We start from the raw sequence: 60,948 nt of genomic DNA, 5'->3' as shown, positions 1-60,948 counted from the left end.
CAACAATCAACGGTGTATGATGACACACAATCAGTTAAATCACAAGTCAAACCACTGTTTCGTCGGCTTTGGCGACAAGCATGGGGTGCTGGGGACTTATTTTAACCCAGCTCCCCATTGGCGCCAGGTACAAAGAGGTGAGGTGAGGTGAAATAGGGTTTAAGGTTGCGTCCAAGATTATTGCACTTATATAGCGACATGCATGCACGTGTTTTTATGTTTGTGGCTGCATGTACTAGTACGGACTGATGCCGATTTATAGTGCTAGCACACTGAGATACCATGCCGCAGTTTAACATGAATACCCCACTCAGACACAGTATACTGACTCCGAGCCGACCAGTCATTGTTTTAGCCCCTTAATGCCGAGCGCCAGACAGAGTAACAACAAGTACCATCTCTAAACATCTTTTGGTACAAAGCGGCCTGGGATCAAACCCCCGACCTTTCGCTCTCCAGGCAGACGTTCTACCACTAGACCACGGAGGCGGTCTCAGGTACAAAGAGTGAGACAAACTGTCTTATCTGAATAAGATGAGGATAACCTTCTTGCATTTCAAACATTTTATTCAATAAATTAAACAATATCTAAACCAAAAAAAACATAACATATCACAGACAATATGCATATGACAACAAAAGTAAACTGGACCTTACATTATATATACATATATATTGACTCTTTAGATTTGGAAAATCACATCAAAGAAGAACCTTTAGTGTGGCAGATACACATTATGTCAGTGTGATGTGTATGTAACAGACCGCAGTGACTCAATAACTACACCAACAATGACGACAAGCTCACTGTTGACCATCTTCCCAAGGCAAGGGAGATAACTGACTATAAAAGTTCAGTTTCCACCCTTGCCGAATTAGGCTGGAATTATGGAGTCTTAGCATAGTCCAATCTGGTTTGTAAACTGCAGAGCAGATTTCAGTCGATTGCAGGATTTGCAAAGTGTACCGTCAACTCGCCATCAACAGATATTTTCCAAATTTTGTATGTTTTTAATCAAGGTGCTGATGCTATTTGATGCACTTTGCGAGGTAAGACCCATTTCATTACAGTATAGATCTTGATTATCAGTCAAATTGTCGCCATTTTGCTTGATCCAAATGCAAGTGATATCTAAGGCAGAATCTTATTGGTCAAGAGGAGGGACGTAGAACATAACATAGGACATAATTCGTAATAGCCACTGGTGGCGCTACAGTTGAGCCTAGAAATTCCAGCCTAGTTCAGCAAGGGTGGAAACTGGACTTTTATATTCAGTTAACTCCCTTGCCTCGGGAACATGACTGTAGGCTTGCTTTTCTACTTACTGGTATAAGGCAACAATAAATAAATTATCATCCTCGTCCTTGTCACTACATATGCCCCACCTACAATGTGATTGTCCCTTAGTAGGTACAGACTAAAACACTCAAAATACATGTTCCCATTCTACTGGTCCATATTTGATGAAATACACCATAAACATAGTTCTTTCAGACATTCATGTCTGTTGTTTATCGCCACACTCAGCAATATTCCAGCTACATGACAGCAGTTTGTAACTAATCAGGATACGATGACATACATCAAACCAAGTCACTGAGTCTGACCAACCGATCCTGTTAGTCACCTCTTACGACAAGCATGGGATGCTGAAGATGACGTCTAACCCGGATCTTCATGGGTTTAGATAGAACTTAGTGTCAACTTCACACATGGGCTAACTACAACATCTGAACCTAGACTGGAAATGGGCTTCAATAATTAACTAGGCCTAAAATGATACAGATCAGGATGAACTAAAATTCAGAGGATCCTGGCATGCATGGGGTGCACAACTCTGTACTGTGTTTTGCGGCGCTGCAGACAAAATGAAGGACTGTGCCCCTCGTCACTAGTACCATTGAAAATAATTATCCTTGACAAGGTCAATAAGCAAAAACGAGGACCCAACCCTTGATGTGGTTTGATCAGACCGCCGAAGGGGTAGGGTTCGAGGGTCCTTGTTTTATTTCACTCTAAAGTTTATGTAGTCTTTAAACTTAGCTGCGAACCGTGAAATGTTCGTACCAGACGCCATCTTGTTTTCCAGCAGATGAGTCAATATTCATCACGTGACAGACAATATTCGAGGTCAGTAACATGATTTTGGGGTCTACATGTACTGTTTGGTCACGTGGTATGAATTAACCAATGGAATTGCAAGATTCTTAATAGAGGTATAACAAGGTCCAATAATTAATGCTGTGGGTCTTGGACGGAATTGTATATATTATGGTAAATTCAATGAAATATGAACATTTATTGGTGCTACACTGATGCCTCAACAGTGTCTTTGAGAAAATAACATTTGATATGCAAGAACGGCATAGTTCCACACACATAACATACTCAAAAAGCTGAATGAAAAAGCTGAGTGCAGTAATGAGTGAGTGAGTGAGTGAGTTGTGTTTAACAACGCTTTGAACAGTATATTTCAGTTGTATCATGGCATGTCAGCTGGATATTAGACTTACATTTAGTCCCACAAATAAATATATATCTGCAAATTAGAAAAAGTCCAAAATGGAGCCCAGAACAATGCTTAATTTCAGGCAGGGGCAATCTAGACTTACCCAAGCATTCTAGACTTGAGTTGGAATTCTGTTAATTTATTCTCTAGAGACTGGGAGACAGACTAGATGGATATAGAAAGAAAGCCTGAAGTGATGCAGGTCGTAGACGTTTACCATGATTTTGGTGCTGACAATAGGGCTTCAAAGAGTATTCAAGTCCTCAAGCACGGGCCGAGTTTCGTGGGACTTGAGTCCAGTTTGAAGGACTCGAATACTCGACCAAGGGTGATAACTCTGATTTGTTCGACTTTATCACGTTATTGAATATTAACATTGTGTTACTCATCTCATTCTAATTATCTCTTCAAATGTCAGGAAAATGTCATAGAAGTCAACTATAAATTTACAAGCCTACTTATATTTCAATGTTTTGTTTTCAATTACGCAAAAGGTAAATACTGATTTGTGAATTTGTGATAACATTGAAAATGTTACTTTTAACTTATTATCTATATTTTGTCATTTATTGGCAATTTCCTTCGACGCTGGTATCAAATGATCTTATTTATCATATAAGGCATACCTAAGGAGCCAGCCCATCAAAATCCAGCCAATCACCAATCGCAACATACATCACATGACGATCATGTGTGCAATATTTTTTTCACCCTGAACATGGCGTGTGTTACACTGAGATGTAAACGATTTCTTATCACAAGTTGAAAATTCTTATTACAATGAAGCTTCAGCAAATCAGCATACAAATTTCAAAGGTATTTTATTTGATACACGATCACAATGGTTTTCTTAGTGATCTACGACGTCATAAGCATGATTAGGACTCTTTCATTTTGTATACAATAGGATAATTGCCAATTTTATTGAACTGATGTATAATTGCTGCTTCTCGAGCACGAGCTAAGTCTTACCCCTCGGGTACTCAAGTCCATATTTTCGGACCCGTTGAAGCCCTAGCTGACAAGCCAAGCAACACAACCATGGTGAATCTGGTATTCAAACCTTGATGAAACGAATTGACATGGGATGCAGCCAGCAAATTGTGGCATCTCAAACAACCTTGTCACCCCAGACACCTGTATACAGAAATATACAAGGGCCTGGCAACAGTGAAATGTGAGTCGATCCACAATTTCCTAGCTCGTGTACGGAAGCTTGGTTAAACCAAGTTCACTACTCACAGGTCATCGCCCACATAGGGTTCATGTATTCACTATTCAACATCGTAACATGCCATTTAATTAACATCATAATACATGTAATTCAAAGGTTCTCAAACCACTTATCCATTTTTTCGAAGCTCTTCAATGTTTTTCATTTTTCAAGGTGAACAAAAAAATCAATTATCATTCCAAGACAGATTACATTATTCAATGTTTGTTCAAGAAGAACTTTGTGTTCAAGTCCTATTTATAACAAAGGTACAAGCGTTCAAGCTCATGTGTCATGATCTTTGGTTTAAACACACATCCAGGAAATGACCTCTAGAGGTCAGTTACGAGTGATACACTTTGATGATGCTGTTGATATCCTTGCGACAAATCGGGCACCCATCCTTGCGGTTGTGGAGCATCTTGGAGCACTCGTAGCACGTGACCATGTGATGGCAGGGCTGCAGCAGACAGTTCCGCAGCCGATCCATGCAGATGGCGCAGTCACGGTCCATGGCCTCACTTGACACCATCGCTAGAGAAGGAATAACCGGTTGTAGAAACGTTTGCTTGTTGTTTAACACCACACACATAGTAATTTGTTGAAAATAAAACCTAAGCAAATTTCAGTCATTATGATATGACCCTCGACCTTACGTTTGTTTGTTGTCTATTGCTGCACTTATCAGTATTCCAACTACATGACGGTGGCCTGTAAAAAATGAAGACTGGACAAGACAATGTAGTGATTGATATCATAGACAACAATCCATGCAATCAACGAATTCGGACCACCAAATCAATTAAGTTACCTCCAATGGCTAGAATAGGCTACTGGGGACCTCACTTAAATGGAATTCACACATGGGGTATAGAAATGACTAAGTTGGACTTCATACAATATTTGAGTGAGTGAGTGAGTATGGTTTTACGCCGCTTTTGGCAATATTCCAGCAATATCACGGCGGGGGACACCAGAAATGGGCTTCACACATTGTACCCATGTCGGGAATCGAACCCGGGTCTTCGGCGTGACGAGCGAACGCTTTAACCACTAGGCTACCCGACCGCCCCTACAATATTTGAGAGTATTACAGTTACACTACCTGACTTATAGTTGATTTGATCCAAATTCACAAATACATGTTAAATAATAATCTGGAAATTAATCCTAATCAAATTTAAGTCATAATCATATGACCCATGACCTGTAAGGGCGTGTCAAGCATGTGTGTATTGGTGCGAGGGTGTGTCAAATATGTTTATTGCTGCAAGGGTGTGTCAAACGTGAATATTGCTGCAAGGGTGTGTCTAGCATGTGGGTATTGCTGCAAGGGTGTGTCTAGCATGTGAGTATTGCTGCAAGGGTGTGTCTAGCATGTTGGTATTGCTGCAAGGATGTGTCTAGCATGTGAGTATTGCTGCAAGGGTGTGTCTAGCATGTGAGTATTTCTGCAAGGGTGTGTCTAGCATGTGGGTATTGCTGCAAGGGTGTGTCTAGCATGTGAGTGTTGCAGCAAGGGAGTGTCTAGCATGTGAGTATTGCTGCAAGGGTGTGTCTAGCATGTGGGTATTGCTTCAAGGGAGTGTCTAGCATGTGGGTATTGCTGCAAGGGTGTGTCTAGCATGTGAGTATTGCTGCAAGGGTGTGTCTAGCATGTGAGTATTGCTTCAAGGGAGTGTCTAGCATGTGAGTATTGCTGCAAGGGTGTGTCTAGCATGTGAGTATTGCTGTGAGGGTGTGTCTAGCATGTGGGTATTGCTTCAAGGGAGTGTCTAGCATGGGAGTATTGCTGCAAGGGTGTGTCTAGCATGTGAGTATTGCTGCAAGGGTGTGTCTAGCATGTGAGTATTGCTGCAAGGGTGTGTCTAGCATGTGGGTATTGCTGCAAGGGTGTGTCTAGCATGTGAGTGTTGCTGCAAGGGTGTGTCTAGCATGGGAGTATTGCTGCAAGGGAGTGTCTAGCATGTGAGTATTTCTGCAAGGGTGTGTCTAGCATGTGGGTATTGCTGCAAGGATGTGTCTAGCATGTGAGTGTTGCAGCAAGGGTGTGTCTAGCATGTGAGTATTGCTGCAAGGGTGTGTCTAGCATGTGAGTATTGCTGCAAGGATGTGTCTAGCATGTGGGTATTGCTGCAAGGGTGTGTCTAGCATGTGGGTATTGCTTCAAGGGAGTGTCTAGCATGTGAGTATTGCTGCAAGGATGTGTCTAGCATGTGGGTATTGCTGCAAGGGTGTGTCTAGCATGTGGGTATTGCTTCAAGGGAGTGTCTAGCATGTGAGTATTGCTGCAAGGGTGTGTCTAGCATGTGGGTATTGCTTCAAGGGAGTGTCTAGCATGTGAGTATTGCTGCAAGGGTGTGTCTAGCATGTGAGTATTGCTGCAAGGGTGTGTCTAGCATGTGAGTATTGCTGCAAGGGTGTGTCTAGCATGTGGGTATTGCGGCAAGGGAGTGTCTAGCATGTGAGTATTGCTGCAAGGGTGTGTCTAGCATGTGGGTATTGCTGCAAGGGAGTGTCTAGCATGTGAGTATTTCTGCAAGGGTGTGTCTAGCATGTGGGTATTGCTGCAAGGATGTGTCTAGCATGTGAGTGTTGCAGCAAGGGTGTGTCTAGCATGTGAGTATTGCTGCAAGGGTGTGTCTAGCATGTGGGTATTGCTGCAAGGGAGTGTCTAGCATGTGAGTATTGCTGCAAGGATGTGTCTAGCATATGAGTATTGCTGCAAGGGTGTGTCTAGCATGTTGGTATTTCTGCAAGGGTGTGTCTAGCATATTGGTATTTGTCTCTGTCACTCTGTCTCTGTCTCTCTGTCTCTCTCTTTGTCTCTCTCTCTGTCTGTCTCTCTGTCTCTCTCTGTGTCTCTCTCTCTGTCTGTCTCTCTCTGTCTCTCTCTCTCTGTCTCTGTGTCTCTCTCTCTGTCTCTCTCTGTGTCTCTCTGTCTGTCTCCCTCTCTCTCTGTCTCTGTCCCTCTCTCTCTGTCTCTCTCTCTCTGTCTCTCTCTCTCTGTGTCTGTCTCTCTCTGTCTCTCTCTCTCTGTGTCTCTGTCTCTCTCTGTCTCTCTCTCTGTTTGTCTCTGTCTCTCTGTCTCTCTCTCTCTCTCTGTGTCTGTCTCTGTCTCTCTCTCTGTCTGTCTCTCTGTCTCTGTCTCTCTTTCTGTCTCTGTCTCTCTGTCTGTCTCTGTCTCTCTCTCTCTGTCTCTGTCTCTCTGTCTCTCTCTCTCTCATGTGAATATTACCATCATCATCGTGAACACGTGGTGTGACGTTTCCGCGATGCGACAGGGCTGGGATTGTGTTCTCCTTCGTCTGCAGACGCTGAATCTGTTCTAGGCGGGCTGTGGAAAATACAATAATATGATCCACAGGGTATCCACAGGGTATCCACAGGGTATTCTATCAACATGGTTCTGTATCCAAGTTTCAGACATGCACATTAGGTCCTTCATTTCATTTTCCAAAACATGTATCATATCCTCATTCCGATTTTCAGTGCGTCTGTCTGAGATTTCTGAGTGAGTTTTGTTTTACACCAATGTTAGCAATATTCCTGCAACATCACGGCAGGGGGACACCAGAATTTGGCTTCACACACAGTACCCAGGCCTTCGGTGTGACGGGCGAACCCTGTAACCACTAGGCCATCCCACAGCCCCTTCCATTCCTGAACAATACCTCACGAATAATAGGAAACGACAGCAGAGACTATGGGCTATAAGCAGGCCAACAGAGAAGAGTGAGTGAGTGAGTATGGTTTTACGCCGTTTTTAGCAATATTCCAGCATTATCACGGCGGGGGACACCAGAAATGGGCTTCACACATTGTACCCATGTCGGGAATCGAACCCGGGTCTTCGGCGTGACGAGCGAACGCTTTAACCACTAGGCTACCCGACCGCCCCCCAACAGAGAAGAACTAATTATGGACCTGGTTTCATGTTGCCAATTTCAGATATTTTAAAAATAATTTTCAAAAGGTTGACATCACATGTTACTTTTGTTCTTAAACAAACACAAAAGAGTCATTCAAATACCTAAAGCAGAATACTTTAACAAACACTACTGCAGACAAAAAGTCTAGGAATTACATTTCCTAAGCATTTCACCAATGACATTTCAGTCCGATTGGCAGAGGTTTCAAAAGTGTTAGCTAACCCTGTTTTCGTTTGTCCCTCTCATCCTCAGTGAGTATGAGGGGGTATCCTCCGGACCGGAAAAACAATGTCTTGCCCATCTTCTCCAACATGATGCGCACTGGGGATGAGATGGGAATAGAAATGGTTACATTGTCTGATGAACATGTTCCATGCTGTCAGTCACACAGCATGTTTCAATACACTATCATCTCTTGTTAAATGATCATTGTAAAATGAGTGAATGCTGCAATCAGATTTGTTGAAAAACATTCTTAAATGGGATTGGAACCCAGAAATTTATCAGCTGACAAAAACAACTGTGAGTGAGTTCATATTTTTATCGTATTCAATTAATCTGTAATCGTTTTCAATAAAATATGCAGGATAGTTTTGAACCTAAAATATGTTTCCATCTCTCACTCATTCATGTAACAACAAAATACTTGTTGCTGATATCATTCTTGGCAACTGTTACAGAAATAAACAGGAAGTGCATTTGCACAGCAGGTCAATCTCCTCACAGCCATAGCCTCAATACAATATATTTGGGAGGGTTTTTGAACGGGGATGGTGCAGTTGACGAGAAAAAAACATGATTAAATTAACAAACAGGCCGAAAAAAAGGAAACATTCTCAAAACAGTATGACTGTAAAAAAAAGAAAGTGATGTGTGGAACATGCATGTTGGAGCGAGTTTGAATGGGAAAGAGATTAACATGGCGTGTTTACATAACCATATCATCATCGCACACCGTCGGTCTCACCCTGATGGCCAGAATAAATATTGTAATTACGTCTGGCCAGGGAAGCTCTTATTCTTCACTAAAGACAACTTGGAATATTTTTGAAAGCGATAATTTGTGCAATGTCAAATGAGATATATCACCAGTTCGAGGGGTGTACCGATGGAGGGATCAAATGGTTTGATTGAAACTTCAGATGCAATAATAGTCACTTCCTTAGAACAGCCATAGGCTGGAACTCTCACAATAGATGTGTCTTAAAGACAGATATTCTAATGGTACCTCTGGGAGGATATTTGAAACCTTTGAACTGTAGGAATATTAGGTGAATTTGTGGAGTGACATCTTCTACTAAAGCATAAAGAGCAATGTACCATCTCCAAAGAAATATTTCAAATATGAAAATATTATCCATATTTATGTCGTTGCTTGTTTGTTTGTTGTTTAACGCCGCAGTCAGCAATATTCCAGCTATATGACGATGGTCTGTAAATAATCGAGTCTGGACCAGACAATCCAGTGATTGACATCATGTGCATCAATCCATGCAACTGGGCCATGATGACATGCATCAAACCAAGTCAGTGAGCCCAAATCAGCAGGCCTGACCACCCCATCCTGTTAGTCACCTATTCTACCCCATACAAGTCGGTCATTCCTGACCAACTCATGTTATTCCGGGACATACTGAATGGCCATTTTTGTCAGGGGCATAGTTAAAAGAATTGTCAACTCGTTGCATAATGACTCAGATATATTTCCCCCATATGTCATATATATTTCAGGTGTTATCGGTGATACAGTATTTATACAGAATGATTGAACACATTTAACTGTTTCTAGGATATGTTTTTAGATGCAAGACGTATGTACAATAAAAATTATTCCTGAGGGGTTATTTGACTGAAGTCATACCCACATTCTGAATGGTTTGTCAAATTTTTGCACATAACATTCATAAATAGGGGGACGAGTCTTCTTGCACGTTTCGGAAAGCGGTGAGTAGTGACGAATGACATGTCAGTTTGTTGGTTAGTGCGCACAGCATGACATTATTGTGTTTTATATGACATCACAGCGGTACAATGCAGATCTAAATATCAATCAGTATCAATCTTTGCTCCATATCATGGCCATTTGCAGAAGCCCTCATTCTGTTCAGCAGCTCCTTTGGCAGCTAATCACAAACCTCAAGGCTGCTGCGATTGATGATGCCCTTTAAAATAATGTTATATTAAAGTTTGTTCTGTTTGTAGTATAACGCTGAATGAATATGAATGTGGTCTGTAAATATTCAAATCTAGACCCGACAAATCCAGCGATTGATATAATAAACATAGCCACATGCAATCAGGATACGATGACATGCATCAACCTAGTCAGCCTCACCACCCGATCCCGTTAGTCGACTCTTATGACAAGCATAGTTATCTTTTACGGCAAGCATGGGTTGCTACAGACCTATTCTACCCGGATCTTCACAGGTGGCTATATTCAAGTCAAATCATCTACATGATCATGATGCTAAAATTATATCTACGTACTGGAAATAATCAGTAACGGAAAATAAACGTGACTAATATTGACCTCATGCAGAGTTCTGGTGCCAGGCAGACCTTGTGTAGACACACAAGGGAGATAACTCTGTGAGGCATGGCCACACAACACAGGGCCATGCAAGTTTAGAGGTCTGACTATGCAGACAACTTATACACGACCTGGCATCAACTACATACAAGAGACTTTGCAACAGTGAGGAGTCTATAAAGCTGATAAAAAGTGGATGTTTGTTGACAAATGGTTACAAAGAAAAAGTTGGTTTGTTTGTTGTTTAAAACTCATGTCAGAGTGCGATCGCCACAAAGACATCTTAATCATGAAGGGTCTCTGGGCATTAAGAGAGAATGACCAGTAGCTCTTTCAGCTAGGGCGAGTCCTGAGTAGGACCTAGGTACCCACAGGAGTACCCAGAGCCAGACAATAACAATAAAACTTGGTTACACTATAAGTTGCTAATGTTCACATTTCTTTCTGACTATGAACACATTCCTTCTGACTTTTATATGTTTGAGTAAAGATAAAGCTTCAGTCAACTTCAGTTTTGGGGAGGGCTCCAGTGTAACAATTCCCAATCAGTCATTTTCCACCAAACTTTTTTGAGACCTAAAGAGGGTACTCGGTTAGGGTCGGGTACCTGGGTAGTAAATTTGGACTCATCCCAGCCCTTCACTGTGGGTGGTGAGGTAGTTGTGGTCTGGCGGTGGGAGCTGACTGGCAGCTACATGGTAACCCTTGATGCCCAACATCTGAGATTATATTTGCTGGCCAGTTCCCCAAGGAGAAGTGTTACAGACAAAAGGGCTGATCTGGAGCAACCACAGACTAACTAGCTCTAGCGTTAGACTGGATGATGTGGTTGGTTATCCCACATCCCTCTCTCCTCCAGATTTTCAAGCAGGCTCCAGAGACAGATGATCTATAGGTGGCCTTACTTCTTGTAAGACCTCCTGACTAGGCCGAGATACAGGATTTGTCAAGATATTATAGTCCTTAAAGTTTGGAGCCTGTCAGGCAATCCCTCAGACCAAGAAGCTTTCCTTGCCTGATTCTACCAGAAGTAGTGATACTACCAGTCATACTAGAAGTGCTGGCTGGATTAGGCATAGCCAAGGCAGATAGACCCTGTTTTGTCCTATGCTAAGGGGTATAGCAGAATTCTTGTTAATCACCACAAAGGACAGATCACTGTACATCCTGATATTACCACGAGCTTGAATTAAATGCAAAAAATGCGAGCGGTCTTTGCTTGCATTAATTAAACTTCATATTTATGTCTCCAAAATGACTTTCAACAATAAGACAGCCTCACTGCATACTTTGGATAGCAGAAACGCCAACTTGAATATAAACACAAACATGGTTGATAGAGCAGCAGTGGTAACAAGTATATAACAATGACTGTCATTCAAAGAATAGAAATTACACAATAGGCTTCAGGTGGGTTACCACTGCTGGGGTCAAGAGTTCTACCAACTCGTGTCAAACTCGGCATCATTGACCACTCCAGCAGTCCAAACAGAAGCCACCCATGCAACACTTCATGAAAGGCCTACACGATCCAACGCGCACCGATAGGCTTCACAACACTCCTCAGATCTACAGCCCTTGTCTTGTCATCTGCCTTCAAGTTCATCGACACTTTCTCCGAATACCAATCAGTGAACTGTTGTTGGTTCAATTATTTTACTGCCTTTGAACTTCCTTAATGCGCGTAAAACAGAATAAAGATATAAACAGTGTGTTGTTATTAGGAAAACACTGTTTATTGTTTTTACGGAAGTGCTCTACTCAGCGCTGATAAGCGCTGCTATTTTCTGTTTGATTGGATTAAGGTAAGGATATGTATCATTCCATAGGGGAGGGGGCCGCATTAATATTGAGTGAGATTTACAGTATTTTCTTTCAACTACCGTATTCGACGTAATAAGCGTCCAAGGCGCTCTCAAAATTAGAAATAGGAGGCTCTTATTGAATATAATTTTAAAAAGATGAAAGATCGTAAATTTCTACATTTATGTACCTGAAATGATACAAATGTTTTTTGTCTGTGCATATTATACACGACAGATATATTTTTCCAGAATTTAATTGCCCATAATTAAGGGTGCATATAACCCAATAGTGCGTATTTGAGTGAGTGAGTGAGTGAGTGAGTGAGTGAGTGAGTGAGTATGTTTTTTACGCCGCTTTTAGCAATATTCCAGCAATATCACAGCGGGGGATGCCAGAAATGGGCTTCACACATTGTACCAATGTCAGGAATCGAACCCGGGTCTTCGGTGTGACGAGCAAAGGTTTAAACCACTAGGCTACCCGACCGCGCGAATGTGTATTATACACGAATAAAACTTGTGTACATTGCGATTATTAGAGCGAGGCGCTTATTACGTCGAATACGGTATTTGCTGGTCTACAGTCTCCCGTGTCTAGATGGAGTAATGTGTGTTGGAGAAGGAACTACATCCACAGGGATCCCTCTTCCTACCCAAAACCATATGCAACTCTCATTATGCCGAGAGCTAAAACACCGAAACCAAAAATAAAAACTGATGAAACCCCTCAATATCAGCGATTGAGACATCCCTCATCATGCTCATTCGGTGATAAGTGAAGCCCTTGATGACATCTTGGAACACCTGTTGGTGTGGGGAGCCACACTCTCTGACAACACCCTTATTTCATGAGGATCGTAGCCTGTGGAGGCTGGAGGCTGTGGTGGCTGGAGGCCGGTATCAACACAGGCTTCAAAGATGGTACAATATTCTGTGACTGTATTCTTGCATATCATCAGTAAGACAGCCCCCCTTGAACAGGGGAAACTTCACTTCCTCGGCAAGGTAATGGCGGAGTGTTTGCATGAGACACAAAGAGAGATCTTCAATATCATCCGAACTTGGGATGGAAAGGAGCAATATGGACCTTATATGAGGGGTACACAAGTACGTAAACTAGACTACCAGTTGTCGGACTTTCATTTTTGTGGAAGCCTCGGTTGCTGAAAGGGTTAGATCGCTGACTTTGAGTGCTGCTGATTTGGTGCCTCACTCTGAGAGTTTGGGTTCGAATCCTGAATGGGACTCAACCCCAAAAGGTACTAGAATTTGCACTTTACGATGGAAGTGTTATCCCAAATACAATATTTGTTACATGTAACAACTTTCTCAATGGCATAGTGTATTTATATGGATCCTTTTGTCCACTTGGGTGGAAGCCGAGTTTTGGCATATCAGTCCCAAATGAGCAACATGTTGATCAAAGCATCCAGAGCATGGACCAAACTCACCCAGGCTGCAGTTGCTAAAGTCATGAAGAAGACGGTCTTCTGAGTAACATGTATACACATGCACCTCCAAAAGTTGACTCAGGTGGTGTACTTCTGTTTCAGTACAGTGCCAACCGCCTGGGAATGTTTCCTCGAAGAAGATGCAACCAGGAAAGTATCAACAGCAGACACATACTTGCTCGTAATTGATGCAAGTCTGCAAGTGCATCATAAATCACATGACTGTGACGGAGACAATTTCTTGTGACACAAATGTGTCCCATTTCCTGTCTGGTCAAAGTATGAGCTTTAATGCAGAAACCCCCTGTTTCTTTAAGGAACATGGAATAAAATCCAGATGCAAAGATTCCACATCAGAATAGATGACACTGATTTGTATGAGGAGGATGCCACGGCAGATCTGTCCACTGAGGAAGATGAAGGCTTGTTCTCCAGTGAGTGGGACGAGGTTAGTAATCGAACTTCGTGCTGACCAGTAAGGGGCAACCAAAAGTGTTGAAGTGTCTGTATATGTTGTACTTTGGGGAGTATCTGAGGTAGAAGGGCAGGAGGAGGAAATGTGTAGGCATGGAGATGTTCCCAAGTTATCGCCAAGGCATCATGATCCAAGGTGAGGGTTGATTGGTTGGTTTGTTGTTTAACGCCCACTCAGCAATATTCTTGCTATATGACGCCAGTCTGTAAATAATCAGACCATCAGACCATATATTCTCCACCACTCTACAGACTCATCAGACCCTAGATTGTCCACTCATCTCTACAGATCCATCAGACCATAGATTCTCCACCATCACTCTACAGACTCATCAGACCCTAGATTGTCCACCCATCTCTACAGATCCATCAAACCATAGATTCTCCACCATCACTCTACAGACTCATCAGACCCTAGATTGTCCACCCATCTCTACAGATCCATCAGACCATAGGTTGTCCACCATCACTCTACTGATCCATCAGACCATATATTCTCCACCACTCTACAGATCCATCAGACCACAGATTCTCCACCATCACTCTACAGATCCATCAGACCATATATTCTCCACCACTCTACAGATCCATCAGACCATAGATTGTCCACCCACCTTTACAGATCCATCAGACCATAGATTGTCCACCATCACTCAACAGATCCATCAGACCACAGATTCTCCACCATCACTCTACAGATCCATCAGACCATATATTCTCCATCACTCTACAGATCCATCAGACCACAGATTCTCCACCATCACTCTACAGATCCATCAGACCATAGATTGTCCACCCACCTCTACAGATCCATCAGACCACAGATTCTCCACCACCACTCTACAGATCCATCAGACCACAGATTCTCCACCATCACTCTACAGATCCATCAGACCATAGATTGTCCACCCATCTCTACAGATCCACCAGACCATAGATGACCCATGTTATCCACAGATCTGGGACCTACCTTTCTCTATAGTTCCTGGCGAGGTGTGTAGGCCGGCCGTGATCTCCACTTCAGGGATGTAGTACACAGGAAACAGGAAGCGCAGTCCAATAGTCCTCTACAACACAGCATTACAGTGAGTCATAGTCTGTGCCAAAACCCTTCACGTCTAGAAAGTCTCTAATAATACAATTGTATTTCACACTATATCTATGTGCTACAGTAACACAAGACAGTCCATATTTACTTTACTCAGATTCAGTCTAAAAGGGGCGGTGGGGTAGCCAAGTGGTTAAAGTGTTCACTTGTCACCCCGAAGACCCGGTTCGATTGTTCACCATTTCGGTGAAACCCACAAGCACGGCTATGGTGCTGGCAAACCTAGAAACATAATCGGGGCAAACAGGGATTCGAACACACAAGGGGCAGTCAGGTAGCCTTATGGTTAAGGCGTTCGCTCGTCACGCCGAAGACACGGGTTTGATTCCTGACCTGGGTACAATGCATGATGCACATTTCTGGTGTCCCCCACATTTTATTGCTAAAAGCGGCGTAAAACACTCTCTCATTCACTCACTTCAGCCAATAAATGTGTAGGAATATTGTTCCCACAAGAATCCTTTTTTATTTGAGCTCCATTGTAAGGCATTAGTTGCCTTAGTAACTGTTCAAGTGTTAATGCATGTAACATCAATCTTTACTTTGCTGCGTCATATGATACAGTGAAACAGAAGAAGCAGCTGAAAGTGTAGTCAATCAGCTACTTCCATAGAACAGTTACAAAACATGTCAGTTGAAACCAATTTGGTTTTCTATATTTCAATATCAATATATCACTTCGTAAACAAAACAAATGTCTTTTGTCATTAAAAACTTGATTAAGCCTTGCTAACCAGGTTAACATAGGATGAGAATTTTTAAATTGCAATTTCATATAGAAATACACAGTAGGCAGTGCATATATAATGTGTATATCATGCATATATCATGCGTATATCATGTGTATATCATGCATATATCGTGTATATATCATGTGTATATCATGCATATATCATGTGTATATCATGCATATATCATGTGTATATCATGTGTATATCATGTATATATCAAGTATACATCATGTATATAAAGCATTATATACTCGAGTACCTCCTGGTTGAGAGTTCTCTCCACGATGTCTGTTATGTTGAGGCAGAGCGTGTTGGTGGCGATGATGGCACCGGGCTTGCAAAGATGAGATATACCTGTAACCATGGTAACAGTTGTGTCATGACAATTAACTTCACAAAACACAGGTTTATCTGAACAGAACATTGGTTAACTTCAATGAACACTGATAGAAACAGATACATTAGCATATAGCATGGGATTATCCCTACAGTTGGTGAGTTGGTTGGTTTGTTGTGTAACGCTGCACTCAGCAATATTCCGGCTATATGACGGCGGTCTGTAAATAATCGAGTCTGTACCAGACAGTCCAGTGATTAATATCATGAGCATCAATCCACACAATTTGGATCGATGACATGCATCAACCAAGTCAGTGAGCCTGACCACCCGATCCTGTTAGTTGTGTTTTACGACAAGCATAGTCGCCTTTTACGGCAAGCATGGGTTCCTGAAGACCAATTCTACCCCGGATCTTCACAACAAAGTTTAACTCCATGGATCAGATTAAACTCACGTTCAAATAAATCCTGCTTAATGTTCAGGCTTTCTTTGACAACCTCGAAGATGACTTCTGCATCACTGACGGTCTCCTCCAGCTTACTCATGCACAGTATCTGGCCCTGAAACACATCAATGTCTTCAGATAACACATCTGTACTAGCCTGTGAAACACATCGATGTCTTCAGATAACACATCTGTACTAACCTGTGAAAAACATCAATGTCTTCAGATAACACATCTGTACTAGCCTGTGAAAAACATCAATGTCTTCAGATAACACATCTGTACTAGCCTGTGAAAAACATCAATGTCTTCAGATAACACATCTGTACTAGCCAGTGAAACACATCGATGTCTTCAGATAACACATCAGTACAAGTCTGTGAAACACATTGGTGTCTTCAGATAACACATCGGTACTAGTCTGTGAAACACATCGATGTCTTCAGATAACACATCGGTACTAGTCTGTGAAACACATCGATACTAGTCTGTGAAACACATCGATGTCTTCAGATAACACATCGGTACTAGTCTGTGAAACACATCGATGTCTTCAGATAATACATCGGTACTAGTCTGTGAAACACATCGATACTAGTCAGTGAAACACATCAATGTCTTCAGATAACACATCGGTACTAGTCTATGAAACACATCGATGTCTTCAGATAACACATCGGTAGTAGTCTGTGAAACACATCGATGTCTTCAGATAACACATCGGTAGTAGTCTGTGAAACACATCGATGTCTTCAGATAACACATCGGTACTAGTCTGTGAAACACATCGATGTCTTCAGATAACACATCGGTAGTAGTCTGTGAAACACATCGATGTCTTCAGATAACACATCGGTAGTAGTCTGTGAAACACATCGATGTCTTCAGATAAAACATCGGTACTAGTCTGTGAAACAAATCAATGTCTTCAGATAACACATCGGTACTAGTCTATGAAACACATCGATGTCTTCAGATAACACATCGGTACTAGTCTATGAAACACATCGATGTCTTCAGATAACACATCGGTAGTAGTCTGTGAAACACATCGATGTCTTCAGATAACACATCGGTAGTAGTCTGTGAAACACATCGATGTCTTCAGATAACACATCGGTACTAGTCTGTGAAACACATCGATGTCTTCAGATAACACATCGGTAGTAGTCTGTGAAACACATCGATGTCTTCAGATAACACATCGGTAGTAGTCTGTGAAACACATCGATGTCTTCAGATAACACATCGGTACTAGTCTGTGAAACACATCGATGTCTTCAGATAACACATCGGTACTAGTCTGTGAAACAAATCAATGTCTTCAGATAACACATCGGTACTAGTCTGTGAAACACATCGATGTCTTCAGATAACTCATCGGTAGTAGTCTGTGAAACACATCGATGTCTTCAGATAACACATCGGTAGTAGTCTGTGTTTTCCTTGTCATTACACCAAAGTGTGTCTGTGTGAGTTTGAGTGGTGTTTAATGCCCCACTCAGCAATATTCCAGCTATATGAAGGCAGTCTGTAAATAATCGAGACAAACCAGTGATTGATATCACAAGCAATGATCCACCCAATCAGGATACAATGACACTAGGGCTGAGATGGGTAACTCGGGTACTTGGGTCGGGTGGGTCCTGAGTAGGACCTGGGTACCCACAGGACTACCCGGACCCATGGTTAGTCATGTGATATATTGTTTAATGACAAAAACTCACTATAGTTCAGTGGTTACACTACAATTCGCTGATGTTCGCATTTCTTTCTGATGATGCACACATTCCTTTTGACTTGTAAATGTTTGAGTAAAGATAAACTTCAGTGAACGCATGATCTGATTGTTTGATACATGTATCTAAATAGTTTTAGCCAGGGCTGTGGTAAAACAATTTCCAATCAGACATTTTGTTCCCTACTCTTGAGACTTGCAGTGGGTACCGGGTAGTGTCGGGTTATAGGGGGTCGGGTACCCAGGTAGTAAATCTGGACTTGTCTCAGCCCTATATAACAAGACATCAACCAAGTCATCGAGCCTGACCCTCCCATCCATTATCTTGCCTCCTATGTCAAGCATGGGTTGCTAGCGACCAATTCTAACCCGGACCTACACGGGTCATCATGTCATAAAAGTTCCTGTGAAAGTCCACCCATTTCACTTAACGTCTTACTTCCTCAAAAAAACTGAATTTGGGGCCGTGGACAGCATTTATTCAGAGGTGAATGAAATCAGAAGTGAAAAATGTGTCTCAAACTTGTTCCTCATGATTTGTTTTGCTAGTTTGCTGTTTCAAACCACACTCAGCAATATTTCAGCTACACGACAGTGGCCTGTAAATGTTTCTCATGGAATGACGGGTGAGTTGGTATGGTTTTTCATTGCTCTTATCAATAATCCAGCAATATAACAGTGGGGAACAACAGAAATTGGCATCACACAGTATACCCATGTGGAGAATCGAACCCAGGCCTTGGTGCGAACACTTTCACTACAAGGCTACCTCAGTGTCCTTGAAATAATTAAGTAAACCTATCACCTACATGTACACTATTGCAACAAGGGGGCAGGGGTTGCCAAGTTGTCTAAGGCGCTGTGATTCGCTGTGCAGAGTTGCGTCTCTTGGGCACACCAGAAGCCTATGATTGTGGGTTTGAATCCCTGTTCGCCCCGATTATGTTTCTAGGTTTGTCAGCATTATATATGTGCTCGTGGGTTTCACCTAATTGGTAAACATCTGAGACCTGCATCCCTTCGGGCTTTCCTCCGACATAAAGCTGACAGGTCGTGATATAACTGGAATACTGTTAAAAGCGGCGTTAAACCCAACTCACTCACTCACTATTGCAACCATGCTCTAAAACATACACAGGACCTGTGACAGCGCTTCATTAGTTAACCCCTTGTTCTCGCACCTATACCTGGTAATGTGTATTAGTGAGTGAGTTTGGTTGAACCCCACTTTGAACAGTATTTCAGTAATACCCTGGCATGTTCACTTGATGTTGGAAGAGCGTCAGAAATTATGCATGTCAAAGAGCACTTTGATTTAACCCACAAGCACGGGTTTGGTGCTGAAAACCTAGAAAAATAATCATAGAAGTCTGGGATTTGAACCAGACCATCTTGTGAACCTACCCATTGATATCCCAGAAATGGACAAAACTGGCTATAGGGCAGTCATCAAGTACCTGCAACTGAAAGGGCTAACTCCAACACAGATACATGCTGACATGGTCTCCACTTTAGGGGATGATGACCCTTCCTTTTCCACTGTAAAGAAGTGGGCTGCGGAATTCAAGCATGGCAGAGAGAGCCTTGATGACGACCCGCGTCCAGAAAGGCCTTCAACAGCAACCATTCCGGAAAACATTACCCGGGTGCACGACATGGTGATGGCTGATCGACGATTGACCACTGGACATATCGCCAGTGTTGTGGGCATCTCTCATGAGAGGGTGGAGCACATTATCAACAACGAGTTGGGAATGACAAAAGTTTCTGCAAGATGGGTGCCAAAGCTCTTGACAGCGGAAACGTCTCAGATTCCTGACGTCACGTGACATTTTGAAGCAGATCCCGATGATATTTTGGCTCGATTTGTAACCATGGATGAGCCCTGGATTCATCACTTTCAACCCGAAACCAAAATTCAGTCTAAACAATGGAAGCATCCGGAATCACCTGCCCCCCAAAAAGCCAAGTTGGTTCCTTCTGCTGGAAAGGTGATGGCTTCAGTCTTTTGGGATTCCAAGGAGATTCTGCTGATTGACTATCTTGAAAAAGGCCAGACTATCAATGGAAGATATTATGCTGACCTACTGAGACAGCTGCGTGAAGCTATCAAAGCTAAGCAACGGGGAATGCTCACTAAAGGAGTCCTGTTCCACCAAGACAATGCTCCTGTTCACAAATTGGTGGTTGCCATGTCAGCGATCCATGATTGTGGCTTCAAACTCATTGACCATCTCCCTTATTCACCTGATTTGGCCCCGTCAGACTTCCACCTGTTTCCCAAAATGAAAAAAGGAACTAGCTGGTCGCCATTTTCCTAGTAATGATGACATCATTTTTTCGGGTGGCTGAAGAAAATTTCTTCTTGACCGGCATCCAGGCCTTGCAGCATCGCTGTCAAAAGTGTGTAAACCTGGAAAGGGACTATGTGGAGAAATAAATGAAAACCATCGACTTGGTACGGGTCTTTCACAGTCAGGCTTAGAACTTTTCAGCCAGCCCTCGTACCATTAATGGAACATTGCTGTACCTTACAAACTGAAGTAAATACATCAATGTTGCATTGTCTATTTGTCAAATACTAAAACACAAACCACATTAATATACAAACAAGTTTTCTTCATGCTCTGACAGATCAAATAGAATCATTTTAAAATGAAAACATTTGAAGCTTATGAGGTTAAAATATTTTAAGAAGTTAAAAACTTTTAAATATAAAGTTTTAAGCCAGTGGATTATTCATCATATTAAGGTTAAAACTCACAATAAAATTTTTATGTGGCATGAGTTTCTCTGAGTGTAGCATCTGCTTGTCTTCCTGCAGTCTCTCATATACATTGTTGAGTGCCCTCACATTATTGTCAGTGATCTTCACTCGGTGACCATGATATGCCAGCTCGCCTGAACACAGAAATATCAGCACAATTAGCGATAAAAATCAATTATTGATATTTTCTTTGCAAATTTAAACAAAATGCATGAAATGATTCAACTGATTCACTATAATGATTCACAAGATACTCTTTGCCATGATATGAGTGTCATATTGTGAGGTCATGCATCAATACAAAACAGTACCAGTATATTTAAGGTGACATGTAAAATTGTGTGAAAATTAACTGTAGAATAATCATGATAATATACAACTGACAAAAAATAAGGGAACTGATGAAATAATAGTGAAGGTGTAATGGAAATTAATGTCTGTAAAATTAATTTCCTGTGTATAGATCAATATCTTGTGTGTCCACCATGTTGGGTGATACAAGCATGACATCTAGATGGAAACTGTTGATTAACGTGTATGGTTGCTTTTGGTATCGCCCGCCATTCCGCCTGAAGAGCTACCCCCAGCTGGGCCACAATGGCAGGTGCTGGGTCTCTGACACACACTCTCTGCCAATATGGTCAGGCATTGTCATCTTGCACCTAATATTATTTGCTGATAATTCCAGCGAATGGAACAAGAAGATGCAAATTTTCATCAACATATCGCCGGCCAGTCAAATGTCCATTAACAATAACCAAAACAGTTTGCCTGTCATGTGATATACCACCCTGCATCATGAAACTACCTCCCCCATACTGATCATGGTCAAGAATCGTTGCCCTGGCATATGGCTCGCCGCTATGTCAACACCACCACCACTACCACTACCACCACCACCATTTTCTGCCATCTGTGAATCTGAGGCAAAACCTTGATCCTTGTTGGTGTAACGCCATTGGCAACACCGCTGTCATTGGTGTTGCCTAGTCCTGCCAACAACAGGAGCAGATTTGAATCTTTTGCATAGCGCAATTAATGTAATGGGACAATCTTGAATATACAGGCCACGCCAAGGTCTCATTGCAACCTTGCTTGTTGGACGGGGCTTGACCCAGTCAATTTGCAATATTGATGTCCCCCTCATCTACAGTACTCACAGACCCGTGAAGATCTGGGGCAGAATAGCTCTTCAGCAACCCATGCTTGCTGTAAAAGCGACTATGCTTGTCGTAAGAGGCGACTAACAGGATCGGGTGGTCATGCTCGCTGACTTGGTTGAAGCATGTCATCGATCTCAATAGTGTGGATCGATGCTCATGATATCAATCACTGGATTGTCTGGTCCAGACCCAATTGTTTACAGACCGGCGTCATATAGCTGGAATATTGCTGAGTGCGGCATGAAACAACAAACTAACCAACCGTACTCACAATTTGCCACTTTGTCTGTACATTGAGTTACCGTCTCGGAGGCATTTTAAAGTGTGTGCTTAATTGCATTACGGGCTCCCCTACAGGCACACACACTTTGACTTCTGTGTGCACATGCATCATGTGCTGTTCATGCATCATGTGCTGTTCATGCATCATGTGCGTTCAGATGCAACACCACGGTAAGGTAAGTGAGTGAGTGAGTGAGTTGGGTTTAACGCCGCTTTTAACATTATTCAAGTTATATCACGGCGTGTCAGCCTAATGTGGGAGGAAAGCCTGAAAAGATGCAGGTCTCATACATTTACCACTTCGGTGAAACCCACAAGCAAGGGTATGGTGCCGACAAACCTTGAAACATAATCGGGGCGAACCGGGATTCAAACCCACAATTATAGGTTTCTGGCGTGCCCAAAACTCTGCACAGCGAATCATAGCGCCTTAGACGACTGGGCCACCCATGCCCCCAGTATGGTAAGTGAACACATAAACAATAGTTACACTTAAATCATTAGTTCCCTTATTTTTGGTCGGTAGAATATTTTCTGTCTGTTCTGTATCTAGAGTCTTAAGTCTACCAATATTTTGTTCGAGTCTCCATTCATTCCCTCTTATGAAGGAAAGTGTCTCCTAGCATGTAAAGTGACAACTTTTCATTAATGTATCCTGTATCAAGTATCATATTGTGACCTTCCTATTGAAAAATGTATCAATCACGTCCTAATTTGCTCCTATGGTGTGGTGGTGGAATGGGGTTTAACGTCGCGTCCAGGATTATTGCACTTATATAGCGACGTGCATGTACATGTGTGTGTTTGTGTGGCTGCTTGTACTAGTCCGGACTGATGCCGATTTATAGTGCTAGCACACTGAGATACCATGACGCAGTTTAACATGAATACCCCACTCAGACACAATATACTGACTCCAAGCCGACCAGTCCTTGTTTTAGCCCCTTAATGACGAGCGCCAGACAGGGTAACAACAAGTACCATCTTTTAACGTCTTTGGTATGATGCTGCCGGGGATCGAACCCTGAACCTTCCGCTCTCTGGGCGGACACTCTACCACTAGACCACGGACCCAAGCAACTAAAACTTTCCAGCATTTAGCATGTTTAGTGCTGAAAACTAAATGCTTTTACAGCAGGGGTGGTTGCTGGTATTTGATTACTTCTGTTTTTCCCGTTAAATAAGTTTGCTATGCCATCTCCAGTATACAAATGACGCAGTGATATCTGACAATTCGCAAGGTGCGTGTTAGTCGTAAACAATCTACGAAGTATTCCTCTGATTTTGCATTACATAATCAATGGGTTCATCCTGTTTTAGATATTGTGATCACAGGATATTAAACTGTTTACTTTTTTTCTAAAAAAAAAAGCATAAAATTATGACCGGTGCCATGAACCCCTTTGCTAGAACCTTATATGATCATCCTGATACTTGTATACCAATACAGCTTTTTTCGCATCTATTAATGTATAATTCTGAGATAAGATGAAGAGAAATAATCACACAATAATGAACAAATACATGTAAAATATTGAATATAATTTTGTTTGTTTTGAAATATTCTTTTGAGTATTTGAGAATGTAAAACGGATGCCAAACAGGACTTGTCCAATTAAGATACACGGTAAACTATCTAATTGTTTATCTATTCAAGACATTATTTAAATGGTAAAAGTAGTCATTTTATGTTGTGTCGAAAAAGCGTCAAATTCCGTTTTACACATCAATATTTTTCCATACCATACACTAGTTGGAATGGTACTGGGCTAAATATTGTAAATTCAGTTGTATTAGCGGTCACATTAGCTAACATACCGCAGCCCACTAGAACCTGCACACCCCGAACCATTAACTCCATGTTCTCTCGTAAATTGTTTGATAGGCATTACATAGAAGTTGACGGATGACAAGATAGACACAATTTTATGGATAACAACTTCATCACTGTTGTCAAGCAAGACAGTCTTGCTTGACAACGGTATAAGGATCTATACCGAAACGTCGCTTTTCCCAGTATTAAAGAAGTTGTTATCCATAAAATTGTGTCTATCTTGTCATGTTCTCTCGTGTTTTTAATAATGAGCTGTTTCTGCAAATGTACCCTTTGAACTGTAGAACATTGGGGATTTGGTAAAGCAGTGAGTTGCATTAAAAAGAATAGATGTCCGGCAACCATGGCAACTAATAGAGAAGACATGGCATATCAAGATATTTACAACATTGATTGTGTCTTGTCACCAATCCTATCATAGACAGACCTACCTGCAATTCGTATGCCCATAGCTCCGCATCCAATAACTGCAACCTTCATTGTTGAATTTGTTGTTGATAATGACAGGTTAGGAGATTCCTTTAAAACCAGAATACGGATAGGCAATTTGTCTTACATTTTCGAGTTCAGTTTACTGGGATTTCTCTTCTCGTGGACAGGTGCGTGGAACCATATATCTGTATGGCACGTGCCCACTAGATGCTAACCAATATCGCTCACATTTTCACGACTGACACATGTGATGTAGAAAATATGCAGCACCAAAAATCAGATGTAAAGCGGATTACTTTCAGTTTCACTCCTGTTTTTTACAAGTGTTTTCACAAGTGTCCAACTATATCTAACATGTTAAAAGCTGTGAACATGTATCAATCAAAATGTATATAACACCGTCTCATATTGTTATCTACGGATTCGAAAACAAATCACGAAGAATATGTCCTCATTAATATCATAAAGACATTGGGACACTTGTCCGGATAAAACAAATCGTAATCAAAACCGGAAGTCAAAGCCAAACAAATGGGACTTAACTCTTGTTAACTTCCGGTTTTAAGGGGCGGTTTGGTGTGGGGGGTGAAACGAGGAGGGGCACCTGCCACATTTAGATTTAGGCAGTTATCCAAATCAAGAAATTGCGCAGTTTCATGTTTGACAAGATGTTAAAAAATTGACTAAACGAAGACCAGCTTGGCTGAAGAGAAGCATATTATTTGCAAGGATAACAGCAGATCTATCAAATTTACCAAGAAATATTAGAATTGACAATTCACAAACACCAAATAAATACTAAAATATCTATGATAAACAATATATTATTTGAATTAGATAAACAAGGTAAAATGCAGAAATTCCATTATATACACGTGGCTACAACGTAATTATTCAATATATAATAGCTAGATATATGGTATCGCTATTGCATGCATATATATATATATATATATATATATATATATATATATATATATATATGTGTGTGTGCGTCTTAGATGACAGGGATACCTATGTGCAAAATTCAACAACGTTGATTATTTGCAGCAGCTGGTCAAATCGAGTGTTACTTTTTATATATTAATGGTTTATGCAGCTACCGTGTATCGTAAGACTATATGATGATGTCATAACATAAGCAGAGGTAATCAATGTGGGGTGTTTAAGACACCAGATCATTTGTGTCCCACATACGGGAGCGCCAGTCATGAATTAACATATACAAGGCCAAATCAGCTGCTGTTTTGTCTGTACACGATCCCCTATATAGAACGGTTGTCGGTGTCATATCGTTTACAATTGCTATCAGATGTTGTGCCAAGGCGTGTTCACATGGGTTTTATACTCTGCGTATATATTCCATGTTGTGGAATGATATATGTACCATGAAGGATTGAAATGAATTACCCTTGCCTGTATAAGTAAGGCCTTTCCACGTGGTGCAGCGTGTGTGTGTGTTTGTGTGTGTGTGTGTGTGTGTGTGTGAAACCGCTATTCCCTTGAATGAGTAAGTGAATGAATGTCCTTGCTCGCCGCATGTCCACCTACATCACAACCAAGGAAACATTCGGGTCTAGGAAAGTGGATTATAACAGGAGCAACGTCCTCCCTCCTTTAAAAATCCCTGGATCCTTCATCGTATGTGGCACAACACGGCCGACGTTAATTGTGTTTGTTGTTTAACTCCGCACTCAGCAGTATTCTAGCGGTATGTAAATAATCGAGTCTGGACCAGACAATCCAGTGATTGACATAATGAGCATCGATCCACGCAATTGGGCTACCATGACATGTATCAACTAAGTCAGTGAGCCTGACCTACCAATCCCGTCTGTCGCCTCTCACGTCAAGTATGGGTTGCTGAAGACATATTCTCTACCCGGATCTTCACGGGTCGGCCGACGCTAATAGTCAACGTTGACGACAATGAGGGTTACATGGGGCTACAAGATGCCCAGTCCCTAATTTGAAATCGGAAATGAATTAAGTAATGAAACAACACATATAAATAATTAAAACAACACGCACCGTTGTGCAATAAATTATTGTTTCTTGACTACACATCAAAGTACAAAACAACATTACTTATATTGTTGTGGACAAACCATCAATTCCACAGAATATATCTTTATAAAAGGACATAATGTCCAAGTATTTATAGGTCCGTCATTATTTGCTCCATCGGTTATAATTTTGCATGGGCGAAGTAATACCGTTGTCACTTAAATGTTGTATAAATTATGTAAATGAGGTGTAAAACGAACACATTAACATTATTGGAGTAAATAGACGTTAAAATGTCAAGTACGTATAAAAAGTGTCTACTTGAAATATATACTAGTACTTAATCAAGCATATAATATCACCCCATTTCATGAACACATCCTGGACATGTAATACGACTAGGCCTTCAAGTAAAATAATGAAGTGTTGTGAATTTGCATAAGTCGTGTAATTGACAGTGCACGCGCGGCACCCTTTTCACGAGCGCCACGAGGAGCAGTTTGTCATTGGTTCATGCAGATTCGTCAATTCCACATGGTGCTGTTCGGCGTAGCTCCGTCATCAACCGAAACGGGTGACAAAAAGTTGGCGGTGATCCACAAGAAAAGTCGTTCTGTTCAGGAAGACATGAAGTGGGTTGAAGTCATGGTGGTCGACAACGCAGGTACGTCAAGCATGATTTATGCCGTTCATTAGAAATCACTAAAACACGTGTTCGAAAACCCACGTGTTGAGAAATCTGCATACTTTAGATGAGTATAGGATTAAACACGTTGCACCAATTCCTGAGTGGTCGGTGTTACGTCTATGTCAAAGGCGCTACTCAGAGTGCAGGACTGTTTAAATCGAATTCTTTAGGCAAATCAGAACATGTTAAAGTTGTATTCGCTACACAAATGTCCGATTACTTTCCAGACGGGCATATATCTCCGAATATTTCAGTGTTATATAGAACTCTTTCAGAGTACGAAAACGCTTGAAAAATTAGGCCAAATGAAATTAAGATTTTCATTGATTTCATCCAAACTGGCGGGAAGCATTTCATATTGTATGCCTTTAAAACGAACTCATCCATCGACGGATGTGACGGACATCGTTTAGTAGCGAAATGGGCGGGATGAAAATCTAATAACCAATATGGGGGCACAAGTGGCCCAGTCGTCTAAGGCACTGCGATTTTCTCTGCAGAGCTGCGTCCCTTGGGCCCGCCAGAAAGCTATGATTGTGGGTTCGAATCCCGGTTCGCCCCGATTGTTACTAGGTTTGTCAGCACAATGCCCGTACTCGTGGGTTTCACCGATGTGGTAAACGTCCGAGCCCTGCATCACTTCGGGCTTTCCTCCCACATTAAGCTGACACGACGTGATATAACTGGAACACTGTTAAAAGCGGCGTTAAACCCAACTCACTGATAATCAATATATTATAGCCTTAAAAACCGTCAAATCATACAAAAGTGTAGACATTGAATCATGAGAATATATAAATATCACGGAAAGATAATATTAATATTTGTAAAGTTCACACGTGGTGAAGATGCAATACTGAATGCAACATGCCCACCATGGAGGAACTTCGCAAATCAAAACCAGCCTAATACGCAGATAAGAAATAACTTTTAATATCGCCTGACCTACAATGTTTGGTTATTTTTCCTTATTACCCAGAAGCAAATGCCCAATCATAACTAGTTAATGCACCCCCTACCAGATCTTCTCGTTCACAAACTATAATGTTCCGGTATTAATTTTACAGCATGCATTAATGAGTCATGTATTTAACATAGTTATATTGTAATGGTTGTCGGGCTGTTTATGTGTAGATGTTAATGTGAACACACGTACGCGGAAAGCCATTAAGTTTTAATATACACTAACATTTAGTCCAAAAATGAAGTTCTGATTTAAATACATATGTATACAAAATAAAAATTTAAATCCAAATGGAGCCCAGAACAATGCTTAATTTCAGAGCTAATTCAGTCTAGACTTGCCAGATCAATCTAGACTTGAGTAGGATTCATTTGTTAAATTTATTCTCAAGAGTCCGGGAGACAGTAGCACGAAAACACCTTATTTAAAAGGTCGGGTGATTATTTGATTTGGGTTGGGCAGTCGTGTATTGTTGTATTGAATGCATATAATCATTTGAGGTGGGGTTCTAGTACTTAATGCACCCGGATACTTCAAAAACGCCAGCATGTATAAATGTATAGGTATAGTGCAGAAAAAACTGTTGAACGCCTCCTCTGATCCGCGTGTGTGTAGTTAGATACAGACTTTGCCTTATTTTTTGGGGGTAAAACGTTCGCCCGTGTAACATTAGCTCAACTATGCCACTAAGAGGAGGTTGTTGTAAGGTTGGGATAACGGGCGGGATTCTCTTCATACCGACCGGCTTAGCACAGGTAGTAACGAAAAGAGCGAGCAAATACATGTGCAAGATCAGAAAAATCGTGAAGTTTGTTTAACGCCGCACTCGGCAATATTTCAGCTTTATGACGAGTATTCACCAGATAACCCAGTGATTGACATTATGAGCCTCGATCGACGCAATTTGGGTACGATGACATGCATCAGCCAAGTCAGCGAGCCTGACCACACGATCTCGGTAGTCGCTTCTTACGACAAGCATATCCGCCTTTACTGGAAGGATGAGATTCTGAAGAACAGTCCTAACCTGGAATCAAGTATTAATGTTTTTCTCTACGAATTGAATGTTACGTTGCAAATGTAGCCAAGATATCATAGGACATGTATACATTTTGAACCGGAAAACTTTCTTTGGGAACAGATGAGTGTTTACCTATTGTTTCTATTCGATTTAGATATGACAGGAAAATTAGTCTACATTATCTGCCGAAACACATTCAATTGATCGTAAAAGACAAAATAGCGATGACATTTTAGAATGTCGTGTCCAACTGTGTCCAATCGCCCTCCAGGATCACAATGTGCATGAACAGGTCTTTTTGTTTGACGCCGCACAGTAGGACTCTAGATTCAGAGTATCCATTCAGTTGGAATATTTAAGACGAACCTAATTACCTGTTCTGTATACCCCTGAGGTCGTCTTCGGCCTTATTATTGCCTTTTTGAGCATGCTCACATTAGAAATGTTTTTCAAAAGTCATCCTCGGTTATCCAGGGTATAATATTCCATTAAGATAAATACCCCGTGAAGATTCCGGGAATGAATAGGTCTCCAGCAACCCATGCTTGCCGTAAAAGGTGACTATGCTTGTCGTAAAAGGCGACTAACGGGATCTGGTGCTCAGGCTCGGTGACTGGGTTGATACATGTGATCGATCCAAATTGCGTGGATCGATGCTCATGATATCAATCACTGGATTGTCTGGTCCAGACTCGATTATTTACAGACCGCCGTCATATAGCTGGGATATTGCTGAGTGCGGCGTTAAACAACAAACAAACAAACAAACATTAAGATAAATACCCAGGATCAGTTCACTATTATTGCATCGTTTTGGGCCCGAGCACGACGCTATGCAATATCCGTCGATTCAAATTACCATTGGAGATAGTGAAGTCACAGGAGAATGGCGCTATTGTGGTGAATGGGTCCAGGGCATTTAACTCGGATGGACATATACACTAGGTTATAGAGGATGCTTCAAAGTCAACAAGTTCATAGTTTGTTCAAAGCGTATTAACATTCACTCGAGGGTGAATTTCCTGCTTATGAAACGATACACCTTATGGTCAGAATGAGATATACACCTCCTCATGGTCAGAATGAGATATACGCCTCCTCATGGTCAGAATGAGATATACACCCCCTCATGGTCAGAATGAGATATATACCTCCTCTTGATCAGAATGAAATATACGACACCTCATAGTCAGAATGAGATATACGACACCTCATAGTCAGAATGAGATATACACCTCATGGCCAGAATGAGATACACCTCTCATGGTCACAATGACACACCTACCTTTTGATCAGAATGAGAATATTACTTCAATATTTCCTATTTTCTTACATGTATACAATTATTTTTAATTTAACTATAGCTATGCTAAAATGTTTGACAAACTGTATTTACGATACATTTTCATTACTTGTTCTCGCAGCTGTTTCCCGATGCCACGTGAAATGTTAAATCGTTCTGTGTAAATTACTATCTCTGCCTTGAATATTTATGCAAATATTGCCACGAACAATTCTACATCACCGACCTCATCCAAATGTCCTAATCTTTAATAACCCTATTACGTTTACATGAGTAGTCGGTCCATCGGTCAATAACTGTTCCTTGACTTGGGCCGTTCCGCCCGTTCCTCCCATTGACTGACAGCTATACGTTAAGTAACCTATAAGACGGACGTCAGTCTCCACGTCGGACATACGGATAGTGCTTTAATTAACGTTGGATCTGAGCCGATATACCCAATCCGGACCTGCGTGCAAAGGAAAACCTGCGTGTCTTCGTCTCCTGTATAGCGTTGGCGAAGCATAGAGGCCATGTATACGGCCATTATCAGCGCCGTTGTCCAGAATACAATTAGACAATTAATGTAAGCGTTTAGGCTGCACCATAGGGACAGTGAGAATAAGCAGTTTTCCTTGAAAGGCGTTGCCTCTTGTGAGCATTGTACGTCTGAAAGGTTATTGTACCAACAGGCGGTGACATAAGGCTTATGGTTACATATAGTTATTCATATATGATCAGCTTAAGAATAGAAACCATGTACGTTGTAATTATATATATATATGTTATAAGACTGAAAATTTGTCTTAATTCTAATGAGATTAATGTTAGTTCGTGGTATATACGTAGTCACTGTGACACATCACCCGTCGAAGCCACGAAGGTATAAAGCTATTCTACTAGCTGTATGGTCTAGTGGGTAACCATTCATGTGTGTATACCTGTATGTAGATATATGAATACGTGTGAGAACTTGTCATGTGAACACGACTGTATATGTGCGAGTTTCTGAAGGAATAGATGTCGTCATTGGTCTCTCGCTATTGGTCTCTCGCTCGTTCTTCTCTCTCTCTCGTTCTCTCTCGTTCTTCTCTCTCTCTCTCTCGTTCTTCTCTCTCTCTCGTTCTTCTCTCTCTCTCGTTCTTCTCTCTCTTCTCTCTCGTTCTTCTCTCTTCTCTCGTTTTCTCTTGTTCTCTCTCGTTCTTCTCTCGTTTTCTCTCTATCTATCTCTCGTTCTTCTCTCTCTCGTTCTTCTCTCTCTCTCGTTCTTCTCTCTCTTCTCTCTCGTTCTCTCTCCCTCGTTCTCTCTATCTCTCTCGTTCTCTCACACAGGATGAAGGATACATGATACATATACATTAAAACATGACTATGCACCTGACAATGTTGCGTACAATTGTTTCTGACACGCTACTGTTTTTGGCAAATAATCAACTCACCATCTGCAATGTACTTACATCGTTTCAAATGATACACACCAATTCTTCGATGTTTGTGTACAATTGTTATAACGATCTAGTAGTTTGACCAATAACCTCTTTATGTTGACTAGAAAAATGTTATATTAGTAACTACCCTATCTTTTTTATACAGTGATGAAAGGAACTGTTATGTCATAAACACTATATTAGCTCAAAACCAATGTTTTAGTGATCATTGCCTTTTTTATTCCCAGCTGAAATATATTTCATAGTCCCGACTTTTTTGCATTTCCGTAACAACTTTTGTAATAAACGAATCTAAGAATAGTCCCGAGTACCTGCTGTGTGCGTTATATAGCGGGAACGTGGCTGCAAATAGCGGAAAGGATGCGCAGTGGCTTATTTTGTCAGACGCAGAGCTCGATGCGGAACTACAGTCCGTTTCCAGGCCTTCGCATGTACCTATGTTATAGATACACAATACCATCAACGCATTGCACAAACTTTATTATTTACACCTCTGAAAATAGTTCAGTAGGTTATGTGAAAGTGTATTCAGGTTGTGTGGTGTTAATCTCTCTAGCGCCCGCGCTTTGACAGCATGACCAGTATAGCTTATTTCCGAAATATACCTACCGATGATTTTGTATGTGCATTCCTGCGTAGTCGAACGCCGGGGCAAAAAGAGGTGTTGGTGGTTTTCTGTTCCTGGGATAACCTAATAGGCATAGCCTTAAATCCCCAAACCTTGGAACGTACCTGTTGTTGACTGACCTCGGGTTATCTCGAGGGATATTCAGACACCCTCGTCACACACCTTCCCTACCCCGTCACACGCCTTCCCACCCCCGTCACACACCTTCCCACCCCCGTCACACGCCTTCCCTACCACGTCACACACCTTCCCTACCCCGTCACACGCCTTCCCACCCCCGTCACACACCTTCCCACCCCCGTCACACGCCTTCCCTACCACGTCACACACCTTCCCTACCCCGTCACAAGCCTTTCCTACCCCGTCACATGCCTTCCCTACCCCGTCACACACCTTCCCACCCCCGTCACACGCCTTCCCCCACCCGTCGCACACCTTTCCACCCCCGTCACACGCCTTTCAACCCCCGTCACATGCCTTCCCCCACCCGTCGCACACCTTTCCATCCCCGTGACACACCTTTCCACCCCCGTCACACGCCTTCCCTGCCCCGTCACACACCTTCCCACCCCCGTCACACGCCTTCCCCCACCCGTCGCACACCTTTCCACCCCCGTCACACGCCTTTCAACCCCCGTCACATGCCTTCCCCCACCCGTTGCACACCTTTCCATCCCCGTGACACGCCTTTCCACCCCCGTCACACGCCTTTCCACCCCCGTCACACGCCTTTCCACCCCCGTCACACAACTTCTCCCACCCCCGTCACACAACTTCTCCCACCCCCGTCACACGCCTTTCCACCCGCTTCTACACGCCTTTCCACCCGCGTCAACACACCTTTCCACCCCCATAACACGCCTTCCCCACCCACGCCTTCCCACCCCGACACACGCCTTCCCACCCGCGACACACACCTATTTTTAGTTAAATGTACAAATGGATACATAGTTTTCTTTTGGACCACCAACGTTTCGGAATCTTTGAAACCAGAACGGACTATTGCTGTCGCTATCACTACTACCGTGCTACCATATTAATATTGCTGCCGTTGTTGCTACTACTGCTACCACCACCACCACCACCCCTGCTGGTATTAGCACCACCACTACTATTACTACTTCTACCGTTGACGACTCTTACCACTACAACTACTGCTACGAGAAATTCTACTGCTCCTACTGTTGGGTTGTTTAGACGTTTTGAATTGCAAGAGATGCATCAAAGCCATTGTTTTCGGCTCTGTGGTGGGTCCACTGGCATATAATATTTGGTTCAAATCGATAATCTTCTTCCTTTTAACCACAATTTTACAGAGCAAAACCATTCAAATGTAAGATTAAAGACAATTTCCTTACGGATTCTGTACAATATATTTCAAGAAAGTCCAATGCCCACAATTCACAAACTGATTGCCTGTGATATCGGGAGAATGGAATGGCGAGCTTGGTATACTGACAACGCCTCTCCAATCGATATCGACGTGCAAGTGGCGTCCCATCGGTGATTGCCTGCCCACTCGTACCCAACAGCGTACGAGCCAGTGTCGGAATTCACGATGTGCACTGTCCTCAACATCGGCCGTCACGCGGCGACATCCAGATGCTTACAAGTCCAGGAAACGCCAAGTGTTGAACATGAACCGATCGTTTGTACCAAGGCGTTACCGTGTAAGTAACGACCAGTACCTCGTTACGCTGACGCCTTGGTACGCCATTATGTGGTATAGTGTTAGTTTCTGTTAATCCTTACATCATCACTACTGCTGCTACAGCCTTGAGCTACTGTTGCAGCAAATCCTATTGCCCAAATTTGAAGGATATCTATGGAAAGATTTTCCGGGCAATTTTTTATCCGTTTTCGTGAAATTACTTTTGTGAGCTGTGGAATATTTGGAGCATCTCTATCAAACATTTAGTAGCATATCTGTGTGGCAAGATCTTGCAGCCACCACGGGCGCAACTAGGCTAATTTTAAGTGCAAACAAAAGCAATTTTGTGAGGGCATGAACCGCTCAAGCAACCCCCCACCCCCCCCCCGATTTTTTTTTTAATTTGATGCTCTTTCGGGACCGTTTGTTAGATTTTATTTGTAACAAATATTGGTAAAATATGTTTTATATTTTTTATTAGAAAAATAATAATATATATATATATAATGTGTGTGTGTTTCACCACATTTTCGACACAACAATGAAATGCACCTTAAATATAAAGTCACCTTGTCATCCACAGAATCGCAGTATCTTGATCTTTGAATTAATGTTGAAATGTATGTTATAATTCAAAGACTTTGGCAATTCGGCGGTTCCGTCCTCCAGAAAGTCGTCAATCACGTTGTCAACGTCCTTGTGTATGTGGAGCAGTGCCAAAGAGCTCATTCTCTTTGGCCATTGTTGACCTGAGGTATGTCTTGATCTGCCTTACCGCGCTGAACGAACCTTCTGCAGTGGAAGAACTCACTGGCATGGTGACCAGGGTTTTCAGTTATGATAAACCACCCACCACGAAATACTAAAGTGCGTAAAGATTTCGATTTTCAAGTTAGACAACAAATATTATGTTCGACCTCGTAGAGTTTAAATGAAAATTTTACTGCATAGATGGTACTTTGAGGTTGCGGTTTTTAAAAAAAATACAAAATGTGCTTTTTTTAGGTGTAAAAATGAAATGGTTTTCTTCTGAGGTGTAAGCAATTGCTTTTCCACTACAATGGAAGTTTGGGCCCTGGCGACCAGTCCTGGGCTTGACAATAGTTTTCATAGAAGTGTGTAGTTATAAGGAATGATATGTTTGAAGCAAGCCTATAAATCCACTGGTTTTTGTCTTTGTAGACACGGTTCACGTAGATGCGTAATATCGTCTTTTGATTAGCTTGTGGATTATTTGTACCAGATTGTACAGTTTTCGGGTAGAATGAAATAAACCTTAATACTAGTAGTTTATTGACCAATTTAAACAGGTCGTTTTCAGATGCACCTGTATGTGATACTGTTGATTTTTATTCATTTTCAGTATATCATTGGGCGGTAGGGTAGCCTAGTGGTTAAAGGGTTTGCTCGTCATGCCCATGATCGGGATTGTTCCACACATAGGTACAATGTGTGAACCCAATTTCTGGTATCTCCTGCCATTGAATATTGCTAAAAGCGGCGTAAAAGCAGTCACTCACCAAGTATCTCGTCGCAATGACCCAGGCCTTCCAAAGGAGACAGCAGAGGAAAACAAATTCTGGAATACGTACTTTAAATAGAAACATCTTCACATATGTCAAACAATACAGTCCTAATGTGTGCATTGTATCACTGGAATCATACACTGTAAATCACGCATACCACAACAAACTATACTTGCTTGGAATTTGAGTGTCCCAATTGCGTGGGTCGATGCTCATGACATTAATCACCGGATTGTCTAGTCCAGACCGCCGTCATATAAGCTGGAATATTGCTGAGTGCGGCCTAAAACATGAAACGGTGTGCTACCACAATAAAACCGGCGTGAGTCCGGTCTAGTACAAACAGCCACAAAAACAAGTACAAGCACGTACGGTCCTATGTAAATGCAATAATCTTGAACACGATGTAAAACACGTTTCACCTCCGCTCACCTGTGCATCAGTAATATGGAAAAGCATTAATCCAAACCGGTTCTTTGTTAGACCCGTGAAGATCCGGGTAGAATAGGTCTTCAGCAACCCATGCTTGCCGTAAAAGGCGACTATGCTTGTCGTAAAAGGCGACTATGCTTGTCGTAAAAGGCGACTATGCTTGCTGTAAAAGGCGACTATGCTTGTCGTAAAAGGCGACTAAAGGGATCGGGTGGTCAGACTGGCTGACTTGGTTGAGGCAGGTCATCGATCCCAATTGCGTGGATCGATGTTCATGGTATTAATCACTGGACTGTATAGTCCAGACTCGATTATTTACAGACCGCCGTCATATAGCTGGATTATTGCTGAGTGCGGCGTTAAACAACAAACTAACAGCACGAGTTAATTAGGAGACAGACAGTCGTCATATTATAGTACCGTGACAGATCTAAATAAAACATTTGAAACTTCTCTTCATCGTTAAAACTGCGGGAAAATAGCTCAACATATTAAGGCAGTATGATTATATAACCTTTTAAATTCTACCATTATTTGGGGAGAGTACTCGACAGTTTGGAAAAAAAAATTAATAAGAAACTGAAACAGCTGATTTGATTATTTTGGAAGCTACTATTTATAGAAAATCTTTGACACATACGAGATTGATCTTTTACGGTAGACAACATTTTGACATAATTGTAGATTACATAATGCCGTGTTAATGTTAAGTGACAATTCATTTTGGGTATTAAACGCTTTTATTTCCGACTTACAAGAAACCTGCTAAAAGAATGGACCCGTGAAGATTCCAGGGTAAAATTGGTCTTCAGCAACCCATGCTTGCCGTAAAAGGTGACTATGCTTGTCGTAAAAGGCGACTATGCTTGTCGTAAAAGGCGATCGGGATCGGGTGGTCAGGCTCGCTGACTTGGTTGATGCATGTCATCGATCCCAATTGCGTGGATTGATGCTCATGATATCAATCACTGGACTGTGGTCCAGACTCGATTATTTACAGACCGCCGTCATATAGCTCGAACATTGCTGATTGCGGCGTTAAACAACAAACAAACAAATCGTGCTAAAAGAATGATATGAGAGGTATAGTCATGGTGGCTCACGGCGACATACGAGGTTTAGGAACGACCTTATATACTATATCCTACAGTGGTCAGAATGTGCTCGAATCTGAGCAGAGATTGTGGAGTTTCAACTTGCAAAATAACATTCCATTAACAGACTCAGTGCTGGTCCTTATGCAGAGAGGGCTGGGGTTGGCTTATCTTGAAGACATTTAATGGAGATAATATTACCAAGCAAAAGCCACTGTTAAAAAGTATATACACAATTTGATCAAATGATCCATCTGCTCTCCCGGATGTCGAGATATGGAAACATGTTAGCATCATATCTTAATTTGTATTCATATATCCCGCAGTTTCCGGCATGTTTTGAAAACAGTGATAGTTGACATGGATGTGATAAACCAGATGTCCCTGGTACCTGCTGAAGTGATGGTGTACGGGAACTGTTTCTCCAGATGGCGTCGCGGCATATGACGCCAATTAGAAGCAAAAGCAGGGGTAATCAAAGATTTTTATTGTGTGCGGTCACAGACCACGACTATAGATAATCAATTTTGGTTTCGTGTTCATATGTGGCGACAAATAACAAATAAGCGGTGTTTTGCTCGGTTCCGGGTGCGCGTTTGTATATATGCGCCCCCCCCCCCATAAAAAATATTAATAATTAAATATATATATATATAAATATGAATAAAAAATTATTTTTTTAAAATAATAATGATAATACAACAAATCTGGATAGTCTTAAGCATGTTAGCTTGGGTCAACGACTTATGTATTTCTATATTATGTCCGGAGTCCTGTAATATGGTTATTCAGATAATTTGAAAATCGCTATATATATATATATATATATATATATATATATATATATATATATATATATATATATATATATATATGCGCGTTCACTGAAACAATACACATGTGGTTAAATAGGTCTGCATATTTACTATACGCATTAAAATTCATTGTACAACACTCATTCTAAATTAACTTCATTTATTTGCATATAACGGTCACACATCAGACTAATGTCGTCTTTGACATGCACGGCCAGTCACGTTCACCTGGAATCTCGCATGTAGATTCCTGCAACAAAACCCACGGATTTCATGCGCTACGTGGAATGGAGGGCGGGGTCCGACACAGTGCTCGGGGTGTGTGGCGTTATCCAAGATGCATGCATTGTAATAAGATTGTATAAAAGTAACCTTCTTGTGTACATGGTTACGATTGTAAACAGGTGGTGGAGAGATGGGAGCGCAGATTGGGTAATTTGGTTATGAGGGTAAGATTCGCCGGGCGTCGGCTATTATGAATGTCAATCTGCCGGAATTCGGATACGCTGACCATATATAGACAGATACATGGCTTAATTGCCTCCTACGGTACAAACATTTCATCTTGAAGCACGGTTCATGTAACACGCAACCTGCTTTGACCTCGTAGCCTGAGCATCCGTCTCCAAATAGCGCCCAGTCGGAGGTGAGCAGATAACCGACGCCATGTTGTTTGGGCAGGGTCGGAACCCTCCCTACCTGCTGATCAATGCTATATGGCGCACCGCAGATTGGTAGCCCGAATCTGACGGCCTTCGTTGCCTCAGTGTTAAACGTACCTATTACGGCGTGCAAGTTTGCAACTGGTTCTCCGGGTTGATATAACGGGCTTTATATTTGGTTGAATGCCACATGCTTGCCAGCCGGGTCTTCTAATCGGTCAACTGGCCCGTGGATAAAACCAACGAAGAATGCGAAAGGAATGGATATTCGGGGCGTAATTATACGTTGAAACTGGCAAAGGCTGGCACGTATACCCATGCTTTTGACACGTATAGATGGTAGGAAACTACCATCGGAGTAGATTAAAATGAATAGTTGCTGTAAGTAGAGACGGAGCAGTCATGTCAAACGGACACGACATAGACTGCATATATTTGAGGTGTATGTTTCGCTCCTTTTTTGGTTTATGCTTTATCCTATAATAAACACTGAACATGAAAATTTGCATGTTTTATATCCCAGATGTCTATACAGCGCATCTTAGATTTGGCTGAGTGCGTGTGTGACCTGTTCGGAAGGTGCGCGTCGTTGCACGTTTTCAGTCACTGGTTTGTCTGATCCAGGGTCGATCACTTAAACGCTGCCGTTATGTAGCGGTCTTATTGCTAGGCCTACGAAATTCACGTATACTCGGTACTGGTTGCATCGCTGTAGAATCTGATTAATCTTACCGTGTCCAAGCCGTCATGTCGGACCACATAGCATGACGTTTTCGTACGTATTTAGTAAAAGAAAGAGACGCATATCAAATTCTCTTCAAATTCTTGTACGACTCAACGAGAAAAAAACTAACCTAATACTTTACCCGTACGTACAATTGCAAGTAAGACTGGAAAGTTTAAATTTGTTTATAAAGCCATTACGACTTTATAGAAAGCTTTGTGTGTTATCTTGAGCCCCGAAAAACGAAGAGTTTTTAACATAATAAAACCTCACAATGATACATACTCAAAGAATAATGACCAACCGATTCTTTCATATTGCTATAGTTAAACTGTCATGGCATGGCAGATTAACCATAGTAATGTCATAGTCAGATGGTCCTTAGATTATTTTCAGCAGTATGTCAGCGAGGTTTGCGTTTCTTTGAGTATAGTCTGTGAATATATGCATTTAACGTGCGTGGTGTAGGAAAAAAGGAAATGGTTTACATTGTCCCTGTGCCTGTGTCCCTGTGCATGCATTCTGTCCTGTCCTGTTGAGTATTGTGGCTACATTAATGCAACACGTCACTGTCTCATTCTGGAACATTGGTATTGGTTCATAGTACGCAAACCACCAGCTGGATCGATCCGAGGAACCCCGCTACAATGTTTCGACTGACCTTGAATTGTTCTTGGGGATGAAGATGAAGTTACTTGTATAGACTCGAGTGTCTTCACCGGAAGCTTAGAGGTTCGTGTGGTTGCCAAAGCACAAAACCTCAGTTCGAATCGCAAAATGTTTGTCGGGGCGCAAAGACTGCTACACTGCCAATGGTTTAAATTTGACTCTGTTCTCTTAATCCCATTCGGATTCACTCGGATTAATCCGTTACCTTATACATAATACATCGGAAAGTAATGGAGTTGTGATATCCATTGTAATCCGTGACACTTACAGATCACTTCGCATACGAGTTCATAATCACAACAGCCGATTTTTTTAAAGGATCTCTGTACGTTTAATAGAAAATAGATAAACAATTTGATTTCGAACAACATCCATTATAATGGTCGCGACTGCCGATAGAATGTGATGGAACTAGGGAAGCTATCGAATCCCGAGCATATATGGATTCCTTCTAATGCTGACCGAGATGACCTTGGGCGGCTGAGGTGAGCCGAGTGTACTCATTCTACGTGAGTAATTGAAGATTCTTAAACTGGCTCTGTTCATCCTTCTCGTCATACTGGAGCGCAACCAAACACCATTTGAAATATTTAATAAATCGTTGTACACACTACACCAAGCGCTAAACAATCACCTTCTAAAAATGTTTGACGTTTCTATGGAGATGACAGTTGCAGGGGTTTCCTTCCAACAGACAACCAAAACTTCCTCGAATATCCAGTTTATTATGTCTCCATGGATGGAGAGGAGCTCAAAGGGTCAAGTGGTTTTTAATATGGTCATGAATCTTTGCAGCATTGTGCTCGAGTGATACCTTTGTATCTATTAAGAAATGTGGAGATTGTTTTGTTTCCTGTTGTTCGTAACTGACACGAGGCGAGATTGTGTAGTTATTAATCGAACACAACTTCTGATATTACTTACGAAGTGATGTAAATGAATATTTTGTATTGTCAGGTCACGACCTTGACCTTGGGTTATACATTCGATTACATTGGGTTCTGGATATGTAAGTATTGTACCCGTTAAGTCGATGTACCTTGCGCTGTACAATCGGCGACCGTCTCCGTGGTCTAGTGGTAGAGCGTCCGCCCGGAGAGCGGAAAGTCCGGGGTTCGATCCCTGCCCGCGTCATACCAAAAGACGATAAAAGATGGTACTTGTTGTTACCCTGTCTGGCACTCGGCATTTAGGGGCGTAAACAAGGACTGGTCGGCTCGGAGTCAGTATACTGTGTCTGAGTGGGGTATTCATGTTAAAATGCGGCATGGTATCTCAGTGAGCTAGCACTATAAATCGCCATCAGTCCGGACTAGTACAAGCAGCAACACAACACACACACGTACATGCACGTCGCTATATAAGTGCAATAATCTTGGACGCGACGTTAAGCCCCATTTCACCTCACCTAACCTGTACAATCGGCTGTATTGGGTATTTGATGGACATGGGTTGTATCCGTGTGGGCAATACACTTGCAGCTCGGATCCGTCTCTTCATGCGACAACATGGATCGATGTGTTCATTGACCACGGCCGTCGAGTAGATTGTCTTTTGCCATATCCGATACTTGGCAGGATGGAAGGTATTCAAATCATATGGCATTTGCATAATAGGTCATTACGTGAACAATAACAGCACGCTTAACAGGATGTCAGGAACACTATACATGGAAAATACCTATAGTATTCGCGGCCCTTGGAACACATGCAAATGCCTTCTCTCACGTTTCGATAACGTCTTATGCAGGGTCACAGCACGTATGTACATTTAAAAAATGTTCCTAAAGAGGCTTTGAAAGTTTAAAAAACGCACTGAATCTTGTGATTGAATATACATTAAAGGACACAAAGGGGGTGATCAATGAACGAATTTGTTACTGTCTGGCGACGAAATGGGATAAAGGCCCCTTTATTGCTCATGGTCGACGTCAACATACAATTTCCATTGGTGGCTTCCAAATCAAGCAAACGTCATTGCTATGAGTTTAGAAATTAAATAGTTTAATCATTCAACTGATAATTCAGTGTACGACTCCGGCGAACTGACGCCAACATTGATTTGAGAGTGCGTGAGCGTTCTTTTAAGATATTTACGATGTCAAATATTGAGTAAATGTGTATTGGGCGATCTCTGCACATCTCACACGAGTCTAAGAAAGTGGGAAGTCCTTGAAGAACTACATAAATAAAGATCGATCATTGATTAAGCCGGCAAATGGTTTCCTATCGGTGTTTGCGCTACAGCTGATATGCCAGGAGTACGAGGACTCGCAATCCATTTAAGCGCAGCGCTAGTTTTACCCCTTGGCGGTTCCGAACCTCCAAAATGGCAGAATAAATGAGTTTGTCTTATTCGAGCTCGTAGACTTGACGCGATGACCTAGATCCTTTCACTGTTCAGCGCTGAATGACCCAGGGGCAACGGATCGAAGCAACTTTCCATCGTTGTCGTCTGCTCGTTGTCGTCTGCTACCTGCTGGTGTTGGCGTTTGAAGAACAATGTCGTCTGCTTTGCTGGACATGATATGATTCTTAGGCAATTGTTCAACGTCATTCCTGCTAATCCTTCATTCATTGGTACACTCTCAAGCCGTGTTTCCAAGATGTAAACCAATATTGTTTAATTTGCATATTGGTGATCCTATAATCTCACGTCACGTTCATCTTGCCAGATGCAGAAATGTCAATGCCGTCCCATCTTTCCATAAAACATGGTGGTATCTATATACATAATAATAGTCCTCGTGCGGAGTCTGAGGTAAAATTGGTCACCAAGGATGATGCTTAGGCTTCTAAGTCGATCGGATCTTCAAGGTCGATGACTTAGCTGTTTCGGTGACTTAGCTGTTATCATCATACCCCAATTGCGTAGGACGTTGCTCGTGAATCGCTGGTTTATCTGGTCAAGACTCGATTATTAACAAGGCGCCGTCATATAGCTAGAATATTCCCGAGAAAGGTGTTAAACAGCAAGCACCCCTAAGACATGTATTACTGTGGACAAAAACATCAATATGGAACTTGATTCGTCGAACGATTGGATACGTGGCCTCGAATATGTACACGACAGACAATGCAATATAACCCCAAATTACCCACTCTTATACTAGTTTTAGGTGAGCAACCTCATCGGTCTCAAGATGCCCCGATGTAATGAAATGCCAGCGTTACATCAGACGAGGCGTGTTTGCATAGTGTGCCTCGGTTGAACCGGTTGTCACTTGCAGTGGGAAAGCTGGTTTCGCCGATCGGAAAATGTTTTTGTAATTCGTGTCCGATGGTGTGTATACCATGCATTATGCAATCGTGGCGTCTTCCTTGGTCGAATCTCTGTCCGTTCCGACCACAAGCTAATCTGATTATTGGTAGGGAGTTTTTGAATCTGGGCCAAGCTCCACACTTCATGATACTAAACAGTTTTCACACCAGATACAAGGATTGAATCCACTCGTCTCAAACAATATTATCCCCCATGAAGATTCCGCTCACATAGTTGGCAGCGCTGCGGTTTAACCCAGTCAGTGCATGCGACGGCTTCCGATATTAGTGCCAAGACTTCTTGAAACTTAAACATGGTATAAGGTTCTGTTACTGACTTTCAGTCAACATTGTTTCCAGGAAGGCATTTGTTTCCAGGGCACCATGCTTGCTTTCAGAGCATATATATCAAACATATTCAACAATCTATATCTATTATATGTATATGATATCCAGTAATTTGCATAAAGGTCACGACTGCAAGCCGCCAGACTGTATAGTGGAAGTCGCATGTACTTGTGAAACAGTTCCAAAGTATGTATTCACACTAATGCTGGCCGGGGTGACCAATAGCATTGTTGAGCCGGTTGTTCCCAGAATCTGTATTCCCCTACCTCTTGCATGTAGTTACAATCAGTCGGAGGAACGTACATGTGCCTCGGGTCGATGTACGGAGTTGCGTCCCTTGGGTGTGCCAGAAACCTGTGATTTCGGGTTCGCCCTGATCGCGTCTAGGTTTGTTAGCGTTTGGTTGTTTCTTTAACGCCACACTCAGCAATATTTCAGCTATACGACGGCGGTCTGTAAATAATCGAGTCTGGACCAGAAAATCCAGTGATTGACATCATGAGCATCGATCTACGCAATTGGGACCAAGAGAGTTAACTGACTATAAAAGTCCAGTTTCCTCGGGAAGATGGGGTTGAATCGGTCTTCAGCAACCCATGCTTGCTGTAAAAGGCGACTTCGCTTGTCGTAAGAGGCGACTTCGCTTGTCGTAAGAGGCGACTACCGGGATCGGGTGGTCAGGCTCGCTGACTTAGTTGATGCATGTCATCGATCCCAAATGCTCACGATGTCAATCACTGGATTGTCTGGTCCAGACTCGATTATTTACAGACCGCCGCCATATAGCTGGAATATTGCTGAGTGCGGCGTTAAACAATAAACAAACAAACCTAAAACTCATCCCTACTTTTACACTTTGACAAAATATTCTGTAGTTGTAAATATTTGAAAAATTCAAATGCTGCTTCAAGATAATGTAAAGTTGTCAAGCAACTCTCCATTCCTGAAAAATAATGGAGCGTTCAAACAATAGAATGACGTCACAGATGTATTTTAATCCTACATTACGCTGTCAAGCTGTGATATAACTGGAATACATTTCAAACAGGTGTTACACCAAACCTATTCATCGCGCTATCCGTAAAGATCCGGGATAGAATTTGTCTTCAGAAATCCATGCTTGTCGTAGGAGGCGACTAACGCGGTCGGGTGATCAAGTTCGGTGACTTGGTTGATGCATGTCATCGTATCCCATTTGTAGATCGATGCTTCACGTCATGTCAATCGCTGGAATGTCTGGTCCAGACTCGATTATTTGCAGGCCGCCGTCATATAGCTTTGATATTGCTGTGTGCAGCGTTACACAACACCGGGGAGCCATCTGTTGGCTCTAAAAATTGAGGTAATCGTGTCAACTTTGCTGGCGTTATTGACCACAGGTTTGTCTTGTGTGTACTTAGAGACCGCCGCGATATATATACAGCTGTCGGGGGCACGGGTGGCCCAGTCGTCTAAGGCGCCGTGATTCGCTATGCAGAGTTGCGTCCCTTGGGCACGCCAGAAACCGATGATTGTGGGTTCGAATCCCGGTTCGCCCCGATTTTGTTTCTAGGTTTGTCAGCACCATGCCCGTGCTATTGGGTTTCACCGAAGTGGTAAACGTCTGAGACCTGCATCACTTTGGGCTTTCCTACCACATTAGGCTGATACGCCGTGATATAACTGGAATAATGTGAAAAGCGGCGTTAAACCCAACTCACTCACTCATTATATACAGCTTTCGCATATCGCTAACTGGTGTAAAACTAAATTCACTGACATACACCTTCTCTATTCATCACTGAGTTGTGAAACGTTTAACATGAAGTACGTGAGAATAATGACAGCAATTATTCATCGTTCGACGCAAATGCTTGGAAATTGAAGTGGGCACGTAGCAGTGTATTTAACGGTAAAAAACAACCCCACCCACGCACTTGAAGGCATCTAAACACATCCTCCACCCCTATATAAAACAGTCGACCTCGAAGTGTGTATTCGTCAGTTGTTGACCTAATTGGGAGCGCTTTACATTGGGCTTGTCTCTGCCTCTCATACATGTATACCTCCCAACACGGAGTAGCTTGTGATGATGCTGACCCGACAAAACCGGTTTGAGTTAAGTCTGACCCCTTTCTAACCTGGTTATACCTGACCTTTCACATTTTCATATATGGTAGTAAACCGGTTTGAGTTAAGTTTATCCCTTTTATATTTGTCTCAGCTTGTAGTCTCTTGTAAACATTATTTTAATAATATATATATATATATATCAGGATCACGAGGGGTACATTGGGGTTTAGTTTGTTGTTTAACGCCGCACTCGGCAATATTCCAGCTATATGACGGCGGTCTGTAAATAATCGAGTCTGGACCAGAGAATCCAGTGATTGACATCACGAGCATCGACCCACGAAGTTGGGATCGATGACATGCATCAACCAAGTCAGCGAGCCTGACCACCCGATCCTGTTAGTCGCCCTTTACGACAAGCATAGTCGCTTTTTACGATAAGCATAGTCGCCTGTTACAGCAAGAACCTATTCTACACCGGATCTTCACGGGTCACATTGGGTTTTAAGCGTCCCTCGTTAGATTTTATACCACGAGCCGGATATATGTATATATATATTTCACACGTTTGGTTGAGTCTGACGATCACATGTGAAATTTAATATTACTGAAACAATGTTTTAGGTCATATAGTCTACATGCGTAGTGCTTGTATGTTAAGAATGAAGTATACTTTACATTATATATTTTTGTAAATACCAAACTTTTTTATTCAGGATTTTGCTTTTCAGTAGTGTCGGTGAGTAACGTTGAACAAAACAATCATGAAAAGTGTTAAAAATAAGAACCATGTTTATGTGAGCTTTTGCTAATGTTAACGCCAGTTTGATGTGTCTTGTGTTTTTGGCTTGTGACTAATGTCAAGCATACTCGGGTATTTTATTTTTTCATTTAACCTTTCCACAATTTCAGTGAACATAATACATTTTGATCCATACTAATGTTTCGAGGGCAGGGTTTACAGAAAATACGGATTTATAAAAGAAATAAACGAATAAATAATTCATGATAATTCCTAAAATTTGTTTCTTCCCTTGATAGACCGCCTATGTCGTCAAGTCGTTATCTCCCTTTGAGAGTGGAAGGTCGGCGGTTCGATCCCCCTCCGCGTCGTATCAAAAGACGTTAAAATATGGTACTTGTGGTTACCCTGTCTGGACAAGAACTGGTCGGCCCGAAGGCAGTACCTGAGTTGGGTGTCCACATGTCAACCTGATGCATAGTGTTCAATGGGTTAGCACGATAAAACCGACGTCAGTCAGAACTGCAAGAAGTCAGTCTCCCAGATACGAGAGAATAAATTAAAAAAGGAGTCACCCCAGTCTAGAATGATTTGGCAAGTCTACAGTGCCTCAGTTCATTAAATTAAGAATTGCTCTGGGCTCCTTTTGGATTTTGTTGTTTTTATTTTGTAGATATATATTTTGAAATACGCCACTACAAGTGCAGTAATCGTAAATGCTGCGTTAAACCCAATTTCACCTCTACTGCCTTGAGTGTCCCAAGTGTATGAATAACTGTCCTTGGGGAAATTTTCAATCCCGTAAACTGAAATAGAAAAAAAATAAATCAGAGGGCACGTGTACTGTAAAAGTGCGTGTTCGCATTATGGTTGTTTACAGGATTGAAAATGGAGTAAAAGCATTTGTCCTGGTTGTATTTTGAATTACATGCATGGAGGTAGTGATTTTAATGTTATCAGTTCTGAATGGTCAGTTTACAATATCAAGAAGTGTTTTCACGATCCTCAATTAAAATCTAACCATGTGTAATGGGAACAGAATAACTTTATGTCTTGGGACCCCGAATTTACCCTCACCCGTCCTTGCATGGAGGGTCACGTGATCAGTTGTGTGAGTATATAGAAAACAGGCCCGACTGGCATTAGACGGTTCCTTATGCCTCTACTGCTGCTCGACCCTGCCTACCGTCATCGCACAGGGAGGCTCTTGTAAACGTCAATCTTGACGTTAGTTTTGGACTATAGTAAAAGAACTATATAACCAATTATTTGATTTAAACTTATTTTATTAACATATCAATTTAAATTGGGTGAAAAAGCACATTGGCCCTTCTCAATGCAGAAATACACCAAACTCTAATCCTATAAAATAGGACTTGTACTAACAAACGTAGGATAGAATAAGGAGAAAACATAATATTGTCTATCAAACTTATGGAATTTCTATCTTGCAATAATATATCTATGGACTGCTCTCATAAAGAACGGCAGTTAGCCTTTCCGAAATGTTTATATTACCAAACAATTGTCAGTTTCAAAGCTTATGTCTCTTTTGGAGAGTTCAGAAATTGAATTAATTTGGTGTACCTATGACATTCAATAAAATAATGTATGAAGCACAATTGCGTGTTTGGGTGTCAGAAATATTTACACAAAAGGATTTCATGGAGCAACATGAATGCCGTAACCACGTTGGAAGAATATTTACTTGATATCCTACAAGTATAATTGCGGCATCTTTGCAGGAACTTGGATTATCTTATTTTTTTCAATAAAAATGTAGATGGTTTTTTTAGTTTTTCCCCGCCATGAACGACGTTAATTACGATCGGAACACACCTTGCATGCACGGGGGGCAGTTTTTAGCATATGTTCAATTGATGCATTCACATGTGTACCGTGCTCACATTAAGTAAATTTAGTTCCTGAATAAATATTGTTTTATCAAGTAAGCTTATTAGTTTTAGCGTATTAAATCAGGCGATGCAATATGTAACGGTATATTACAGCATGAATATGTATATAAACATGTATAGAGTGAAACCCCTTTAATCCGGACGGGCGTTCCCGTACAGGAATGTCCCCGAATAGGAATGTCACCGAATGACAGGAACCCTGTTAGAGAAATGTCCTGTGTACATGGGTGTTATTGTTCCTACCAGTGTCCAAACGGGTGTACACTCATCTGAAATAATTTAATGGACATATATTCCTACAGCTCATAAATGCCTTTAATTTGGTGCATAAGGGATTGTTTGTTGTTTAATGCAGCACTCCGTAATATTCCACCTATACGACGGCGGTCTATAAATAATCGAGTCTGGACCAGATAATCCTGTGATTGACATTATCATGGATCCACGCATTTGGAATGCAAAGACATGTATCAACCAGGTCAGCGAGCATGACCACCCCATCCCGTTAGTCGACTCGTATACGACAAGCATTGGTTACTGCAGACCTATATTCCCCTTAAACCCAAATCTACCAACAGCACCATTGCATGCGCAATCCAATTCTGCATTACACTTTCACGCGTTTGCATAATAATTTAAAGAGGATGTTGGCAATATTTAATGATCAGAATGTTTTATGTTGGGCGCGTGCCTTCACTTAACCTATAGACATTCGTGAAATTATCGCTTTAATATGACATAGGTAACGTCCATAGTAAAAAATGTCTATTTCAACAAAACAATCATTGAGGAAAAAAAATATGTATCCAACATTCACAACCACTGCGGGCTATATACATTTGTTTGTAGATTGATTACATATATTGAGGAAAGTACCTTTTGTAGTGATATGTTTGTGTATATACCTCGTGTCCATTGTGGTATAACAGCCTGTAATGCTATGACTTGGCAGCACGTTAATAGATCACACCGCGTTATAGTGAGGAGCCACACTGGTATTATTTGCTAAGAGTATAGCATCTGTCTGTTGGAGCACTTGAAGGCGGGGGAGGGGGAGATAGGTACCACGCTTGTGTGCCAATGCATGTATAGTTTTGACAATACCAGCTTCTGTTAATGGTGCATGGCATACTGCTTATCTCGTTTGTAAATTGAATACACTGCCACTATATAGTAAGGCATGTATCTACATAGCGTGTACTATATGCTGGCAATCCTGTGGATGATAGTTTTGTTTCTGAGGAAGTATTGAGCATTGGTGGTCACAATGCCATCTGCTTGTTTGTGTAGTACCCGACAACCTTGGTCGCAGATCATGCTCAAAGCCACTGTTTGATTTCTTGGTTGGTTGTTTGTTTGTTTAACGCCGAAGTAATATTCCAGCTATATATATATATATATATATATATATATATATATATATATATATATATATATATATATATATATATATGCTGTCTGTAAATAATCGAGTCTTGACCAGACAATCCAGGGATTGACATCATGAGCATCAATCAACGAAATCAATATACATGTAATCCACCAAGTCACCAAGCCTGGCAAAAGTTAAAAATTGAAGACCCCGGCTAGAATTGATCCTCGGCAAACCCCTGCTTGTCCTAAAAGTCAACTAACGGGATCGGGTGGTCAGCCTCGGTGACTCGGTTGATGCATGCAATCGTATCCCAGTTTCGTAGATCGATACTCATGTGTCAGTCGTGGGTTGTCTGGACAAGACTCGAATTTTACAGACCGTCATCATAATATTATAGCTGGAATATTGCTGAGTGCGGCGTTTAATCGAAAAACAACCGATCCATTTAGTCGCCTGTAACAAAAGCCTATAGGTTGCCTCAAACAAACATAGCCAATACAGCCCATGCAAGTCTTATAATATTTGGCAAATCTAGATTACTGCTTAAAATGAAAGTCTCTTGGCTCCTTTTTATTATATCTTATAACTAAAAATTAACGGGTTTTTTCTGTAAAATATGTTCATTGCAGAGACAAGATGTTAGTCTAGCTGCTGCATTGGACCATGATTTTGCTTGATTAATTAGAGCCCTTCGTAAATATGTATTTCAGCCTTCGACGCAAAACATTCATTAACTACCACTTGCTACGGAAGCTAGAAGTGTGTTAGATACATTAACCAAAATACAGCACGTTACTTTCCAATGGGTATATACATGCACACACACGCACAAACACACGTATATGTACTGTCGCGCAGTCAAACTGTATACTAAGTATATGATCTATCCCCATTTTATATCCAATGTGAAGCTATAGGTTATAATTCTGCGTATGACATTGAAGATTAAGAGTATTTTTCATTAACATACTAATCTCAGTCTTCTCACGACCGACGGACGGTAGAGTCTGAAACGCCCCGCGGATCGCTCGTCTCATGCACATGCACGCATTTCACGAGTGGCGCGTTCACCTGGCCAGCTGTCTGATGACCGACAGCATGCCATATGTGTGTCTATCCACATGATACAAGTGATATCGATTACTCCCTGTCCCTCCTAATCCTGGCCAGTCTAGTTCAGTCTGCTTAAGTCCAAACTCTTGCTTGCTTCGAGAATGCGATTTTGATTTACGCCGCACACATAAAGGCTGATTGTGGCGTCGAGACGATTATAGGAGGGGCCAAGATAAGTTGATACGTAGTCTGTAAATAACAAGGGAAATAGTTTTTGTTGGCGATGAAAACTATATGCAATATACGTAAAAGTAATATCTATAGGCAAGAGTGACCATTTATTCAGTTAGTTAAATTTAAACATATTTTATTGTCCAAGAAGACAATGGGACACTAACAAACACTAAATTGCCGCCTCCTTTATATACAGTTAGGGGCGGTTGGGTAGCCTAGTGGTTAAAGCGTTAGTTTGTCACGCCCAAGACTCGGGTTCGATTCCCGACATGGACACAATGTGTGAAGCCCACTTCTGGTGTCCCCACGCCGTGATATTGCTGGAATATTGCTAATAGCGCGTAAAACCATACTCACTCATATACAGGTAAACATTGAATAATGGATATGAACAATTATTTATAATTGAAGAACATTGTAGAAACACTGTACAGATATACAATACTGATGTAAAGGGATTTATACAATGTACTGGAAAATGAATATCATGTTCTATTGTGTTCTATCGATACGTTTCAATAACATAACCGATTGGTTATTTGCATATTGGAACAGATATATGGAAACGTAAAATAGAAATTCATTGCATGAAAACAATTTCAAACGCATTACCTGGAATTATTTTTGAACGAAATAATCACATCTGTAACAGTAATCTTTGTTCTCTTCTTAAGAAGGAATAAGCTACATTATTACATTTTAGCGTGACGGAATGTCGTACAGGAAAAACACGTTGATTGTAGTAGCGAGGCTGATATAGCGACCGCTTATTTGCTTTGAAAAATTGGGATATTCCGACACTGCGAGATTGATCGCCACCGAAACCACCGGTAGTGCCTTTTACTCTTGTCACGTGCGCTAAGACTTATCTGCAGGAGATCCAATTTATTGCTAAATATAGCCTCAGATCGATATGGGGCTTTCCCCATCGGTGCATTAAATTTTCGATGTTGCGCGGACATCGTGTTATTGATTTAGCAAGGTATGCCGGGAACGTCTCAATGGGGACCTTTTTCCCTCTGTTGACACGTGGCTACTCGGATATTTTATGCGTGGGCATAATCTGGTGATTTTTATAAATAAATGATGAATTTGGGGAAGATGGTGACGTGGAAGGCAAGGTGTGACTTTGTCGTACACATTCTAATCAAAACTGCGCTGTCAGGCCCGGCTCATGTTTGCATGTAAACCTAATGAATATTCATATCACCTTTATGAATATTCAGCGTGGCCCCAACGACCTTGAACTTACGATGCGAACTGTCATTCCGTGCCGGTTTAGTTTTCGTTCAGAAGTCCGGTTTCTGGAATTGTTTGTTATTTATCGTTTGTATTATTACTAACTGGATGCACGATGTACACAAAAGACAAGAAATAAATTGGGTATAACGTGGATTAATGAAAAATATTGGTGATTTACTTTCGAGGGTGTGACTCGTGACGATTGAGTCACGTGAGTGCAATGAACATTTATTCCCAGCAGAAAGTCGAATCTGTCAATCTGTCAGTTCATTAACCGTAAATTGTTTACACGAAGCGAACAGACGTAAAAATAATAATTGACAAACAACCATTGAAATATGTTGTATTTATGCTTTTTCCTCAATTGGAAACATGACTATTTGATTTGTTTATCAAAACTGCTGAATCAACAAAATTATTTTGCGAAACATAGAATATTCAGATATTTTAATTTAATCAAGCTGAAATGTGTGAATCTTCAATAGCAGTGTTCTGCATAAAACCTGAAGGAAGATGGCCATTCAAGAGTCGTATTTTGATATGAGCTAAGATGTTCTAAGTATCAGTAATGTGTCATTAGTAAGTATATACGTGCATTTGCTAAATGTCCATTCAAGTGCAACTTAGTAAAGGAATTAGTGACATAATACTTAAATCAACAGTTCAGGAAACACCAATGACACGTTTTTTTATTTTTAAAATTCAACCACCTGTTGCGTGATAGCATGTGGTTACTCAAGCTGGTACCTTTACTGCTATTTTAAAACTAATTTTGAAGGAAATAAGCTTTTATACAGCCCCAATGCCTCCTGAAAAGTTCATTCCAATACAATCGAGGTGACATAATATTTTGACAGATGTGTCAACAGGTATATGCACGTGCTGTAGTGTATTGAGTCTGTTAACTGTTTCGAGGGTCTGTTAATTAACTTAAACGTTTAATCGTATAATAAAAGAAAGACCCATTGTTCTTTTTGTTTTGTAGATTGGTAAACACACCTTAACACGTAGATCGCGGGCAGCTTACACGCATCAGTGCATATGGGGGGACAACTTCAAAGCGAGACACAACGGATGGTATATGACATTAATTAATAGCTTTAATTTAGATACTGGTTTTGTTTGATAATCTACTTATAACATTTGTGCAAAAAAATGTTTTTAACGAAAGTTAATAATCACTCCACGATTTGCTTCGAAAAGTTGATTGGATGCAAGGGGGCGGGGCACCCCTGCATCTGAATCAGGTGAAGTGCCACGCCCCCTTCAATTTCCAGGGACTTTTAAATTAATATTGTGTTCATTCAGTTGTTTTTCTAAAGTTTTTACCTCAATAATAAGCTTTTCAATCAAAAACAAGGCAAAGAATTCCCCAATCGTGTTAGGATGCGCCCTGACAAGTAAGTCTCGTGACTCATGCGCCGTCTGCTGCGTTACCCCACGAGAACTGGGCGAACTCAGGATGGCTCTCAACTACGACGGGATGAACGGGTCAGAAATGGACACTTCAGACTCGAGAAAAAGGCCTTTGGACGGGGAAACAGAAAATGGGGTCACCAAGAGATCGAACCAAGGAGGAGGTCAGGGTGCTAATTATCTAATTTAAGTACAGTAGCAAAGTTTGGGAACACACTAGTCACTGGTTTCAACCAATATGGCGGCAGAACATGCAGTCGTCGATTCGACCGTGGGCCGCGAAAATTTTTTGGAATTTCATCAAATACTCGTCTAGATCTGAATTTTCCGGTTGAATCTTGTAGTTTGGTTATTCCTCTGATATCGTGTTAGGTTTGTGTGTCATTGAGAGATATATGGATGTATGTTTTAACTTTCTTCTGATGGGGCACTGTCTGCCCTTGTCAGTTTAGCTCGTTCGTGTAGGGACATGCATGTACGAACATGTGTCAAAAAAATTGGACTGTCTGAGGGACCCCTCAGGTTCTGATGGTTACATTTATGGAATCTTTGTAGACCTATATATCGGAACTATCTATCCTGCAAAGCTCAGTTCATTTCGGCCACTTTCAAGGAGAGCAGTCACGGTCAAATCGGGCTTGTGTCTGCGCAACCCGAGTGAAGGACGTGGATCTCTCGATACTGCAATTATGACGCCCGGCGACCTAAATTCTTGCCCCGGGATCCTCCACGAATCTTTGGTAGACAGCATGTATTCAAGTATGTTTACCATATGGAAAGGTAGCGTTTATTAATCAACTGAAATTTAGCGAATTTCATAGGAATCTGTTGCGTTGTATGCTCGGCTATTTCACGCAGGCAACCAGTGTACCACCCACTTGACAGAAACCGATGTTGATTTCAGTAACGCATTTCACTAGTTGCACACGTGTCAAAACCTTGGTTGTGTTACTACGTATGTTTTAATTCATCTGATGGTATCTATCGGACTTTTGCATTCCCAATTTGGTCTTGCAGGGTGCACGGTTGCTAGACCATGCCCTTCTAAAAATAGTTCGCCCGACTTCAATAATGTCGAAAACGATAGCAACAGACGGTCGAGGTAAAAATCGGAACTGTTGAAAATGTTCTTTTTTTGATGATTTGAATATAAGTATTTCGATGTTTGTGATTGTTATCATAATTTATTGTTGTCTATTCATTGTGTGTCTGCTCACCAGTGCTTAGTAACCTATGTGTATTGTGGGTCGAACAGGTGCAATGTAACCAAGATAGGTATAACAATATGCCAAAAATCGTCAGTGCATTACATTTGTGGTTGACCAGCATTTTCCTTTTTGATATGATTAATAGATCTTTAAGTGTTAATATAGATATTGCATATTATATTTCATCAGGCTTAAATTATTTGTTTCTGTTCATAATTGTGGAAATATTCTCTCCTGTAGTCCTCTAGTTAAATGCAGACCGAGATTTTCAGATTCTGATAATGTATCGGATTGTAAGCGACCAGGTCATTTGGAAAGTAAGGTAATATTGAGAAAACATACATTTATAACCAGTCAGTTTGAATGATTCATGTAAATGTTAACATATGAAGAGATAATCAAACGCATCAGCTATACAACCATGTTTGACTTACTTCATGATATGAAGTATGATCGATATGTTTGCATCTGTGATATACCTGTGCCAAAAACCTGAACACACTTATCTGAAAATGTCAATTGACAGTGGTTTTTGCCTCGGACAAATGACATTAGGATTTTTGTGATTTTTAGCACATTTGAGAGGACATTTTTGTATATCATTACAAATTCAGAAATATAATCAGGACATTTTGGATAAGTGTCCTAGAAAATGAACCTATCCGAAATCGTGTTTGACATCCTTTTCAACAGATCATAAGTTTATCAACACCAGGGTTAGAACTTTATAAAATCAAAAGCTTTACTAGCCCGGGTACAGATAAAATGCCCTTGTAATGTTAGAAAAGTGTGGTAATTTGTACTTGTACGCAGGAATTTGTACTAGCCCCAGGCTAGTGGGCTAGTGTTAAGTTCTAACCCTGTTTAAATTTATATGTGGATTCTGACAAGCTGAGCATACTAGACCAAACCAAATGTACTGGACTAAGCTTCATATCATTTCCTAAAGTCGCAGGCTGAATGACATATGGCGTGCATATGACATATCATTTCGGTGCATGATGGGTCCCCTTGCCATAAAATATTATTCTGCTTGCTGGCGTTTTTGACAACATATCAGTCAATCTGAAGTTCGGCATATGTGCATCATGGTACAAAGCATTCAATACATTGATGATTGATTTTGTCAGTTTCAGAAAACGAAAGAGATAGATGCGTTGAAATGATGACATGGCAGTATCATGTTTATTTCATATCAGTTGACATTGTCAAGGTTTAGTATTTTGTTGGGTGATCATTAGGAAGTTGCTTGCTCTCATTACTGGTGCAAATTTCAAGCCATAGCGCACATATGGTACATACTGTTCCATGAACATTGATGAGATATATGATACAAAGCTAATGCTCTTCTAGGCTTTGCTATTTGATATGTGGCATACTGGCACATACTTTATGTATGTACTTTGAGATTCATACATTCCTACTGTTAACATTTATAACATTTTAGCTTGTGGAATGATATGCAGTGCTTAACTCTTCTATCGTTGTCATAAATATTCTAGCTGAAATAATTAATCAGGTCATACATCAATAACAATGAAGCTCGCTATCATTTCAGATAGGTTTTGAGATTGTTAATCATTAGTGTTTGCCAATCTCATTACCTCTCTCCATGAAGATCTGACAAACCCTACTTAGGCTGTCTGTGCCAAGTACTTTTGAGTCTACTAGCCCAAACTTTTGTTTTAGTGTTATTTTCAGTAAATTTTATTCTTAGTATATGTACTAAAATAAGCTGATCTTAATAGATCAGAAGAAATTTTACTTGGCTTGGGCTTCGGACTAGTGGCTAAAATCGCAGGTGAACTTTCTAGTCAGCTTATCAGCGAAGAGGCATCTAAACCCTTGATACGTGCAGTTGAAACATTCAGAACAGCGCTTATTTCCTGCAAAACATCTTTAAAATGGTAAAGGCCGCACTTAATATGTTGAGGATATTGTTAACACTGTCCTTTCTGAGTGTTATGGCAACTTAGGACCAAAAGGGTTTACAGTGTGTGTTTTCTGTTACAATCACAATTTCAGATTGGGGTAAAGAAATGAAACCAATTCATTCTAGAAAATGGACACCTGATTCACTCATGAAGCCAATCCTTCGTAACATTGGTTCACCTGATGTGGCCTATGGAGGATTTGTCAGTCAGTGAGATACCATATCGGAGTAAAAGATCTGATTTTTAATGAGATTTAGTTAATGCTATCAGTCCTATATGATTTGATTGTAAATGTAATGCTGATGTTCTTTTTGAGCAGGTTTCTATTCAAGCTCCATGCATCACTATGCACAACCATCATTCTTCATTTGGTTCCACACATCACCACGAACCATGAACCTATATTCAAGCTCCGTACATCACTGCGCACAGCCATCACCAATGTTTTTTTATCTGCATGTTCCCAGTTCACATCACAAGGCAAAGTTTGCCATGGCTATTAGATCAGGAAACGCTAAAAATATTGTAATGTAGCTATGTCATGATGCGTCATGAAGCTACATTCCTTCAATACTCTGTTGAATGCGTAAAAGGAAACAGGTTTTTATACAGAGTGACGTGTCTAACAAACTATTTTTTAAATTCTTAATTTTTTTTAATCCTGGTTGGCTTTCTGGGACAGATTAGGCATCTCTATACACATATATGCAAGTAAGTTCTTTTGGTGCACAAATTACAGCATTACAGATGTTACAATGATGTAAATACTTCAGATTCTTCTTAAATATATGCCTTAAAAAATGACCCAGGTGCAATTTTGTGTTGATAATTGCTGTTGAACCAAGGAGACATTTATGTAATTTGCATGTCTTCTTAGCATCTGTCATGGAGTGCTTTAATATTGTTACCATGGTTACAAACGTGAAGTTGAAGATACACTGAACATTCACATTTTAACTTAGATACTTCATATTGATTATCATGTGAAATAGTGTGTATAATTAGAAATCATGAAAAAATATCTACCTAGGTGTGAATAGAAAATTGGCTAGAAGCATTTTCACTTGCAACATTGATAAAGCTACAGCTCTGAAATTCACTGCCATAATACAGGTAATATACTCATAAGGGCCAATCATTATTTTGTTTTGATCGATACACTGACATACGATAGTACTATCGAAACTGACCTGTGAAGATCCGGGGTAGAATACGTCTTCAGCAGCCCATGCTTGCCGTAAGAGGCGACTAACAGGATAGGGTGATTCCAATTGCAATGATCGATGCTCATGATGTCAATCACTGGATTGTCTGGTCCAGGCTTGATTATTTACAGACTGCTGTCAATATAGCTGGAATATTGCGGAGCGCAGCGTTAAACAACAAACCAACAACAAAAACTATCGAAACTGATTACATTTGCTTGTTTCTCTTGTTTGATATCTCACTTGTAATTAATTGAGTCTTGACCAGACAATCCAGTCATTGACCTTTATGAGCAATGATACATGTCATCGGAACAATGACATGTAATCAAGTATCCAACTCCAAGTCTGCCCGCCCGCCCGATCCATATGTCCCATTCTAACCAGGAATCCTTGTAGGGTATTACATCTTCTCGAGGCAAGTGAGTTAACTGACACTGAAAGTCCAGTTTCCACCCTAACCGAACTAGGCTGGTATTATGGAGTTACATTTTGGCTGGACTGAGTTTATGGATAGTCGAATCAAAATCGCGCACCGAAATCGAAACCCGGTTTCGTAAAGTGTCATGCAGATTTCGGTCGACTGCAGGATTTGCAAAGCATGTGCAAAGCTAACTCATTGTCAACAGATATTTTCTAAATCTTTTCATGTTTTTAATCAAGGTGCTCACGTGATTTGATGCACTTGGCGATGTAAGACCCGTTTTAACACAATATAGATCTTGATTATCGATCAGATCGTCTTGACTGGGGGCCACCGTTTTGTTTGAATCAAATGCATGTGATACGAGAGGTTGAACCTGATTGGTCAATAGGAGAGGCATAGAAAGGACATGACTCGTAATAGCCACTGGTGGCGCTACGATCAAGCCCAGGAATTCCAGCCTAGTTCGGCAAGGGTGGAAACTGGACTTTTATAGTCAGTTAACTCTCTTGCCTCGGGAAGATATTACTGCTCACAATAACATACAGTTGGATAGCTTGGAATGACAAACTCTCCATTGTGACCTGTGCTAACTGAAACTGTCAGTCAATGCTCAGTCAGTGAATGGTTTGCATCCTCCAGGCTACTTCCAAGGTATGTTGTTGGAGTTGTAGAAAAAGTAAGATTTACCAGAGGTCTTTATGAGGAGCGTTGAGATGTAATTTCAGTTAAAAGGGACAGAACGTTTTGAGTAACGTTTACAGTGTCCAAAAGTAAGAAGAGTACCCTTGGTCTTCTCCTGTGGTATTTGAATCTAAGGACCCCTAAATCTTTAATCTTTCATCATTAGGGTTATGACAAGGGCTCCCTCACTTTCATGCTTATTTTGATAATGGTTTATCTGTTATCAGCCTCCAGCAGACAAGTTCCACAGTTACTGGAGGATTGGATGGTCACAATGTTTGACAAGGACTGTCACTGGATTGCCAATTATGTTATTTTCCAAAAACTTGTTTGACTGGGCCAGACTTAGATTATTTACATTACTGGGTATGTCCTGATACAATTGAAATATTGCTGACTGGAGAAAACAACATTCTTCTGTTACCTTGACCACTATTCTGAAATTAGTTTATTTAAACTTGTGTCCATCCTTGATTTGATTTCGGTATAAGTCTACACAATGATCTCCGACTAGAGAAAACTGAAATTTATCATGAAAGTCAATGGATCCCTGTCATAACCCTAATGTTGAGTTAAAATTTTGAGGTGTCCCTGTATCATGTGTATTCAAACACTATTCCCTCAAACCTCAAGGACCTCCCCCTTAACAAAGAACACAGATGTCACATAAACACCACCTACGACATGAACTTTGGACCAGTTTAATTTCCCAATGGTGTCCACTGGTATAAGTTTTCTCACTAGCATCATTTTGATGAGCACATGGAACTGTGATTGTCATTACATGGTCAGTTGTTCTCAGGCTTCTTTTTTAGAACTGTCTCATATCCAATGTATTGATTTTTGGATGTCTAAAAGTGAATTGTTGTGTTTAACGAAGTGCAGCAGAGTGGAGCATGAGGATGTAGGTGGCTACCTATGTCAGCCAACTCAAGACTAGTAGGTTAGATGCGAGTCCCATAAGGCAGTACATGTATATTGATTCCCGAACACTGTCAGCCATGTCTTGCCCACACCATGCTGGTCATGGATTTTCCCGTGATAATCTGAAACATCCCGCCTTCAAGGTGAATACATAGATGTTACGCGTCAGTGTACTGTTAAATTTGTCCGAGTATGAAGGCAGTCTTGAGCCATGTGGTGGACACTATGACTTACACTTTAACGGACAGGATGTCGACTGTTCTGAAGCTTTGTAAAAAGTAGCCGACAACGCTGAGCTTACTCGGCCCAACTCGCCTTATTCAATTTCTGCTCCAGCCACCACACCAGTGTAAGCTTATCACGTGACCAGACGTTTCTTGTTCTTGCATTTATTCTGAAATAAGAACAGACTTATGTTTATCTAAGTGTGTAGACTTATCCAAAGTGAAACATGAAAAAGACGTGAATGCACTGCAAGATATGACAATGTGACAGGTACTCGGCTGACCGTAAGTCAACCTCATCATGCTCCTTGCTTGTAAATGCCATACTAATGATCAGT

General features: G+C 41.2%; 2 protein-coding genes across 8 annotated transcripts in view; one reads left to right on the top strand and one right to left on the bottom strand.

The window, feature by feature from the left end:
* Positions 1–653: 653 nt before the first annotated feature.
* Positions 654–25,254, bottom strand: LOC139442327 (probable 3-hydroxybutyryl-CoA dehydrogenase). The gene is made up of 8 exons (XM_071223123.1): positions 24,758–25,254; positions 21,045–21,181; positions 16,552–16,657; positions 16,017–16,111; positions 14,889–14,985; positions 7,878–7,976; positions 6,962–7,060; positions 654–4,257 (listed from the first exon to the last, which is right to left on the bottom strand). Exons 1-8 carry the CDS (start codon positions 24,804–24,806, stop codon positions 4,067–4,069), a joined length of 873 nt encoding a protein of 290 aa, XP_071079224.1. The 5' UTR covers positions 24,807–25,254; the 3' UTR covers positions 654–4,066.
* A 28,769-nt stretch (positions 25,255–54,023) lies between these two features.
* Positions 54,024–60,948, top strand: part of LOC139444371 (RNA-binding protein Nova-1-like) — a 36,188-nt gene continuing 29,263 nt past the window's right edge. For all 7 annotated transcript variants that reach the window (XM_071225335.1, XM_071225334.1, XM_071225332.1 and 4 more), the window contains exon 1: positions 54,024–54,171. In XM_071225335.1, the coding sequence (XP_071081436.1) occupies positions 54,054–54,171 (118 nt within the window). In that variant the 5' untranslated portion in view covers positions 54,024–54,053. The remainder of the gene's footprint in view (positions 54,172–60,948) is intronic.

The sequence above is a fragment of the Haliotis cracherodii genome, unplaced genomic scaffold, assembly GCF_022045235.1.
Source record: "Haliotis cracherodii isolate W230 unplaced genomic scaffold, xgHalCrac1.p SCAF_5, whole genome shotgun sequence".
In the NCBI taxonomy this organism is placed as follows: domain Eukaryota; kingdom Metazoa; phylum Mollusca; class Gastropoda; order Lepetellida; family Haliotidae; genus Haliotis; species Haliotis cracherodii.
This window is presented reverse-complemented; position numbering and strand designations above follow the sequence as displayed.

Coding starts and splice junctions, on each gene's coding strand:
- LOC139442327 (XM_071223123.1), bottom strand. CDS start 24,806: ATGAAGGTTGCAGTTATTGGATGCGGAGCTATGGGCATACGAATTGCA. Junction 14,986..16,016: donor AGAGAACTCTCAACCAGGAG/GTACTCGAGTAT, acceptor GCTGTGTTGTAG/AGGACTATTGGACTGCGCTT. Junction 7,061..7,877: donor GAGGGACAAACGAAAACAGG/GTTAGCTAACAC, acceptor TATTTTCCACAG/CCCGCCTAGAACAGATTCAG.